Source organism: Gossypium raimondii, chromosome 13 (assembly GCF_025698545.1).
Source record: "Gossypium raimondii isolate GPD5lz chromosome 13, ASM2569854v1, whole genome shotgun sequence".
Lineage (NCBI taxonomy): Eukaryota > Viridiplantae > Streptophyta > Magnoliopsida > Malvales > Malvaceae > Gossypium > Gossypium raimondii.
In genome coordinates, this window is record NC_068577.1 from 1,584,884 (window position 1) to 1,656,624 (window position 71,741).

General features: G+C 30.7%; 7 protein-coding genes and 3 non-coding genes across 12 annotated transcripts; 8 read left to right on the forward strand and 2 right to left on the reverse strand.

The window, feature by feature from the left end:
* The first annotated feature begins 1,687 nt into the window (after positions 1 to 1,687).
* LOC105784060 (uncharacterized) lies at positions 1,688 to 5,211 on the forward strand. 2 transcript variants are annotated; one of them, XM_012609839.2, is made up of 5 exons: positions 1,688 to 1,834; positions 2,048 to 3,852; positions 4,359 to 4,560; positions 4,641 to 4,834; positions 4,915 to 5,211. In XM_012609839.2, the coding sequence occupies exons 2-5, from the start codon at positions 2,067 to 2,069 to the stop codon at positions 4,989 to 4,991; spliced, it is 2,259 nt and encodes a 752-aa protein (XP_012465293.1). In that variant the 5' UTR covers positions 1,688 to 1,834; positions 2,048 to 2,066; the 3' UTR covers positions 4,992 to 5,211. The 2 variants fall into 2 exon arrangements, 1 of the variants encoding a protein (XP_012465293.1); XR_001130324.2 differs by lacking the exons at positions 4,641 to 4,834; positions 4,915 to 5,211 and adding an exon at positions 3,975 to 4,127 and having other exon boundaries at positions 4,359 to 4,508.
* A 5,986-nt stretch (positions 5,212 to 11,197) lies between these two features.
* LOC105782009 (probable transcriptional regulator RABBIT EARS) lies at positions 11,198 to 13,581 on the forward strand. Its single transcript, XM_012606516.2, has 2 exons — positions 11,198 to 12,323; positions 13,130 to 13,581. Exon 1 carries the CDS (start codon positions 11,546 to 11,548, stop codon positions 12,230 to 12,232), a length of 687 nt encoding a protein of 228 aa, XP_012461970.1. The 5' UTR covers positions 11,198 to 11,545; the 3' UTR covers positions 12,233 to 12,323; positions 13,130 to 13,581.
* A 6,781-nt stretch (positions 13,582 to 20,362) lies between these two features.
* Positions 20,363 to 22,397, forward strand: LOC105784046 (protein phosphatase 2C 37). Its single transcript, XM_012609820.2, has 4 exons — positions 20,363 to 20,958; positions 21,060 to 21,383; positions 21,748 to 21,853; positions 21,946 to 22,397. The coding sequence occupies exons 1-4, from the start codon at positions 20,485 to 20,487 to the stop codon at positions 22,287 to 22,289; spliced, it is 1,248 nt and encodes a 415-aa protein (XP_012465274.1). The 5' UTR covers positions 20,363 to 20,484; the 3' UTR covers positions 22,290 to 22,397.
* Positions 22,398 to 25,858: 3,461 nt separating this feature from the next.
* TRNAE-UUC (transfer RNA glutamic acid (anticodon UUC)) lies at positions 25,859 to 25,930 on the forward strand. Its single transcript has one exon. It is a non-coding gene; the product is annotated as a tRNA-Glu (tRNA).
* A 5,382-nt stretch (positions 25,931 to 31,312) lies between these two features.
* Positions 31,313 to 31,384, forward strand: TRNAE-UUC (transfer RNA glutamic acid (anticodon UUC)). Its single transcript has one exon. It is a non-coding gene; the product is annotated as a tRNA-Glu (tRNA).
* Positions 31,385 to 36,691: 5,307 nt separating this feature from the next.
* TRNAE-UUC (transfer RNA glutamic acid (anticodon UUC)) lies at positions 36,692 to 36,763 on the forward strand. Its single transcript has one exon. It is a non-coding gene; the product is annotated as a tRNA-Glu (tRNA).
* An 8,616-nt stretch (positions 36,764 to 45,379) lies between these two features.
* On the forward strand, positions 45,380 to 46,817 carry LOC105784181 (expansin-A4). Its single transcript, XM_012609985.2, has 3 exons — positions 45,380 to 45,598; positions 45,672 to 45,990; positions 46,085 to 46,817. Exons 1-3 carry the CDS (start codon positions 45,451 to 45,453, stop codon positions 46,392 to 46,394), a joined length of 777 nt encoding a protein of 258 aa, XP_012465439.1. The 5' UTR covers positions 45,380 to 45,450; the 3' UTR covers positions 46,395 to 46,817.
* Positions 46,818 to 53,382: 6,565 nt separating this feature from the next.
* On the forward strand, positions 53,383 to 54,417 carry LOC105784528 (uncharacterized). Its single transcript, XM_012610435.2, has one exon. It carries the CDS (start codon positions 53,589 to 53,591, stop codon positions 54,258 to 54,260), a length of 672 nt encoding a protein of 223 aa, XP_012465889.1. The 5' UTR covers positions 53,383 to 53,588; the 3' UTR covers positions 54,261 to 54,417.
* Positions 54,418 to 56,448: 2,031 nt separating this feature from the next.
* Positions 56,449 to 58,181, reverse strand: LOC105784147 (actin). 2 transcript variants are annotated; one of them, XM_012609946.2, is made up of 5 exons: positions 58,057 to 58,181; positions 57,893 to 57,962; positions 57,414 to 57,807; positions 56,727 to 57,340; positions 56,449 to 56,650 (listed from the first exon to the last, which is right to left on the reverse strand). In XM_012609946.2, the coding sequence occupies exons 2-5, from the start codon at positions 57,950 to 57,952 to the stop codon at positions 56,585 to 56,587; spliced, it is 1,134 nt and encodes a 377-aa protein (XP_012465400.1). In that variant the 5' UTR covers positions 57,953 to 57,962; positions 58,057 to 58,181; the 3' UTR covers positions 56,449 to 56,584. The 2 variants fall into 2 exon arrangements, with proteins under 2 accessions (XP_012465400.1, XP_052481925.1); XM_052625965.1 differs by having other exon boundaries at positions 57,893 to 57,967; positions 58,057 to 58,122.
* An 8,964-nt stretch (positions 58,182 to 67,145) lies between these two features.
* On the reverse strand, positions 67,146 to 68,460 carry LOC105784506 (dof zinc finger protein DOF3.6). Its single transcript, XM_012610404.2, has 2 exons — positions 68,302 to 68,460; positions 67,146 to 68,189 (listed from the first exon to the last, which is right to left on the reverse strand). Exons 1-2 carry the CDS (start codon positions 68,347 to 68,349, stop codon positions 67,398 to 67,400), a joined length of 840 nt encoding a protein of 279 aa, XP_012465858.1. The 5' UTR covers positions 68,350 to 68,460; the 3' UTR covers positions 67,146 to 67,397.
* Between the last annotated feature and the right edge of the window lie 3,281 nt (positions 68,461 to 71,741).

Below are 71,741 nucleotides of genomic sequence, written 5' to 3' on the forward strand. Positions count from 1 at the left end.
CATGAAAAATAACTTAATTACCTATGGATTTTGGACATGGCCGAATGGATGAAAGTTTGAAGCTTTCTCCTATTTTTATTTTCTTTGGACGATGGAGGAAGAAAGATGAGTTCCTACTATATTTCCTTTTATACTTGGATTTTTGCTAATTAAGCTTAGTTAATTAGTTAAATTAATGTTTTATTTTACTTAAAACCATTAGCTTATCCACTAATTCATGATGGAAAATGGTTAAATAACCATTTTGGTCCTTGGTATACTTGCTGTCTAGGCCCTCAAGCCTTTTGTTAATTAAAATTAGCAATTAGACTTTTACAATTTAATCACTAAGCCTTAATTAATCATTTTTTCGACTAAATTACTTAGCTGAACTTCACTAGATCTTCATAATAACTCCATAAATATTTCTATTTAATATTTACGAACTCGGTTTACAGAAATAAGGTTTTAAAACTGTATTTTTTGACACCAGTAAAAATCAAATCGTTACATTTCATCTAACAATTATTCCAAAAAACTCTCATATAAAATGCATCACAATTTGAAAATAGAGACCAAATATCCTCCAAAAAAAAAAGAGTTGTATGAAAGGAAATGCTTAACTTTTATTTGTTTAAACATTACTAAATGTCATGAAATCAATTTTTTTTAAAAAAAATTAATGGACTTATTCAAGGCATTCAAAGTAAAAACGGCATAATATATTGGTTCTATCTACAATTTTAGAGTTAATAACTTTTGGAGTAATATTCGCTCTATGTAATGTTCCATTCTCAATTAATGTGGGTTTGGATAGGCGATTAGATGTGGTGTGATGCGTTTAGCTTACTTTTTGTCTCGTGCTACAGTATTGCTACAGTATCTAATCTCACTGCCATCGCTATTTTTACACTAATCGCGGGTAAACACACCGCCCATCCAAACCCACCCTTAATCTTCATCCATTATAATGTTTTTGTAATACCTTTCACCCGCATCGATAATAGATTTGAGTAAGAGATGCTATATTTAAACACTAAACTTAGCACTTAAACTCATCCTCGTTTCATTATAACCAAGGTAACTTATAACACAAAACATTATCATTCATACATAATTAACATTATTACTAATAAACCTAATTACATGTCAAACTAAGGTTCAAATTTTATATTTCAAAGGGTTTGAACTTGAAGCTTGAGAAGTGATATGATTCTGATTGATGTAAGTATCTTTCATATTTAATCAATTTAGTATAAATATATTTCGTACTTATAATAAATGAATTATTAATTATTATAATTGATGCATATAATTTATTTACAAATTAAAGTAATTTAAAATTTATTTTTTAACAATAACTTTTTATACTATAAAATAAAAGGATAAATTTAAGAAAAAAATGATTAAAATGGAAATCAATTCTTTAATGTAATAATTAAAAGAAAAGATTTGCACCCAAGAGGATTGGGGGCAAATTGGTAATTAGAAATAAACTAACCGGGTCATACCATACCCTAACCGATCCATCAAGTTGCATAAGCCTCGGTTTATTGTGTTCCTTGTCAACTCGGTTTAGCGGAAACCAATTAGAGGTAAGCTGATTTTTTATTTTATTTTATAAAATTATGAATTTCTAAAAATATGATTTATTGCACTGTTAAAATGTTGATAGCTTTTCTTTTCTTATTTTTTTTGTTTTAGTTAGATGTAATCCAACCGGTTTATCCCAATACCCTAACCGGTCCATCCGGTTTCCTAACCCTCGGTTTATTATTCCCGTCATCAACTCCCTTGACTCGGTTCTCATTCAATTGCCGCTCTCTCCCAGAAAAGCAATTCAAAAGAATTGCAAGTAAGTTCTTTTCCTTTTTCTTTTTTTTTTTGAAAGATAATTTTATGATTTGGGTTGTTTATGATGTTAACATGTTTGTTCTAATTTCTGTCAATTTTAGGTTTTTTTTTTTTTGGTTAGAGTTATGACCTAATGCCATTGATTTTGTCAAATGCAACTGTTTTGATGTTAATTTTTGATGAGTTTAATGTAAAAATGTGTGTTGTTTTAAAGGTTGTGATTTGTGAGAAAAATGTCATCAAATTTGGAACCAATACCAATAACATCACAAAAACATGACCCAGCATGGAAACATTGTCAAATGTTTAAGAATGGTGAAAGGGTACAATTGAAGTGTATATATTGTGGAAAAATATTTAAAGGTGGTGGGATTCATAGGATTAAGGAACATTTAGCTGGTCATAAGGGTAATGCTGCTACTTGTCTGCGTGTCCCGTCCGATGTTCGTGTTTTGATGCAAGAAAGTTTAGATGGGGTTGTGGTAAAGAAAAGGAAAAAACAAAAGATTGCAGAGGAGATAACGAATGTTAATCAGGTTTCTACCGAGATACAGGCGTATGCTGATCAGGTTGACACTAATACTGGATTGCTTATGATTGAAAAATCTGATACACTTGAGCCTAGTTCGAGTTTGTTAGTTAATCAGGAAGGAACAAGTAATGTTGCTGGGGAGAGGAGAAAGAGGGGAAGAGGTAAAAGTTTGCCTGCGGAGGCTAATGCCCTTAGTTTTGTCCCGGTTGAGTTAGGTGCAAGGAGAGTAAATAATCATGTACATATGGCAATAGGGAGATTTTTGTTTGATATTGGTGCAACTATGGATGCAGTTAATTCAGTTTATTTCCAGCCAATGGTTGATGCTATTGTCTCGGGAGGATCTGGGGCACTAATGCCTTCATGTAATGATCTTCAGGGTTGGATATTGAGGAAATTGGTGGAGGAAGTGAAGAGTGAAAATGATAAAGTAATGGCGGCATGGGTAAGGACTGGTTGTTCTATTCTGGTCAACCAATGGAACACTCAAACAGGTCGAATCTTGCTAAACTTTTTGGTGTATTGTCCTGAAGGAACAGTGTTTTTGAAACCTATAGATGCTTCTAGTGTAATCAATTCCTCGGATGCTTTGTATGAATTGCTTAAGCAAGTGGTGGAAGAAGTTGGATCTAAGCATGTCTTGCAAGTGATCACGAATGGCGAGGAACAATATATTGTTGCTGGGAGGAGGTTAGTTGAAACTTTCCCTACTCTGTATTGGGCTCCTTGTGCAGCTCATTGTGTAGACTTGATACTTGAGGATTTTGCAAAGCTTGAATGGATCAATGCAATAATTGAGCAAGCTAGATCTATTACGAAATTTATCTATAATCATAGTGTGGTCTTGAATATGGTAAGACGGTATACTTTTGGCAATGATATTGTTGAACCAGCAGCCACTCGCTCAGCTACAAACTTTACAACATTGACTCGGATGGTTGATCTTAAAAACAACTTGCAGGCCATGGTTACTTCACAGCAGTGGGTAGACTGCCCATATTCAAAGAAACCAGGGGGACTGGCGATGTTGGATTTGGTGAGTAATCAGTCATTTTGGTCCTCTTGTGTTCTGATTGTTCGGTTAACCAATCCTCTTCTTCGAGTTCTGAGAATGGTTGGCAGCAAGAAGAGGCCTGCAATGGGATATGTTTATGCTGGCATGTATCGAGCAAAAGAAACAATTAAGAAAGAATTAGTCAAGAGGAATGAATATATGGTCTATTGGAATATTATAGATCACTGGTGGGAACAACAATGGCACCATCCTCTTCATGCTGCTGGTTTCTACCTTAACCCCAGGTTCTTTTATAGCATGGAAGGAGACATGCCTAATGAGATGCTATCAGGGATGCTTGATTGTATAGAGAAATTGATTCCTGATGTAACAGTTCAAGATAAAATCACCAAGGAGATAAACTCATACAAGAATTCCGTTGGAGATTTTGGGAGGAAGATGGCAGTTAGAGCTAGAGACACTTTACTCCCTGGTGAGAGTCTATCTTATGGATGCTTTCTAAACTTTGGCAGCTATATTTCAACTCAAATTATTGTTGTAATTTATTCTTTTAGTAAGAGTAGTTAGTGGATTCTTTCTATTTCCTGCTACTAGATTGCAAATTGAATTACCGCATATCCTAGAACAATGAAGTCAAAGAAAATGCTGTCTTCCTTGCTTTGGTTGAATAAGATGTTGATTTGGCTAAGGTGTGGCAATTCTGGCTACTAAAGAACCTTCAAGGGGAAAAGCGTAACTAACTTATAGGTGATTTGAATTTCTGCATGCGTTGTTCTCATCATTATTGTTGTACATGACATGAATTCCAAATTCTTACACGTGCTTGTGCAATGGATAATACGTCAAACTTATCTGGTTGAAGTAGCTCTGTTGCACACAGAGCATGCTTGTGTTTCACCATTTGTGTCCTGTTGTGATACCCTTTTCCCTAATTTCTTTCAATTGGCTGATCATTGCTTTGTATGCTGCTTGCTATAGTTGAATGGTGGTCAACATATGGAGGAAGTTGCCCAAATTTGGCTCGTTTGGCTATCCGTGTCCTTAGTCAGACTTGCAGTACTCTTGGGCTTAAGCATGATCACATTCCTTTTGAAAAATTGCATGAAACAAGGAATTGCTTAGAGCAGCAGCGGCTCCGAGACCTCATATTTGTTCAATGCAACTTGCAATTAAGACAAATGTATGCAGAATCTCACTCATTTACGGATTTTGCATTTAGTGCAACAAAATTTTATCTTCAGTTAATGATTTTTCTTTCAGAGGTTATGAGAGCAAGCAACATGATTCTATGCAGCCCTTGTCATCTGAGTCTGCCTCTATCGTGGAAGACTGGGTCACAGGAATTGACGCATTTTTGGATGACGATACCTATCCGGATTGGACAACACTTGAGACACTTTCTGTGAACACAATGCCTTTAAGACCTGGTGATGAAGTGGAAGAGTTAGGTGCAGGTAATTTTGTTTCTTGGATATGGTAATCTCACCAAAGAAGGTTCTTTCTCTCTGTGTATTTATTTGATCTTTTCATGCAGGTTTTAATGATCATGAGATTTTCAATAGAATGAAAGAGGGTGACAATGAAAAAGCTGAAGATAATGTAGTAAGCTAGTCGAAGACAAGACCATTTCTAATCTTGATAATCCTAGATGGTGACTGATGGCAAATAATGTAAATTAGTGTAATAACTAATGACTAGATTTATAGGAACTGCTCTACCATTCTGTTAAGAAAAGAGTAGAAACATCAGAGAATTAGATTTTTAGTCAGGATTTGACAATATGTAACAATTTTTATCAATTCATGGTTAGAATATTAGAAAGTTTTAAGCATAGTTGAGGCCTTTCATCTTAACCCAAAAACATGCTTGACCATTGGGCTGATATATTGTCTTGGATGTCACTTGTCATTGATTCTGAGATATAGTAACACAAATTCTTGCTAACCTCTGGATCGGGACTTACCTTATAACTATTTAGCTACTTTCAGTTCAGTATAATTTTATCATCATTACTGCAATTCATCCAAGTAGGTGTACTGTTAACCTACTCTTTGATCTTTGCATGAGTATTTCAGAGAAGATGAGCTTGAACCTGCCTGCTGCTTCTTCCTTATCTGTTCATTTTCCTTACTTTCTGCTTTATTTAATGAGATTGAAAACATTAGCAAGTAGTAAACTGTGGTATTCTTGATGCTGGAATGAGTGATTCTGAAGCAGCAGATACGGTGAATTCTTGGAATAGAATGGTAAGCAAGGCATCTTTACCCTATTCCAACCACCCTTTTTTACTTCCTTCCCTGATTGAAGATGCATCTAAAATAATTGGAAGATCAAAATACTGATTTCATTTGTGTTATAAAGTTTGTGTGCTTGTTTGACTGATTGGTGGCAGTATATGGTGGTTGATCATTTCATTTTATTCCTAATAGCAAAGTTGAAAATTATTGGAAATTCCCTCTTGATGACTGAAAACTCAAGCTTGTCAGAGTGGTGTTTCCCCACATCGGTTAAATCCGAGTTTGCTTGCAGTCTTATATTGAAGTTTGATCTCTTGTTGCCAATCGGTTTTAGGTTGAATGCTTTAACATGGTATCGGAGCTCAAGTTTTCTTCTGTCGTTCTTTCTTGTTACTTGTAGGAGAATCTTCTAAAAGAAACATGACAAGTTCATTTAGGGGAAAGAATATGAACTTGTTTCCATCATTAAATGATTCAGAGGTTATTTTAATTGATTCATGTAATTACTCTTAAAGTCTCATCTAGTAAGTCCGGATTTCAAATTCCAGCACCTGTCATCACTTTATTTACAGACTATTATTTTCTTTATGCCAATCTTGGCTTTGTTTGACAATGAAATAATCCCTATCCATTCCAATCAAATGTACCACATTATTTCTTAGAGTGAAATTTTGTCTAAAAAGTTTGATTTTTCTTTTTCTCTGTAAAACACTAAATCAGTGTAAACCTCAAAAATCTAGAAGATAATGAAAAATAAATTTTGTATAGATCACCAAATTCATTGCTCCATAGCCAACAATCCCCAGAAATGAAAAGACAGCAAGCAGAAGGGAGGGCAAAATTTTTGGCAAAAACACACCTTTAGCCATAGGGATCAAATTAGTTGAAAATTTTCTGCAAGTAGCCTATCATGAAGCAGGCAAAAGACATCTGAGTACTTAATTACAGTGAGGTTTGCCCAGGGTGGTCCACTTTTCCCCAATTGTAGCAAATATGCAGCACTTGGGAAACATCTGTAATCATAATTTCTTCAACCATCTTGTTATTTGATCCGTCAAGTAGTGCAGTGTCATATTTTGAGTTATTTTTCACTTCTTCTTAATATGTATTACAGTGTTAAACATTTTTAGTGAAACATCCCTTACAAAATATATTTTTTTTCGAATAATTTTACGATGAGTTGTTTCATGATAGTACTTTTTATTAAAAGAGTTCGTCCTAAAGCCAATTGTATTAGCTATAACTTTAAAACTAAAGTTAGAAATGAGCATGATAGATACAAGCACTTTGTTAATTCTAGTGAAAATTACTAGATACAACGCCAGTTACAACTTAAGGAGATTATTGTAACTTGCCTTATATGGTTGGCATGTTTTGAACCAAAACTATTTGGACTTTTATTTGATGATCTTTGAGGCTTTTTAGCATCCCATTATTAAATATATTTTGTGCAAGATTTGAGCCAAGTAAAGAGAATATCCAGGCTTACAATATGATTGAAGTTCCCTTAAATGGAAGATTTGATTTTTAAGGAGTTTTGCATAATATACTTATTATTTGAGAGAGCACTTCATTTTGTTCAATTAGGAACTATTATTTGAGTGCAAAATTGTAAGCAACTGAATTGTGTTCATCAGTTTACATTTTCATGGGGGAATTCTTAAAGGGAAAGTGATATAGTTTGAAGCCTACGAGTGAGGTTGCAATTTGGTAAGTGAGTTGGATTTAAATAATAATTTGTACTTGTTGCTTATATACTAGATTGCCGTCTGGGTAAGGCCCCGTATGCGTAGGAGATTCTAAAATGCGTTAACAATTTTCACTGTCCATCTCAATTTTATTACTAGTAGTAACTTCATTGGGTTGCAACTAAACGAATATTAGATAGGCAAAATCAATGAATTTTCCATTAGTAACAAAGGTAAACACTTGACACATTAAGTGGAGATCTTGTCGTTGATTTTTTTTATTTATTTATATAATTCGAAGACCAAAAAAATCATTGTGCTTAAAATTAATAGAGATTATTATTTTAATTGTTTTATGAAATAATCATTTAAATTAACTTTTCATAATTATAACTATTTTTACAAATAAAAGAAGTTTCGCATTTACAAATATCAAGTTTTCACATCAAAATATTATAATCATAATTATAAATTTTGAAATTATTTCAACTTATATATTAATTCGTGATTTACTTAATGTGCTAAATAATTTTAAAATAAAAATTGGTAAATAAAAATACATCAATAAATAATTAAAAATAAATTGGCTCCAAGGAAATGACAAGACTTTAGGAGTTTCGAAATATTAAGTTGTTGTTGAGTTATCCAATTCAATGCTTATAATAATTAAATCTGATAACAACTATATATGTATGTATGTATGTATTTCAAATTCTCAGTCTACCATCAAGTTGAAGAATGAAGACATTTTAGGTAGAATATATGTAAATCAGCACAAGACAATTTGTTTATAGTTTTTCTTAAATGATTCTAATCATTAATAATTCATCATCTTCTTTTCTATTTTATTGTTTAAGCTTTCTAGAAATATATAAATCTTCACCAAATCTGGGTTTTGCATAAGAAGGAATCATTTCTTGGCCAGTTATGGCAATGTAAGTAATTCAGACAAAGATATGAACAAGATAATAAAAGGGACCTTCAACAGCTTGCTTATGTCATCTCTTAGCCTTATTACCCCATTTGGACCACTAATTCATTAGTTTTGTTTTTAGAATATATTATCAAATTAAGGAAAAAAAAGTAAACATTTGGAAGAATATAGATTTTAGGAAATAAAGTTCTTAAATATAATTTTCTAAGTGTTATTGATTGAGTTTTAACTCAATTGGTATGAGTATTGTGATCAATGTAATAGGATGTGGGTTTGAGTGTGTGAAAGTGTATTATCTTCTTATGTTTTGGTTGGGGCTATAGATAATTACAAAATGATCACTCAACTATTCAATTCTATCTTTTTTGGTCACCAACGGGATAACATAAAAATGAAAATACCCAAAAATCATTTTATAACTTTTCATAGTTTTATAACAAAAACAAAAACCATAATTAGGTGACTGCTAATGTAATCTACCCATAAATTTTTGCGGCACAAATCTAGAAAGGTTTATTCATGACCTTAGCCTTCAAAAATTGTAAAATCGTTCTATATAGTCTTTTTAAAATTTGTAAAATTATAATTTAATATAATGATAAATTTATGTGTTCGGATATTTATAATTTACTTCTAGCCTCGCCGAATAAGCCTTTCTAATCGTTAACTAACTAACTAATAAGATGGATTAATCTTATGAATGTTTCTAAAAGTAAACTGGAATGTGCATCCTCAATGCCATATTCTCTAGGGAAGAATTAAGCTTCAATATATAGAAATTAGGACTACAACTTCAATTAGCACACCAAGATCAATTCTAATCTACAATTAGATTTACCATATCAATTATCCTCGCTAATTTATTACGATTTAAGTCTGATTTAAACTTATATTATTCTTAACGAAAATGAACATTCGACCAACGTATCATAACTTGAATTCAATTTTATTATAATTTATACAACTAAATACACATAAAAATTGGAAATCATAAATAACTCTTAACACCAACACTGATAGCAACTAGGTCCAACAACAAGGTGTACTAACATTATTTAATTCACCACAGGACTTGATGCTCCAACTGCAAGGATCTGTGAACTCGAACTTGAATTTACTCATGAGGATATATCTATTCGCTTCTAATTATGATTTAAATGAGTTACAAAGAAAAATAAAACACACAAAGTTTTACGTGGAAACCCTTTCGGGAAAAACCCACGGGCAGAGGAGAAGGAAATTCACTATGTTGAATTCGAATGAATACAAGAAGAGAGATGATTACGTCTATTTATAGGTTTAAAAATGGAAGTAATGCAATAAGATTAAAACACCTTATTCTAATCAACATCAAATAGAGAAAGTAAACTTCTATACGGATTTTACTTGTGCAGCCTATACCTTACCGCAGGGGTCGGAGGCCCCCGCACCCCCGATTGCGACCCCAATCTAGTATTTTATCATTTGTATTTCATTTTAATAAGAATTTGAATCGCACAATTACAAAACTTATCGAATTAGTTCAGTAATGAGTCCATCAAATACGTTAACGAGTAGGCTTATCAGTCCCTATTGTTCTTATTTAATTCAAGTCCTTAGATTTTTAAACATTGTGAATACAAAAATGATTGGTATGACCCACTTTTGTTTTTGGATGGTTGCTCAAGCATTCAATTGTTGTAATAAAAAAGGGGAAAAAATTCCAAGAGACTAGTTTGATTAAACAAAATGTGATTAGTGATATTTAATTATTTTCTTAGACGTTTTAGAAAAAGCATCTTTTTGTTTGCTACTATGTTGTTTGAAGAACATAATCAAACTTTTGTAGCTCTACATTTCTCACAACCATTTTTGACTTTAAAATTTTTGGACTATTGATTGTATAATTATTCTATGTCGTTTCAGTTCAAACTTAGATTCCAATCCAATACCATTTTTCATGATTAATAATTATTTGAAAGTTATATTAGTGGTCGAGGGTTCGATCTTCGCTTTAGGTATGGAACAGCTTTAAAACTCGTTGTCAGTATCTACCCCTTAATTGGTTTACAAAATGTGAATGATTAGTTACTGGACTCATTCCGATAGATATCTTGAGAAATATATATAAAAAAAAATTGTTTGAAAGTTTCAAATTATAACTTTTAGATTTCAACGATTATAAAAGAAATAAAAGTTTTACAGTAATGGCTTATTAATTTAATGATAAGGTTTAATATTTAAAAATTTTAGAGTATTTGTATGTGTAAATATAATATCATATGTGAAATTTCAAGAAATAGATGCTTCATGGTAAAAGTATAATAGAGGTTCCTATATTAGGAGTGAGATTGCATTTAATTTTTTACTAAAAAATAAGCAAATTAGTCCTTGTATGTTAAATCAAAGAGTAAATTAGTCCTTGTTATTGAAAATTTCATCTATTTCTACAGTTAAAAATTAGCATGACTGACGGAATAAACAGATAATTTCACATGACATACCACGTGTATCTCATGTTGATGTACAAAGAACACTTTTAAAAATAAAAATGGATGGAAATTTTAATAAAAACATCAGTTTACTTTTTGGTCTAACATATAAAGATTAATTTACTCTTTTTTGAATAAAGAGTAGAAAAGCTGTTAACATAACTTGCATGAAAGGGAAACAGTAAATTCCCAACATGTATAAGGAATCAAATTGAAAAGTTAGACTTTAACTTATTGTTACTCTTATATATATATATATATATATATATATATATATATATTTGTTTTAGTTGCTTAAAAACAAAAGTGATTAGAAACCTGGAATATCTTTTAAAAAAACCTAAGCTGAACCTGTTTTTATACGAGTCTTTACATGTCTTGTTTGAAGTTTTTGAGTTTATGTTTTGGAATGTAAGTTGCCAAAATAATACTATAAATTGGTCATCAAAGTAAAAGTACGTACCCTCAATTTGCAGATGTAGAACAATGTTTCACAGTTGTTCAAAACTGAGAGCTTTTAAGGAAATTGCCAAAATAATAGGAAGAAACGACGACTGTGCATCAAATCAGCTAATTTGATGCGCCAAATCAAATCAAATCAATAAATAAATAAGCCCCCTTCAAAAAGCCACCAAGAATTTTTCAGCTCAGCCTTTTTCCCTTTCTTCTTAGATACTCGGAGTAGTTTTCAATGTCTTATTTGAATCATTTCAAAAGCTGTTGTAATGCATAGCTCCCTCACTTCTTATATTAACCTATACCCCAACTCATCTTTTCTTCCACTTCAGACTCTTATCTGTTTCTTACTCTTTAAATCAATCAAGAAAAAAAAACCATGGAAGAAGCTCAGTATTTGATGTTGATGAAGAGGAGACAGTTTTTAAAATCCCACTTTCAAGTGTCAATCAACTCTTTAAGTGAGACTTGGGAAGAAAAAGCTTTTGCAGAAGATGCAGCAGGGTCTTTAGGGGGATGTATATGGCCTCCTAGATCATATACTTGTAGTTTTTGCTGGAGAGAATTCAAGTCAGCTCAAGCTTTGGGTGGTCACATGAATGTTCATAGAAGAGATAGAGCTAAGCTCAAACAATCTCTTAGTCCCAAAAATGAAGTTGTTTCTAATCAAAATCAGAACCCCAATCCTCTAAAACCATCTGACCCTAAATCCCCACATCCAGCAGCTGATTTGGCCCATTCTTTTTCATCTTCTAGGGTTTCAGCTTCATCTAAAAACTTTGGTACTTGTTCCTTTGTTCAAGGACAGCATCAAGGGCTATTAAGTTCTTATGATGATGGGGTAATCAATTGCAAAAGAAGAAAGATTGCTGCTTCAACAACACTGCCATTTTTGGTTCCAAAGGAGAAGTGTTATTCTTCTCTTCAATGGCAGGTTCTTGGAGTTAAGCCAGCAGTTGCAGGGTCCATGGAGGAGTTGGATCTTGAGCTCAGGCTTGGTGCTCAACCAAAGGTGAAGTCATGGAATATGGATCAAAGGGATTGCAAGAGAATGGAATTGCTCTGATCAGACTCAAAGAACTCAATCTAACTTCTGATTTTCTTTTATGTTCAATGGAAAATTACAAAGAGGTCAAGGGGCCACTATAATTGTGCAGGTAATGATAAGCTTATTTTCCAACCATGTCTACTATATTATATATAAAATTTGGTACTTTTATTTGTTTTCAGTATCCCAATTCTATGCTTCATCTGATGATGGTAATACTTTTGAAAGTGATAAATCTTTGAAAAGGTTCGGTGTTAAAATGTTACATGTCAAAAAACATGATTCCAATCATAGATCGTCACATGTCACTTTTGACAGCAAAATTTCATTTTAAATTATCTAAGTCGTCACGATCATAAGGTATGAAACTCATCGTAAGCTCTTTTTTTTCTCTTTTAATTAGAATTCAGAGACAATTTCAAATAGAAAAAAACATAGTTAAGAGACTATTTTGGCTGTAAGAAAGTAGAAAAACATTTGTATATTCTGCTAGTTGGCATTTGTGTGTTTCCCTGGAGTCCCAAAATGTAGAGCTTGATCGCTCTTTTGTTTCTCTCATGTGCTTGTGAATGAGTACATTGCTTAATGGCCTCCGATGGGTTTCATTTGTAGTTTTTTAAAAGGGGTCCAGATTCTCCACTAGGATACACAAAACAATTCTATGATCGTGTAATGCATCTCATGATCAGCTTGTATTTTGAACTTTGAATGATCCCAATTAATAAATTCCATTTTAAACTCTTCAAAGCTTTCAAAATTAATCTCTTTCTAATAAGGACTTTATGCAAATATATTTAGTTCTTTTTTGTAATTAAATCTTACATTTGTTTGCTTATTTCGAGATATAAAAATAATTAATATAAATATACAAATCAAAATTGTTAACGATATGTGTGATACATCAATGATCACCAGCCCGAATCTCAAGTAAGATCTAGGTGGCCTACCTGTGACCCGAATAGGTCCCACCAGATGATTGAGTGTGATCTGAATTGTGAGAGGACAGCAACGGAAGCTCGTAGACCTAGCTCACAAGAGGAGCTCACAAGGAGAGCTCGCATGAACCAAGAGAAGGTCGTTGTCTCAATTCGCATATACCCAAGGAGCTCGCAAAAGGGAGACCGCGTGGTCTGACAGGCAACCCAGAATAAAACACGTGTCCAGCATGCCTGAAGTCTGCTCAAAATGTCAGTCCTAGGAATAGTAGGGTCATGTCGTAAACAGTAATAATATGTATAAATACCCAATTGGCCTGGCCTAGGAATAATATGCCGTGGCCTCATTCCATTTTCATAATCCATACAATATCAGTAAGAGGATATCATTTATTCTTTTAATCAAGCTATGATTCTACTATTGTGAGCTAATCCATACCATGCATAAGTCACGTACCCAACATACCAACTTTTCAACTATTACCATGAGAGCATAGGTTTTTAATATATCAATGTACATGAGTTATATATGTCGTAATTCATTTACTCAATATTTAAGTAAATCACACCAGAAACGTCACAAATAAATAAATCTATAAAAGAATCTAAGATGAACTCAACTTGATATTGTTCAATGTATTGTCAGTCCAGACAATCATATCTATGTTTCTATTTTTAGGAGTAAGTCATACCAGGAACTTTCCACCACTTCTCAATATTTAAGTAAGTCACACCAAGAACTTCTCACCGCTTCTCTACAATCTCGGAACTTACAGAAATAATGACAATTAATGCTCGCTATCTTCTTCACCATTAGAATCAATATTATGATTACAACATCAAGAGTCCATCTTTTCAAAATCATCTTGGACAACAAATGTTGTTGGTCTTTCATAGGCAATTTGAAACCTACTGCAGACCTGTAGGTAGGTGGGACTATTGTTTGTAGCCACTCGAACCCAGACTCAATAACATGGGCCTAGTCCTTAATATACAAATATGCTCCAGATTTACAATTAGCCTAAAACATAATGGTAATAGGCCCACGAGCCTCACATGGGATCTTCATCCCCGTAAGCTCAAAATGCTTGTCCATCTCACCCTCTTCCCCTTCCATGAAAAACAAAAGGAACTTGTATCAACTCAAATGGCTTAATGCCCTTAAAGATGCAAAGAAAACAAACTTGCCTATAGAGAACGACAGTTAAACCCAAGCACAAGCCTATGCAGCCTTAGGCAAGCACTAAAAAGATGTATAAATACCAATATATGACTTGACTTTACACCATTCATCTCTTCTTCAACGGAGGATGCCTAGGAGAGAAAACTCTGGTGCCCTACGTACATACAACACTTACATCAAATAAACTGTGTTTTAAAAACTTTACAACTTGCAATACGAAATGACTAAGAATTTTGGACCATTATAATATTATATTATTTTTTTAACATAATATTACAGTATTCAATACTATGAAATTTTGTGAGTGATAACATTTAGAAATATCTTAATATCATATTGGGAAAAGTGATTAAAAGCTTCTAAAAGATAAAAAGGCCACGCCCCTAAACTGTAATATTCAATGTATCAGCACCACAATTTCACCAAAATTAATGTTGCATTTGCAGAAAAAGAAAATGTTTTGATTCAATCAAAGTATCAAACCAAACTGCATCGAAAAGAGAAAATTACACCCCGGATGTTCTCGAGAAAACCACAGCTTTTGAGCTCATGCTAATGTTTGGTTATAAGAGGTTGTGAGGATTTTTCATTGATGGAGTTAAGATTGATATTCATTGAATATGTGAACACAAATTCTTTGATCATGCTACTTGTAATTCAATCGAGAAGCTCACGTCATGCTATCTACTTGCATTTAATCAAACCCAAGATGCAGTACAAAAACAAAATTATTTAGAAAACTATGTTACATATGTAGGATCAAACCTTATGGTCGTCACCACTCCTCGATACTATTATCGAAACCGAAATCAAAATCAATTATCTGATTTGATCATGATATTATAATGTTTAATCATTGATATATATACACTATATGATATGATAAAATATTATGTTATTTGGGTGTTGGCTTAGTATAATGTATTTAGATTTGAATAAATATTTTAAAATATAAGGATTGGATTTATAAATTTAATAAGAAAGATTAAAAAAATGATTCAATTGACAATATAATATTATAATAATAAATAAAGAATATTTTCGTTAATCCACATAATATCATAAAATAATAAATTTTACATAGAATAAACACTTTAATTATTTTATATAAATTGAATTTATTAAATATACATAATTTATATTTTGTACAAAACAAATTTAAATTATATTGTCACCGTATAAAAATAAAATGAAGTATGACATTCAAAATTAAAATATTTATAATTTATAAAATTTAAAATCATCTTAATCTGTCACAGCTCCCTCGAATCTAGCTGAACCCAAATCTGAAAAAACAAAAACTCAGAAGTCGAAAAATTTAAAACCTAAAAAATCTGAATCTAAAATAAACTGGCTTTAATCAGCCCTTTAAAAAGGAAGGCCAAGGTGGGGCGCGGCCTAATGAAAATACAAAGCTTTCGCCAGTCACGTGGCACTGATGCTTTTTGGGCGTCACCCCTTTAAGTGGCTAATTGTAAATGGTTGGGCATCTGCTCACCTTTTTTTCTTTAATGTAGTCTACGGCTCTAAGGGGGTCTACTCATATGAAAATTACTAACCATCAACTCAACTCCCACCCACCCTACACCTGTACTTTGGGCTTTCACGTCTTTATCAATCAAAATAGGTATTTTCCCCGACTTTGTAAATTACATTTAAGGTTATTATTAGAAATTTTAAGTTATATTCGAAAATTCTTATTTACTTTATTGAATTATTAGAATTATTATTGTATGATTTTCTCTGTTCGCGCTGCATACAGCAACCGAAAGCTTTCGTTTCTTTTATCTTCTATTGTTCAATTTTTTTCATAAATCAGCTTTAAACATTAGGAATATGTAAACTAAAATCTAAACGGTTATGTTTTTTTTTTTATTTGTGACATTGATCATCAAATCAACTTGAATCTAAAATAAATTCTTCTATTGATTGATGGGTATTGATTTTTCATATCATTCGTCAAATCCTTACTTGAAGCTCACTCGTTAGACTTTCTAAAAATAACTTAACAATCTATTGACTTAATAAAAATTTTCGAATGTAATTTATTCTTGCATTAAAAATTTTTTTAAGTTAAATATAAATTGACAGTAAATTAAATATTATCTACTATTATTGTTATAATAATAAAGAAAATATGGATTGAGTGAACCATTCAACGTCAAAACTAAGGATTGTTTATTAACGATGGAAATAGTAAGATAGTTTTGAAAGTAATTGAAGTGTAGGAACAAATATCTAGACATCAGTTGTCGCAGATTTTCTAAAGCCGACTTTGAGACGGAGGGAGTGACCGCAACGTGTTAGTAGCGCCAAGAAGAAAGGCAACGTTTGGATCCACCTCAACGAGACACGTTTCGAGATAATCTCAGATTATCTGCGGGAAGTGTCAATCCACCGTGACATGTGGTCCAAAACGTGTCCATCTTTTCGCCCTTTCTCTGTTACGTGGACACTTGCATTGCATTGTTCCTTAAAAGAAATGATGTTATATCTATCTTGAGATTAATTATTAAATATTAAATAAAGTGGCATTACTTCCAAGTTGCTTTTAAAAGATATGAACGATAGTTTGGGGAAGAAAAGAGCCAACAACAATGAAAGAGAATTCTCTTGTGGCTTCAAGTTAATGGAAAACCTGAATCTGATATCCCCTGTGGAATTGGAGAAAACTGAGAGATCCTTGTCCTTGACATAATAACTTAAGCAATGAAAGACATTGGGCAGACAAAAGTATCATTTTGGCATAAACTAATGCGAGACTGGAAATGCATGATAAGATTTATCTCTCCTACAAATCTTTTAACTAAATATCTATGATCCTACTTAAATAAGTTAATATCAGATATCATATTAATTTGTTTATCTTAATTACTCGAGAATTAAGAAATAAGAGATTAAACTATACAAGTGGCACTATTTCATGACTTGCATTCAATCAAGATAACACGAACAAAGAGATATAAACTTCTTATAACTTAAGTAGTAATTGATATTACAGCCAACATCAAAAATTCTACAAGGTGACACCTAATAGATGGAACAATCAAAATCTAAGTTAATTGAGATTATATTTAACTTGTCATAAATTAAATTAATTAAAGAAATATTCATATAAATAATTTAACTTGGCAATGTTTAATATACACATAATACTTGTGTGTGCATGACACACATATAAAGAGGGATTCAATTAAAATGATGCAAAATATGTTTTATACATTTTAATTGGATAAATATATACTAGTGTTGTTTCATCTAAACACGATCGATTGGTTGAACCATTTGAATTGAGAATCGACCAAGGGATCTATTTGGAAAGTGGCTTTGAACGTGTTAAATTAGGAATCGATATGAATTCGAGTAGATTATATAGATGCCGGAGTGATTTTGTTGAGGGATTTAAAAGCAAAACTTGTTGAGATTTTGACAGTGGAAGAAACTTTATGGCATCAAAAGGTAAAAAGCTAGTAGATTTCCAATGGAGATTGAAATGCTTGATTCTTCCACTTGAATGAAAAAAAAAAAAAGAAGAAAGAAGTGCGAATAATGTTGAATCTTTTAAACTAATGATGGTGAATGGTCTAATGATGGTCGGGAGTTGAAAATATGATAGTGAATTTCTATAAAAGCTTGTTCGCTATAAATTTGGAAGTGTTTGTAGGACTGTGTTTTAGATGAGGAATTTGTGTTTGAAATGCAACCGCTAAAAGCTCCAAGGATTGATGGGATACATGCTTTCTTTTATCAGAAGATTTGGAGTATGACGGGGAGTAGTGTGTGCCAGTTTGTCAGAAACATCATGAGCGGTGTCTCTCTTAATGGATGGTTGAATCGTACTATTCTGGTGCTTATTTTGAGAATTGATTCAATCATTACATAAGTGATAGTGAACCGACTTAAGCCCTTTCTACCTACCTATTTGGGGTGAGGAGCTTTTGATGGGCATGATCAAGCTTACTCGACATGTAACTCAACTACGCATGGGGGATTCTTATACCTGGAATGTAGTGCTTAAAGCTTTGTTGAAAATGGTGAAACGAGACTGGGAGGTGGACATGGTACACATTTACAAGAAGGAAATCATGTAGTTGATGCTATGGCCAATTTTGCGACAAGTTTTCCTTTAAGAATTCATGTTTTCAGTGAACCTGATGCTCATGTGATGATGATAATAACATAGCATATCCTAGAATAGTTATTATGTAACACACATTTTCCCCCTTTTACTGTAAAAAAAATATATAAACGAGTTTGCATTACATATTACATAAATTTGAGATTTTATTGATTTTAGGTTATAAAAGACAAAACATATTAAAACGGGTATTGTAGAGTGAAGATTGAGAGTGATAATTCAGTGCTGGTAACTATTATTCAGAATATGGGCTAATAGCAAATAATATCAGTAGTGAAATTAGACTCATTCAAGACTGGTGTCTTAAGAATTGGAAAGTGAAGCTTCGATAGATATTGAGAGAGAGTAATAGGGTGACAGATCGTATTGCAAAAAAAGTCTAAGACAAAATGGAGCATTTGATTATTCACAAAGAGCTACCAAAGAGTCCAGGGGTTTATTAGATTATAACAACCATTGCACTACATACCCATATTGTTTGACTGCGACTAATTCTGCTTTAATCTTAGCTTAAAACTTCATTCTTTTATCTGACAAAACATATTTTATTGATTTTATGTTATAAAATATCCTCAAATTTTATTTTTTTGTAATTTGTTTTATCATTTTCAACTCAATTCGGGGTTTTAAGTATCTATAGATGGTATTAATAGTTATCTTGATTAAATTTTATTTATATTGGTTAATATATTTTTAAAATTCTATTTGAATTTATTTTTGGGAGAATATTAATAATGTTTCATAAAAGATAAATAGTTGATGGTTTATAAATAAATATCGATAATTTTTTAAACATAATTATCTAGAGACTGTAAGCCTTAAATTCAAAACCTTAAATTTTAAATTAAAAATTATTAATATTTATTTATAAATTCTTCTAAATAATGAGTTATGTTATTATTTATTGTGGCTAAGATATTATTCTTTTAAATTTTTACCTGGTTGATTTTTGGTACATTGGTAATGTACTTTTTTATTCCATTAGCAACATTAAAAAATTGACATGCTTATCTTTCCTTAAAATATTTATTTCTTAATATTCTATTATACCCTTATAAGATACTTGTCACTCTTTAATTTTTTTGTAAAGTCTAAAAACTCCATAAGCGATCTAAGATAATGCCAAGTGTCCATTTTAATTATTTGATTATTATTGGTAGTGTATTTTTATTCTACAAACAATTTTAAAATTTTGGCATGTATCCTTTTATAAAAAATATTTATTTTTTAATATTTTATTATATTTTCATTGGACACTTATTAACCTCTAATTCTACTTATGGACAGTATACCAAATATCATTTTTTATTTTATTATATTCTAAAAACAAATGGGATTAATTTTGTACTCGATATAGGATAATAACTCAATTTAATTAAAGTGAATTTAGATGAGCGATATAATGCAACGTAATGCATTTAACTTATTTTTTATCTTACATTATAAAATCACTATAATAACTAATTCCACCGTCACCATTATTTTTACACTCATCTAAATTCACCCTTAATAAAATATCTTTAGTGTTTGGTAGCCGTTTAAAACCCAATTATAACTGAAATGAGAAGCGTTTAATAGAAATACAAGTCCGTCCCCACATACGTGTCAGGAAAAAGGGCACGTCACTTCAATAACTCGCCTTCTTCACTGATTTGGCCACATGTCTATATACACGTGTCCTTCATTGAACGAAACTGATCAAATTGACGGTGCAGATTTACCTTCTTGTATTCAGTAAATAGACGTCACACAAATTGTACGTGTCGGGTCAGTTTACCCGAACGGTGACGGTCACACTGCCCGAGCCTTAGGTGTGGCCCCCACCTTAAACTAGTGCTCTCAGTACAAAAAGGCCAAAGCTCTCTCCGTGCCTCCCTGCCATTTTTATGGGTCCTTCCCCTTCCTCTTCACCTTCCCTTTCGATCTGAAATTAGAAAAAGAAAAATAGGAATCTGATTTTGCAACGAAGCTTTGTTCATCACTTAAGAACGTTTTCAAGTAACTTAGTAGCAAAATGGCTGGAACTTACTGTGGAGTTGTCGGAGAAAGTGAAGCGGCGGCAGCTACGGTTGAGCCAAAGTTAAGAGCTTCTCGCCGTCGGAGATTAGAGCTTCGTCCGTTTAAGATAGTAGCTGACGCTGCTGTTCAACCACCGTTAGAGAACGATCGGAAACGCCATAAGCTCGATCGCGATCTATTCCTACCGGTATCTTCTCGGGATTGTGATAACGCGTTTCAAAACTCGAAAGATCACGGATTTAAGAACGAAGGTCTATTTTCTAATGGAACAGTAAAATTAATGATTGAGAAGTCCATGGAAGATGAAAAGGAACGGCCGAAGTTCGGAATGGCTTCTGTTTGTGGAAGGAGACGAGATATGGAAGACGCTGTTTCGATTCATCCTTCGTTTTGTAAACAAAGCTCTCAAGTTCAAATTTCGTCGGATATTCACTTTTTCGCCGTCTTCGACGGCCACGGCTGCACTCATGTACTAAATCGAATCTTGAAATATTTCTTAAATTCAATTTTATTAACAAAACTTAATTAGTTCTGTTATAACTGATTTCTTTTCTTTTTTTTTTTTTTTAGGTTGCGATGAAGTGTAGAGATCGGTTTCACGAGATAGTGAAAGAAGAAGTCGAAGCATGCGGCGGTTTGAATTCGGTGGAGTGGAAGAATACGATGGAGAAAAGCTTTGAGAGGATGGATGAAGAAGTTAGAGAATGGACAGTAAACGCCAAGGAGAGTTCTACCTGCCGATGTCAGCTTCGAACTCCACAGTGCGACGCCGTTGGATCCACCGCCGTAGTTGCTCTAATCACCCCGGATAAGATCATTGTTGCTAATTGCGGTGATTCTCGCGCTGTTTTGTGTCGAAATGGTGCCGCTTTCCCCCTCTCCGACGATCACAAGGTGAGACATTTTATTCTTTATTTCGAGGTTTTTAATTTAGAGTGTAATGACATTTAATATTTTTAATGTTTTTTTTATGAATAAGATAAGGAGATATTTATTTATTTATTTATCAATAAATTATATATTTTTTAAATAAGATATTTAAATTATCATATTTATTTTTATTCAAAATATCTAATATAATCTAAAATATTATATTTATAAGATTAAAATCAATAATAAATAATTTTTAAAAAATCAATATTTATTTTTATAAAAATTAATCATATTCCGTGATTTATCAAACAATTTTTTTAATAATATGCTTAAATTTTTAGCACTTTTTTTTAATTTTGTGTACTTCCATATTATTCGATTGTAGCCGGATCGACCCGATGAATTGCTCCGAATAGAAGAAGCCGGTGGCAAAGTAATTTATTGGGACGGCCCTAGAGTTCTTGGTGTTTTAGCCATGTCTAGAGCAATTGGTAAGTTTTTTTTTTTAATAATTTTTCCTTTTTTCCTTTTCTAAACTTTCGTTTATTTTTTTTTTAATTTTCTATCTATTTGATTTTTGCAGGTGATAATTATTTAAAACCGTTTGTTATACCAAAGCCTGAGGTGACAATAACAGAAAGAAGTGAAGACGAGTGTTTGATATTAGGAAGCGATGGATTGTGGGATGTAGTGACGAATGATATGGCGTGTAAGGTGGTGCGTATGTGTTTATGCGCAAGAAAATCATCATTTGCACCAGGGTTTTCAGGTAATGAGATGGCGGTAAAAAATGGTGCACTCGAAAGTTTTGATAAACAATGTTGGGATGCTTCTGTTTTGTTAACGAAGTTGGCCTTGGTTAGACATAGCGCGGATAATGTCAGCGTGGTGGTTGTTGATTTAAAGAAAAATCAACAGGCGAATTAATTGGGAAGAAATCATTCAATTAAAAATTACAGTTCTTTTTTTGTAATTATAAGATGTAAAATATCTTAAAATGAAATGGGAAGAAAAGAAAATATGGGTTTTTAATAATTTTTGATTATTTATTTATATTTTTATAGAATTATAAATGTAGAATATAATTCCATTGTTGTGCATAAATCCTTAATTAAGATATAAAAATATATTACTAATTTTTAACCCATATTTATTTTAGGGTTTTGCATTTAACTTTTCATTGAATGAAAGTTTATTTTAGAATTAAAATTCTTTCTCATCCTTTTATAATTTGTAAAACAATACGCTCGCGTAATTTATTTAATATACCTAATCAACTTTATTCTTACCTCTCAATTATTGTTAATTAATTTTTATTGGCCAAAATTCCTAATTAACGTTAAGTTATCATAAACAATTAAACATATTTTCGGAAATAAATATTATATTTAATATTTGAAGCTTTTAAATCAAATTTTACTGATTTTATTACCACTGATTTTATTACCACATATTTCTATAAATTATGTTGATTTAATATACTACGGATCGAATCTAAAGGAGATTGAGTGATACGAAGAATTATAAAGGTAACACATGCAAATTAACGAGTCTAGCCAGCTATTGTCTAAAAAGCATAGTACGACTAACCTTAAAATTGTAGAATTAAACTGCGGTAATAGTTAAAGGATTGAATTGTAAAAGTTTAAAAGTATAATGGTAATAACCAGAAACAAATGTAGTAATTTATTGACATCCATGTTAATAATTAATTCTCAGATCAGGAACTAAATTGATTAATTTTCTAATTGGTTTAATTTTTACCTTTCAGTTTATAATTTACCCAATTAATGAGTTAGTCCAATTAATCTCTCAGTATCACTTAGACTAGAGGAGTCAAACTAGGCTGTGATTGAGGCATTGTAGTCGCTGAAGGAGTCGAGGTGGTTGGAGGAGCAATTTTTGTTGGTGTGCTAGGAGTGGTAGGGTTGGAGCTAGAGGATCTTTTAGAGCCTTCACTAGTTGTTCTAAGGTGAGGAGAAGGATGTTTGCATATTGCAGATTAGCTCTAGCAAGAATGGAGGCAAAAGGAAGGGTTTGCATAGAGTTCAAGCCAGTAGAAATACCTGAGACAAATGGGATGGAGGTGTTGAGCGAAGTGGAAGAGTTGACTTGGTCAGTTGGGTTATTGATTTAGTTGGTTTGATCAGCTAGGGTGCCACTTTGAGAATGCAAGGTCGTGTTGTCCATATTCACCGCACCAATCATTAATATTGTGTGCAATAAGAGAAGAGTGTACAGGAGAGGGTAGTGGTTGTTATGAAGATCGGTTCACCCAATTCGGGCACAGAGCTGGAGGTTATGAAGAGTGGTGGTGAAGATGGCGTAAAGGTTAAGGGTTGAAAGAGTGTTGACAGAGTGTAGGTTTAGTATTCTTGAAGGATTGATCCTCTTCTTCATCGTTTCTGGAGGTATTTATAAGCAGAGGTCACGTATAAGACGGTGTTAACGTGTTGAAGTTGCCATCATTATAGAGCTAGTGAAAGGACCGTCTTCGGTGGGACGAGAATGCCTGTGACAGAACAGATCTTGTAATTCATTTTGACTCTAATGTGATAAAGCAATTGAGCCCACGTGGTACTCGATGAGCAACAACTTCATGTTCCCAACGGAGATTAGGCCATTTGTTGCATGGATAGTCATGTCGGAAGGATGAGCTCCTATGTGACCTTCTGACTATCTTACGGCAAACTTACTTTTTAGCCATTTTTTTTTAACTTGCCCCATGCCCTAACATGGATGGGTAAAACAAGAATACTAGTCTACTTAAATGGCATTAGTTTGAGATACCAAGTTGTTCAATAAAACAAATTTACATGAACTTAAGTGAATAATAAACTTTCAAAATATCTAAATGAAAATATTATAAAAGCTAATTTTATATTATTATATGAGTACTAACTATACAATATATTATAGTGATTAAACCGCAAATAGAAAGACAAAACAAAGGTCCTGATTCCCACTCTGCTTTGCATGGTCAAGCTGGCCATCAATTTATAGCCATTAAATTTAAAAATTAAAGAATCTATTTTTTATTGCTATTAATTAAGATAAAATTGAATTATATCCTACTAAAATAATTTTATTTTAAATTTAATTATAAAATAATATATTTTTAAGATTTTATTGTTGTTTTTTAAATAATGAGATGAGATATATCTACATGGATGATGCTTCTTCAATTATTATGGTGGGAATTTTCAATCAATTAAAGGGAAGAAAAAAAAAAAGGAAATCCACCGCATCAGATTCCTGCAATTACTTACGAGTTTTCAATTCTTACAATCAAATAACCAGTGGTTTTCCTGATCCCATGTGCAAGCAAATTAGAAATTGGAAATTGATTTTACTCATTTCAATTTTTGGGGTTCCTTTCCTTTGTAATTTATAATCGATTGAGTCTTAACTTAATTGACATGAATATTGTTGTCGTCAATATAGGAGAATGTGAGTTTGAGATTAAGTCTTTACTCTCTTTTATTATTCTTCGTAGAGTTCCATGTTTGATATTTAGAATATTAAATAGTTAATTAGATCTATAAGTCACCATAATTTAATTGAATACTAGTCGGTTGAGTTGTGCTATGAAAGTGTAACCTGACGTCAATAAATCGAATAGTTGAATTTGTTTATTAGAGTCAAATCTTTCTAAATTGTAGGGCTGTTGGCAAATTAAATACTAGGAGCATCTCTTACAATTGTTCGACGAGAAAGATTGATGATTTAAAGTCATTTTTCGATAGCTATACTTAGATTATTGTTGAATAAGAAGACATCGTATAATCCATGATCAATCCCAACGTCAAGATTGATAGCTAATGTTTTTGTCATATTTGTTAGTTCTTCACGAGATTATTAAATCCCCTTCCACTTTACTCAATCGAGACCATAACTAAATAGTTGTAAGTTATTTTTTAGAAAGATGAACACTCAGCCAATAGGTTACAAATTAGAGTTCATCGTCTTTTCATCCAATTTCTGTAAAATTCATTGGTACTCCTCTATATGCAAATTTATTCTATTATTAAGCATAAGAAATTAAATTTGATAAATTCAATACTCATCAGCAACCTTATATCTACTCACTTTCTAAAGCCCATAAAAGCCAAGCTTCATCAATGAACATGCATCAACAATATCTTAAAAACAGACCATCTGACATTCTCAAAAGACTACAAATATTTCATTAAAATCTCCCAAATAAAGCTGAGGGAGGCCATTAGTGGCAACCATCTACCGGAGCATATCACTACTCAACATCAAAATCTAACATTGATCACACCCGATAAAGTGCTGTCGAATTGAATAAGAACACAAACACCAAATTAATAGCCAGTTTCTAAAAGATAGCGAACCCACCACTTGAATCCATAGGACTCACAACAAAACAATTAGAGTACCCCAATTTGAAACACAAAGGACCAACCTTTTGATTCGTGCAACTGTTAATTCAAAAGAACATTACTGTTCTTATTAAATCCACTAAACAACGATCCATTGTCGTCCAGTGGTTAGGATATCTGGCTTTCACCCAGGAGACCCGGGTTCAATTCCCGGCAATGGAATCTCTTTAAATTTTTTTGCTGTCCTTTCTGTTTCCGACACGTGGCACAAACCCACCAGCGTTTTTTTCTTTCTTTTTCATTTTATAAATCGGTTAATTTTCAATTTTAGTCCTTTTAATATGCTTAAATTTGAGATCTAATTCTAATACTTTAATTTCAATTTTAGTCATTTTCCCCTTGTTTGAATTGAGTGTATTTGTATCTCTTTTAAAAGTAGTGACTCAACTTGGTGAATCTATAGACTGTATATGAACATAAATAAAATATATCTTCAAACTTTTCATTATAGTCCCTATCTAACATCTCTAATCAAGCTACATAATCAAATCAATAATGATTATGATAATGAGTTCTATTATGCTTTATCATTGACATTATATTCAAATTTATAGTAGTATAAATATTATTTCCGTTCAAATAATTTAGGTCGTTACTTGGAATGAATTTTACTTTTGTAAAAAAATTAGGGTTGAAATCAAGCTTAAACATCTCGAGAACAATACCAATTGTTCAAGGTCCAAGTTGGTTACTCAAAGAATGACACTTCAAGTGCTTCTCTCAATCAATTCCCCCTCAAGACTTTTATGGATGGGGAATTTCTTTATATTCAAAAGGTTTAATATATAGATTGGCCCTAAAACTTGGTAACTTTTTCAAGTTAATCCCTATTTTTTTATCACATTGGTCCTTAAGGTTGGCATTCGTTACACAAATCGGTCCTTATGATTAACATCGTTAGTTTTTTAAAGGCTTAACATATATAGATTGGCTTCTGAATTTGACAACTTTTCTCAAATTGTCCCCTAAACCTTTTTTTTGGATCATATTACTCCCTAAGGTTGGAATTCATTACACAAACCGGTCCCTACACTAACACAATTTTTTTTGAAGAATTTGTTGATGTGGAAAATTATAGGGGCAACATGTAGAGAAATAAGGGGACAACGCGTGAATTCATCTTTAATCATTCCTAAAACTTAAAAAAAAAAAAGCTTACATTTTTGAAAAAATTCAAAAATTAAGTTAAATTTTAACATTTAAAATATTATCTTTAAATATTCAACTTACAAAAATAAAAATAATTTTTAAAATCTAAAATATATAAAATTTAAAATTTAAAAATGCACAAAAAATTTAAAAAAGAAGTCATTTTTTTTAGAATTTTACAAAAAAATGAAAAAACAAAAAACAATGAAAAATTGGTTGCGCATCGACCGAAGTTTACCGAGCTTGATTAACATTGACCGACGCTAACAGGGAGTTAACCAACATCAACTGGTCAATTTTTATTTCTTTAATGTTTAAAATATTTTTAAAATTTTAAATTTATATTTTTACAATTCCAAAAATTAACCCTTTTTATTTTTTTAAACCTATTTAATTTTTTAGAAATTTTAACTAAATTTTTTTATTTTTATCTTCAGTTTACATATATATTCTTTTTTTGAAGTTTTATATATTTCTTATATTTTTACCAAATTTTAATTTTTTCAAAATTTTTAGGTTTTATTAAAAAATTAAAGAATAGTTAAAGATGCATCCACATGTTATCCCCTTATTTCTCCACGTGTCAGCCCCATATTTGTCCACTTAAACAAGTTCTTAAAAAAAAAGCGATGTTAGTGTAGAGACCAATCAGTATAACAGATGTCAATCTTAAGAACTAATATGATCCAAAAAAAAGTTGAAGGGCCAATTAAAAAAAGTTACTATATTTAGGGGCTAATCTACATATTAAGCCTATTCAATATCAAAGAAGACCAATACTGCTAGCAACCTATGAAATTGCCCACTATAATTCAAACACAGGATTTTTTATTAAAATGGGTTAAAAAAAAATTATGTACCGAAATGGGGTGTCAGAAAACTTATTTACGAAAATGGAGTATTTTTTTTATTGGAGCCTATCTCAGAGGCGCCAATGAATAAAAAAATATTAATTTTTTTTCTTTTTTAATGGCGCCTATTAGATAGGCGCCAATGGATATTTTATATTAATTTTTTTATAAAATATAATTAAATATTTTCTCGGGTCAGTATATGACCCGTAGAATACATAGTATTGGCGCCTATCTGAGAGGCGCCAATGGTGGTACCTATCTGAGAGGCGCCAATGGTATTATTTTATGTAAAAATTTGTTTCAAAAAATCAATAAATACTGTTAAATAAATACAAAATCAAATAAAATTACATAATATAAAAGTTACATTATATAAAAATTAAATGAGTTAACAACAAATATGATTAAAAAAGTCAGTTATAATTAAACTTTTAATAAAATGATTTTTAATTTTTATAAAATTTTATGTTAAACTCACGAATACTAAACTAAACACAACAATTTATAGCTTAATCCTAAATTACTAATAAATTAAATTTTAAATAATTATAAACACAAAATTTATAACATAATCCTAAATTACTAACAAATTAATTATAAAATAATTACAATATTCATACAAACAATATTACAATATTCATACAAACAATATTACAATATCCATACAAAATTACAATATTCATACAAACAATATTACAATATTCATACAAACAATATTACATATTCATACAAAATTACAAAATTACAAAATTACAAAATTCATACAAAATACTAATCCAAAACTATAAATACAAAATTAATTATAAAATAATTACAATATTCATACAACATTATAATATTCATACAAAATACTAATTCAAAACTATAAATACAAAATTAATTATAAAATAATTACAATATTCATACAACATTATAATATTCATACAAAATACTAATCAAAAACTATAAATACAAAACTATAAATATTGTAATTACAAAATACAAAATTCATACAAAATTACAAAATTACAATATTCATACAAAATACTAATCAAAAATATAAATACAAAATTAATTATAAAATAATTAAAATATTCATACAAAATTACAATATTCATACAAAATACTAATAAAAACTATAAATACAAAATTAATTATAAAATAATTACAATATTCATACAAAATACTAATAAAAACTATAAATATAAAACTAATTATAAAATAATTACAATATTCATACAAAATTATAATATTCATATAAAATTACAAAATTACAATATCCATACAAAATTACAATATTAATTACAATATTCATACAAAATTACAATATTCATACAAAAAGTTACAATATACATACAAAATTACTCATTGGCGCCTCCCTATGATGCACTTTTAATGGTGCCTCCCTATAAGGCACTTTTAATGGTGCCTCCCTATGAGGCGCCACCCGACCCGTTTTCCCCTTTGACCCGTTGACCGTATTTTGACCCGTATTTTTATTTAATTTTTTTAAAAAATAAAAAATAATAATATTTTATTCAAAAAAAGAAAAAAATTTAATATTTTTTATTCATTACGCCTATCTAATAGGGTCCAATGAAAAAGTAACTCATTTTAGTAAATACTTTTTTGACACTCTATTTCAGTAGTTTTTTTTTCTTATCCTATTTAGGTGAATTTTTCAAAACTTCTGGAAAAACAACTTATTTAGCCTATAAATTTATTTTAAAAATTTATTTTAGTCTTCTATTTAAAATTTCACCTCTTTTAGCATTTGAACTTGCGTTATTTGTTCAACCACCCAAAATAGATGAAAAGTTAATATTTTATGTTAATGATTTCACGTGTATGCCACATCAACAATTAATTAATTAGTTTAAAATTTTAAAACTATAAAATTATTAAAATGCATAAAAGTATAAATATATATATATATATACAATTTATTTAATAATAAAAATCATTATAATATTTTACAATTTTTAAAATTTTTAAAATAATTAATTAATTGCTAACATGGCTTGCATGTGGACTACCACAACAACAAAGCTAACAAATGTTAACTTTTCAATCATTTAGGGGTGATTTTACAAAAAAAAAATAGTTTAAAGGCTAAAAAGATAATAAATTAAATGAATGGCTACAATAACTTTTTTGTGCCTTTTATTTTTTTTGGATAAATAAGGTTTTTATTTTGGATTTGTACCTAATGTATTCTCAATGGATTCATTTACACATTCAAAATGAACCAAACAGTGAAACCTAGTGTTCAACAAAGAAATTGAGAAAATCGAAAAACTGATTCGAACTAGTGTATTTGGTCCAGTTCGAGTTTTGTATTGTTCAATTCGATTTTGAGGTAGTGTTATCACTCAAATCGCACAATTTAGTTTGGGTTTGATTTTTTCATATGGAACCCATTTTATCCAATTCAAATCAAATGAAAAAAAATCATGTTTAAAGGAATAGACCTAATAGAATAATAAATAGATCATTTCAATATCCATATATATGGACTAATTCATTTAACCTATAATAATAATAATAATAATAATAATAATAATAATATATTATTATTATTATTATTATTATTATTATTATTATTATAAATAACGACAATTAGATAGGATCGTACAAAAGATAAAGTTATGAAAATATCTCATAAAAATAATTATAAAAGTACAATTTTATATTAGAGTAATTGAATCAGTTCTTAAATATACAATTTTATATTAGAGTAATTGAATAAGTTCTTAAATATAATAATTATATTTATAAGCATAAATCTAATTTTAGGGAATAGTTTATTAAACTTTATAATATTTTATTTATAAAAGAAATAACTTTTAATATGGCATACTATAATCACTTAGTTATAATTCATTAAAATAATTTTAAAAAATAATTATTTAATTCACTTTATAAATGTATAAGTGAATCTGGAGCATGTATTATGATTGTCGTGAAGAAAATAAAAAATTGCAATATTAGGTATATTGGGGGCCAAAAGAAGGAGATATTTTTTTTTTTTTCTAAAGCTTAGATTTGGTAAAAACTGTCAAACCGAGCCTAATCGAACCCCGATTATCGATTTCAGATATTTCTATTTTTATTCTATATGGTTTCAATTTTGGTTTTAGAAGTGAAAAACCAAACAGAACAGTTCAATTCAATTTTTATTCAAAAACCGAACCGAACTGAATATACCCTTAATGAAACCTCATTAATAACACTTTAAAGAAAACAAATAATTAAAATGAACATAGTGTAACCCAAATGTAAGGTGAGGTTGGAAGATAGCAATATAAGGCGTCTCCAATCATAGGCTAAGTTGTGTGAAATATGAATCACAATCTCCATTGCTATACCACATTCAACTATGGATAAGTTTAATTGAGAAACAAATACAAATAAAATAGAGATTTTAGATATGATAATTAAGCTAATATGCATTGATTCATATATATATACGATGGAGATTAGTGTTATAGATTGTGTTATGATCCGTACTCAATTTCTGTAATGTTTTCAATAAGTACTTATTATACCCACCGGACAGCAATCCATTGTCGTCCAGTGGTTAGGATATCTGGCTTTCACCCAGGAGACCCGGGTTCAATTCCCGGCAATGGAAAGTTTTTGAATTTTCTTACTGGCAAGTGGCACACACCCACAAGCTTTTTTTCCTTTCCATTTTATAAATTGGTTAATTTTCAACTTTAATCCTTTTAATATGCTTAAATTAGAAGTTTAATCCTTATACTTTAAAATCCAAGAAGTGTAAAGCTCTTCCTCTATATTTAAAATAACATAGTTTTTTTTTTAAATTCTTTTCTAGACAGGAATCAGTTTTTTTCAAAGTTTCCCAATTTTTTTTCAATTTTGAAATAGCAGAAATTCCATTTTTCCCTTTTGTCCAAAAATATTGAAAAGATTGAACTGACTTCTCAACAATTTTCCAAGGCTTCGCATTTTTTTTGTATTTTAACATTTTAAATCAATAAAAATATATTTAATATATATATACAATAAATATAAAGTTTATTTAAAATAAGTAATATAACATCTATTATAAAATATAAAATATAATAATAGGTAGTGATAAACAGTAAATAATAATATAACTGGGAAAAGCTATTTATCATGGATACTTAAATAAAAACTTTTGAATCGTTAAATGAAAAATTTCAAATAGTTTAAAAATCAAATTGTAATTTTCTTTAGTAAAGTGACCAAAACGAAAACTTACTCATAATTAATGACTAATAATGTAGTTTACTCAAAAACCGAAAAGACTTGGGCCAATAGTGGCATTTTAGATATGAACCACTTTGAACCATATTGACATGGGCTTGACCCAATGATGACATTTTAGATATCAACCATTAAAATCATATTTTGTACTTTGAAATTGAAGTATTACAAATGGAATTGAATTTGAACTTTGGGCCTAACTGAATTCAAATTGAAGTTTATAATCAATTAATTAAAATATTTTATAAAAATTAATCGCTTCTCTTTTCAAAAATGCTTGAAGCATTGTACTAATTCAACTTATAAATTAATTTCAAATTAAAACGAAATAAGACTTATTAAAAATTCAATTAAATCTCTAAGAATTTGAAGAGGATAAGCGTAGTCGGTAAAAACTCGAGCTTATCTTACAAAAATTGGACTTGCCACGTTTTCAATTATATTTGTGAAATTTAAAAACTTTACCAACTGTGTGTCAATTAATTACTTAAAACGAAAAACTACATACCTTTTTATATTATAATATATAAATATGATAATGAGTTATTATGCTTTATTTTTGACTTATATCCAAACCTATATAGTAGTATATTAATATTATATCCATACAAATAATTAATATAGATTGTTGCTTACAATAAATTTTACTCTTCTGATAAATGATGGGTCTATTCATTTTTGTTCAAAGTTTCATATCAAATGATTGTAGATAGAATCATTTTGTAATAACATATTAAATTATTTCACTATTTTATCTAGGGTGAAGGCAGAATTTTTTTAAGAGACTAAAATTAAATTTTGATTTTTACGATAATAAAAATACAATTTCACCGTTTGAATAGTCTATATTTTTAAAGGGTTAAATCAAATTTTTATCATTTTTAAGAGGGGCCAGATTGAATTTTTCCTTTATTAATTTAAAACTTTTAAAAATTTAAAGGATCTAAATTAAAATTTTTCCATTTTAAGGGGGACCGAGTCCCCTGCCAGTCCCCTTGGCTACACCCCTGATCTTACCCTAAAAATTTTATGTAAAAATGTGTTCATATGTCGAATCAAATATTATATATATGTTTAAAAATTACTATTAAAAAATAAAATAAAAAACATAAATTTGTAATTTAATAATTTTAAAACATAATATAGAATTAAATTTAAATAAAAATAATCTTTATCAATGAAATGTTCCAAGCATGATTTAAGTTAAACCTTAAATTCAAGTCTTTAGTTTACACTTAATTGCAAATTCCTTCTTATAAAAAAACAAAATGGTTCAAACATTTTTGAGTTAAGAGTATAATATTTTTAAGGTTAAATTTTAAGAATAGTTCCTATACTTATCCATTTGTGCGAGTTTAGTCTCTCTATTTTTATTTGCTCAAAATTGGTCTTTCATTTTTTTCTATTTTTTAATTTTCAGTCCCTCCATTAACTCAGTTAAAAATTAGGTACAACCACAAGTTTAGCTCCTCAATCTTTATAACTTTTGTCAATTTGGTCCCTACTCTTTTTATTTTTCTTTTAATTTTTAAATTTTTGAAAAATTATATAAAAAGTATAAAATGAGCAAATCGAGAAAAAGAAAGACCAAATTTGAGCAAGTAAATGTGGAGAGGCTAAATCTGCGCAAATTGATAAGAACGTGGACTATCCTTAGAATTTAACCTATTTTTAAAAAAATATAGACTACTTACCAATAAGTATTGAGTATAGTAGTAAGTTAGATTACACTCCGAATGAAAGAACGCATGTTTAAATTTTGGAAACACGTTACAAAAAAAAAAGAAAAGAAAAAAAAACCTCCCCTGGACCAAAAGAAAACCTATGATAAGATGTGTGACCCTTTTGGCCATTTTCTTTTTTGAAGGCGGTTAAGTTAGTTAATGAGTTAGGTACACTCTTCATGCAACTTAAAGTAAGATTCCAAGTGAGACAGCCAAAAGATCAAAGATGAGGACTAAAAAAATCTTGAATTTCAAATTTTAAGTATAAATTCATCAATTATCATATGTTTAGACCAATAAATACTAGGTGTAATTGTAAAGCGCATTGTATTACTTGGAATTTAATTCAAGCCCGAGTTTTAAAAATAATATTATTAAAAGAGATAATCATAAATTACGAAAAGATTAATTTTAATGAAACGTAAAACTGACATAAAAGATATCTTAACCATACGAAGAAAAAAGATTCTATATGTTTTGAAAAGTTAAAAGAAGAGATAATTTTTTTTTAACATTAAACTCAATAGGTTCTTATCATACCTGTTCTTTTTACAATGCTTAGAACTACCCATAACTCCTCCCTAACTCTGCTTCAGCACACTCAAACTCATATTCTTCCGCACTGGCAACAATACCGACACTAATTGAATTAAAATTCAATCGACGAAGAGATATAAATTTTAAAATGGAAGTAAAAGATAGAATGAGAATGAATGATATGTTGCATGAAAAGGAGCAAAGAAAGTTGAAGATATGATTCCAAATTTGCTTGCTCAAGAAACTAGGAAGCATTCTTGTGTTCTTTCAAATGGGGTAGCGTAAAGCTAAGTAAAACAAATAAATTATAATGGAACATGTTTTGGTTGTAAAGAAGAGACATAATTTGGGGAATGGTCCCTTGAGCCAAGCAACTGGTCTGCTAAAAGATCAAGCAATTTGCCCTTCCAACAAATCTTGCATTATGTTATGCTTAAGGAATTTAGCACTAACACTTTATTTTCCCTTTCATAATTCTCATATAATCATTCTCCTCTATGGCATGTTAATTAAATCTCAAGCACTTATTAGTCATCCTTAAATGTGGTAATCGATGTTAATTAACCTTTGACCCGAATAAATTAACTCAATTAGTTCATGCATAATTTTTAAATGATGGGGTTTGAATTTAAATGTTAAAGATTTTGGACCAGTTTATGGTACGGATTATGAAAGTCTGTCTAAAAGTTAGGAAATTTTGATAATAAAAAAATTAGACTTGAAAAAAAGGGTCTGAGCAAAAAATTAAGTCTATTTAAAACCTGGGTCGAGCTCAAGCTCCAATGTTCAATGCCTAAGTTTGGCTTGGCCTGGTGCAATTTTAAAGCTTATAATATATTATATTATATAATTTATAACATGTAAAAATTAAATCTATAGTAATATATAACACTACAATGTAAACATTAAAAAAAGTTAAAATGTTTATACAAAATTTTAATAAATGAAAAAATATATAATTATTAAATATTAAAATTAAAAAATATAAACATTTTTTAAAAAATAATATGGGATGGTCCAAAATAGACTTGGGTTAGTTATTTACGAAAAGTAGGAAATTTTGACAAAATTTTAAGTCCATATTTTGGGTCTAATCAGACTTAAACAAGTATAAAGTAGGCTAATATCATGTTTAAGTCCGACTTGAATTCGACCCAACCCGACCAATGAATACCATTAATAAGGCTACTAAAACCTTTTTTTAAGGGTAAACTATCCAATTGGTCACTTAACTTTTAGGGCGTTTTCATTTTGGTCACCAAAAAAAAAATCTTTGCAATTTCATCACCTAACTTTTAGGATGCTATCATCTTAGTCATCCAAGCATTAAATTTCTAACAACGGTTGACTTTACACATCACATCACGTTTAGATTTTCGTTTTGGTCACTCAACTTCTAGGTCACTTTCATTTTGGTCACTCCAAAAATATATTTTTTAAAGTATTGATTGGAGTAAAAAAAAAACATTAAGGATTAAAGTGAAAAAGTATTAGAAACTAAATTAATGCATTAAATATCCATCATATTGTACTTGTTTACCCTATTGACGTAAGTTCTACTTTTTTTTTTAAATATTGAAATTCTAAATATCAAGACATTATCTAAATTATTGAAAAAATTATCACTTGATAGTGTCAAGTGATTTGTTAGTATAATATTGAATTTAATTAAATTAATCTCTTTCTAAAATTTACAATTTTATTTTATATTTTAAACTAAAACTAAATAAAAATTACAAAATTTCGCATGTATTATGATTGTTGTGAAAAAGAGTTTACAAAATTAGATATTTTGGAGCCCAAAAGAAGGTGATACTGTTTTTTTTTTTTTACAAAGCTTAGATTTGTAAAAATCCATCGAACCGAACCTAACTGAACTACGATTATCGACTTCAAATATTTAAGTTTTTAGTTTATACGATTTCAATTTTGATTTTAGAAGTGAAAAATCGAATGGAACAATTCAATTCAATTTTTGTCTAAAAATCGAACTGAATCAGGTACACCCCTAATAACCCTTTAAACAAATGAATAATTAAAATCAACATAGTGTGGGGTTGGAACATAGCAAGATAAGACCTCTCCAATGCATTAAATGTTAATCACAATCTCCATTATCAAGGACTTGTCTTGTTATACCTCTTTCAAACCATGGATAAGTTTAACTGATAAATAAATACAAATAAAATATAATTTTTGAAAAATTTCAACAGGTAAACCAATATTGCTTGTTGTTCTTGATTACTTATATGTTTTAGATATGATAATTAAAGCATATATATATATAGGATGGAGATTTGTGTTATTGATTGTCTTTTTGTTTCAATCAAATCAAGTTAGATGATATTTTAAGAGCATGACCTTCCATACTCGATTTCTGTGGATTGTAAAATACAATAAAATTTATTATACCCAGTAGACAGCAATCCATTGTCGTCCAGTGGTTAGGATATCTGGCTTTCACCCAGGAGACCCGGGTTCAATTCCCGGCAATGGAATCTTTTAAATTTTTTATTGCTGTCCTTACACGTAGCAACACCACCGGTTCATTTTCAACTTTAGTCCTTTTAATATGCTTGAGATTTAATTCTTATACTTTAATTTCAATTTTAGTTATGCTTAAATTAAGATTTAATCCTTATAGTTTAATTTCAATTTTAACCACAATATGCTTATATTTAAGATTTAATCCTTATACTTTAATCTTTTAACATCATTTGATCTCTATATTTTATAATTTTATTAATTATTTGAGAGATTAATAACGTTAGCTTTTCAATTAAACGTGGTTACATATAATTTGAAAATAGATTTTTAAAACAATAAGGTAGAGAGGTTAAATTCTTGAAATTAAAAGTTAGGAAACTAAATTCCAAATGTACAAAGTGTAGAGACTTACAGTTATTGTTGTTTGAACTTAATTAGATCGGTTGGTTGGATCGAGAACCTATCAAGATATCGATCCGAAGAGAGGCATCGGATTGATTGACCTGCGAATCGATACGGACCGGTTGAACCAGACAAAAAACCCAATTGAATCAAGTTTTTTTTAATGTTTTTTAATAATTCATTTGATTGAGTCGTATGAATTAATGGTTTGACCATTTCGACCACTAGTCTAGTTCTGAAAACTTTTCTTAGAGTATATTTGATCTTCAAAATTTTACTCTATAATTTCACATGTCAACCAAGCGTAGGTCAACCATATTAATTCATACTCAAATATGAAAAAAAAAATTGATGGGACACTAATATTTATTAAATATAATTATATTTTTTTAAAAATAAAATAAAGTGTAAAAATAAAAATAATTTTGTAAATCAATGATTGTTTTTAGTGATAATAGTTATTTGTTAGTATGGAAAAAAGAAAATAATAATTTAGTGGGTAGTTTTAATAATAACCAACTAGAATTCTTTTAGTGCATATGACATATTTATCTTTAACAGATAAGTTTGATATACTCAATTTTATTTTTCTCTTTTTCTTTTTTTTTGAATTATAATAATAGGGTAAAGCTCGAATAACAAACACGACCAGCGCGACTCGAACTCAAGCCACACCTGAGACAGTGAACGCCCTAACAGTTTAAATAATTGGTGATACTAAGTCAAGTGATATTTGGATGAAAGAAAAGTACATATTTCCACGGAAAAAAATAATCGTTCTCAATATCCATAAGATGAATTGATTGTTGTGGTTTCTATAAAGCTTAGATTCAATTATACAAAGCATTAAGGTCAATCTTTTTCTTAATAACTTAACATCCACCATCCTTATTATATTCATTTCAATCGACTTATGGACTCTATTAGAAAATTTGATCATTAACGATCCTTATTGCAAAATCCCCCTCCATAAGAGAAGTATCATCTTCATCAAACGCTACACCGTTTCCTTTGGATCCTTGACCATTATGCATTAATCGGTCATTGTACCCCATCGTTCCCCCAATCGGATTAGAGTCCATAAGATCACCTAGGTCATTAGGCAGTTCTGCCTATTGCCGATGAACCTTCTTCATAACCCTACCACCATTGGCAACGCCCAACGAGGAAGAGGGAGGAACACTCATTTATTTGATTTATTTCTTTAGCCCTTAATTTTTCGTATTGCATCAAATAAAGTTTTTAACCAACATCATCTTTTTTTTTTTATTAGTAATTGATGCTGACTAGACCTCTTCATGGATTGGATTGCCCACTTATCTCGATAGGCCCAACTTTTTTTTTTATTTGGGACCAAAATTAAATTGTATATTTTTTATGAAAGCTAAAATGTAATTTTATTATTTTAATAGCTTATATCTTTTTAGTTTTTAAAGAGCTAAATCAAAATTTTATAATTTTTAAGAAGTCAAAATATAATCTTATCATGTATTAACTTAAAATTTTATAAATTTTAATGGACAAAAAATGAGATATCTCATTGGGGGGGGGGTTGGGGCCTTTCCCCGCCTCCCTAACATGACCTTTGAATGACCTAGCTTGGCTCGAATCATACTTTTTAATATTTTATTATTTCTTTTAGATAGTAAAATGACTTATTTGGGTGAGTCAAGTTGGGACAAGATTAAGCTTCGAGTATAGAAAAGTTTTTAAAATCAGGTCGGGACTTAATTTATGGACACCTTTAATAATGTTGACTCATCCGTTTTTGTTGATGTAGTGGCTGACTTTGATAACGCGATGTTATATTTTATCTAATATGTCATGTGAATAAATAATTTAAAAATTTTCAACAAACTAATAATAATTAGATATTTTAAAAAAATATAAACAAAAGTATATATATATATATATATATATATATATATATATATAAAAGCAGCACCTGTCCTCACCATCAGTTTTCTTTTCTTCCCTATTTAACCTTTCTATTTGCTATTGGGAGATTTATGTTTTTTTTAAGATATAAAATATATATATATATATATACACTTAAGTTTGTTAATTTTCACTTTTTTCATTCTTTTTAAAAAATTTAAATTATTTATTGATATAATATATAAGACAAAATAATGCAATGTAATCGAAATCAACCACATGACCGCTGCGTAGACAAAGACAGATAAATCAACCTTAGTTAATTGTCAAAGACAAAATTTGTTGATTAAAGTGTTTGATTGGTGCAATTTAGAGCTTAAGGACTCAATTGAGTTTTTTTTTTTTTTCCAAAGAACATGATTGAATTTTTTTTAAAAGTACGGGACTTTTCATACAAATACTTGAGCTATAAGATACGTATAAAGTTGAAAATTGAAAGGAGGCCAGTAATTATACCAAATCTTTGCCTTAATTTCTTCTTTTAACTTTTTAAGTTATACCAAATCTATACTTATCTTGTAATTTACTTCAATTCATAGAATTCCCATAAGAAAAAAACCAATTATATAGCACAATTTCAGCGTACTAGATTTGAACTTGACATTTTTTTACCTAGTGTGATGATTATAGTATTTTGCGATTGTGTCACATCATCACTTAAATTTTTTTTTATAAAAAAGTATAATTTATACGTAATGACATGACACAATATTATAGTGTCATGTCGTCACATGGACCAAAGGTAGAAAAATTTAACAAGTTCCAAGATTAATGTGAACTAAATTGAAAAAAATTACCAAGTCAAGAACTAAATGTTACTTTATCCCATATTAAAATGGTTAAAATATGTCATAGGTCATAGTAATGTACTCTATGCTATTTTTTTTCAATTTTTAATTTTTTGAATATTTTTATAAGTTTTAAATTATCTATTCACGTAGTATATAAGACAAATATTGTCCTGTCAATATGAAGCATACATGGACTGCTATGAGGGTTGCAATGCCAACATCATTAAAAAATTAATATTGTTGATACAAGAGATCAACAAGGGAGGAGACAATGAGAAGAAAGTGATGGGAGTTTGGAACGATTCACCCTTGTAGAGTGGAGAATGGTCAAGGGTGGAAGTGAGGAGAGAAAATATGGAAAAAGAAGCCTTTGGTGGCCGTAAAATAGAATAGAAGAAGAACCCCAAAATAAGACCCTTCATCTTACCCTAATCCCAAAAAGAGTATATATATGGGTTATTGGTGGAATTCACATTGCGATCAAAATGTACATATTTTAGTTAGCATTTTTGTTAAAAACAGAGATTTAATTTTTTTTAAAAGATTAATAATCAAATTTAATTTAAAAAATAAGAATCAAATTGACAGAAAATATACATATGGCATTATGCCGATGGATCCGAGTAACTAAGTGATAATAAATAGAGTGTAGGAAGGGGGTTTGGTGGCAACATCACATGCAAAAAGCAAAAAAAAACTAAGTTGAAGAACTTAATTTGATCACATTCAAAATCTCTACATGCGATTTGGGGGATTTGTTGTTCAACAACAAAGCTATGATTTATTTGTGACGTGTTCCATTTCTTCACATTTCATACCTTCCTTTGGATTTCATTATATTTAATGCTTTCATCTACACAACTCTTCCTCCTAACTGTTTTCTACCTTTGCCCTATTTTTATACATTAATTCTCTCCTTTTCCATGCATTCTTAACCTACTTTTGCCATTTCTACAATCATGTTTTATCTTAATTATTATAATAAACGTTGATATTACCGGTGGAACGATCGCAAAGTAATAAGAATACACAGATATGTGGAAATCCTTTCGAGAAAAAAATCATAGGCAGATGAGAAGAAATTCACTAATGTTGAAAAACGAGTGATACAGGAGGAGTTTCGACTACATCTATTTAAGAGTTGAAAATCCCTTTTCTAATCAAAGTTAAATAGTAGAAGTATAGTTTTATACGGACTCAACTCGTGCATCCTCTCGCCCCACAAACCCCTTATTTTATAACAAGTGATGAGATTCGGGTCACACAATCTCTAACATTAATAATTTATTAGAGTTTTAATTTCGAAATTCAATTTGGTGTAATTTCATGTTACATTTACTCCCTTTAACTTAATTCATTGCTTTACTCAGGGGCAAACCAAAAGTTCTCTTTAGGGACTCAGCTATAAAATTTTGGTGTTCAAAGTTAAAAAAGATTTGTATACAGAATTACTAATTTTTCAAAGGAAGCTAAATTTGAATATTTTAATTTTTAAGAGGTATTTAAAATAATAAAAAATTATTGTTTGGTCAAAGCCCCTGGTGACACCCTAGGTTTTAACATGAGGTGTAATAATTTCGACAATTAGCCATTGGTGTAATGAAAATGGACCTGTTGTTATGTCTTTGTTGACTTGAGGTTCTGGGTTCATACATGAAAGAATTTAGTATAATTTCAACATAAAAACCTTATTTTCATATTTGTATTTATTCCCAATTTGTCCTAATAAATGTGTTATATATTATTACAAAAATTGAGTGGTTAATCAAGTATCTTTGTTCTTTACTTACACTTACATAGACTTCAAATGTTTATCGAATCTTTTAATCATATGATCAGAGATTCGATCTTCGTCTCAAGGGAATGAAGCATATTTCATAGTCAACCTTCATGTGATCGAATGGTTCGATTCCTGCTCATAGAAATGGAGCATATTTCATTATTATCCGTTTATTTCTTCGGAAAGTATTTACAATGAAAAGATTAATCACTTGTATTGACGATAAAGACCTTGATTACAATAAAAAAATTAAAATAAATTTTTTATCACAAGACGAATCGCTTTCACTTTGATAGGAACAAATTCTTAAGACCTCGATTTTTTAATAAATAAAAAAAAAAAAAAAGGATTGAAAAACTTTTTGACTTCAAAGTTTACACCTTTGCATCGAACGTAATGAAAGTGTAAAAATACTGAACGGAGTTGAGTCCACTACCAACGTACGGCTAATGCACGGCGTAATACTTGGCCCGATGAATGCGGTTTGTGGGTCCCACTTCTCTCCATTTGGTCTTCTTTTTTTCTGCCCTTTGAAATTTACCCTTTTTTGTTTGTAGAATCAATTATTTTGAAAATAATCCCCAAATTAACGTCTCAATGTATAATCAATCTAATATTTTCCAAATGCATGCATGCATTAGCTGTTTTTATTTGACCATTTTCCACATGTTTTTGTCCCCTATTTTTCTATATTTTTTAAAACATTTTTTTAAAAAAATTTTAAAGAATTAGTTAACTGATAACATGCCATCCACGTGTATGCCAAGTCAACAAAGTTAACGAACATTAACTTTTCCATCTATTTTTGGGTGATTTCACAAAAAGTACAATTTCAAGGACTAAAAGAAGCGGAAAATTAAATGGAGGACTAAAACAATTTTTTTTGTAAAGTTAAATAAAACAAAATAGTGAAGGACTTATAAATGAATAACATTAACTTTATCTAAACATAATTAAATACTAATTATAAATAAAGATTAAAACCTTAAACCCTAAATTGAGACTCAAGATCCTAAATTCAAGAGTAACTAATATTTATTTATAATAGTTACCGTTAATGTTTAATTATATTTAAATAAAATTATTAGTATTTATTTACAAGTCCTTCATATTTTTTTTGTTTAATTAATTATGATGTGTCATATTATTATTTACTAAAGGTGCATGAGACTTATACACCAATGGTGAACCAAATATTTTACTATACCTTACACGACACTTGTCAACTCATTGCTTGTGGAGTTTAAAAACCTACCGATAATGTATCAAACATTTTCCCTAAACCTTTACTGAATAGTATCCAAAAACTCATAAAATAAAATCCATTTTTGTAAAAATAAGAAAAAAATCAAAATCTAGATTTAATATAAAAAAATCAAATCAAATTATCATAAAAGATTAAAAATCTAAAAAATTCCTTATTTGCAATAAATAGAGTTATTTAAAAAATCAATTAATAGAGAAATTTGTGGGTAGATAATCCCTTGATTAGAAGCTTATATAATTACTATTGTAATTAGTGGTCCTAATTAGAGCTATCTAAACAAAAATTATTATACTATTTGGTACTTAAGTTTAGTTTTAATGTTCAATTTGGTATCTTAGTTTTCTTTTCTAATATGGTACCTAATTTGGCTTTAATGTTTAATTTCATACCTGCACCAATTGACATCATATGGTCCAATGAATGTTAAAACATGTGTATTCGGTAAAAAAAAAAGAGATACTTAATTTGAACAAAAAAATTCAAGTATTGAACTCAATATTGAAGTTAAACTCATTTACTTAACTAACACAAAAAGTATCAAATTGAAAAAACTCATGTACTAAAGTGAACATTGAAGATAAACTCAAGTATCAAATTGAGAATTTAAAACAATCTTATTATAGGTTCTGCTCATATCTGTTTTTTTTGACACAATGTCTAGAATTAAGCATAGCCCCTCATCAACCCATAAATAGGAGGATAATGTGCTTCAGCGCACTTGAACCCATATCCTCCTACATTAACAACAATGCTCATATCAATCGAGTTAAAACTCGATCATCAATACAAAACATGAAATAATATGTGAACTTAAAAAGAATAATAGCATAACTACAAGCAAATCTATCCGTACAATTGTTTACCCCACTTTTCCCTCCATTTCAAGCTTGGAAAGAAGAAACATGGAATAAATGAACAAAAGAAAGGTAGCAACTAGGCAAAGAAGTGTTCTACAATTGATGGCACAACTTGTAGCTAAAGCAAAGCAATTTTCATATAGCACCCCTTGAAATAATTGTTATAATAATTCCAATCTACACCCCTTGCCTTTTCATCAAATCCCTCACTTTTTTTGTTATAATAATTGTTAAGATACAAGGATAATAATGTCATTGAAAAATATATTGCAAACTGAATCGCAATATAAGAATAATAAATAAGTTGTCAATGAAGTACTAGTTCAGTTCGTACCGAGGATGTTGAAGACTCTTGAAATTAAGGGTGAATTCAAAAAAAATTTTAGGGTCTAAAATCGAATTATAAATTATTAAGATGTCAAATATAGATTTTATCATGTATTAATTTATTATTTTATCATTTTGAAGTGACTATATAGAATATTTTTATTTTTGAGAGATTAAACCATAATTTTCCCATATATTAATTTATAATTTAATTATTCATAAAGGGGGCTAGAATTACCTGCCCTTGCTTGAAAGTTGCATATTAGGGTGAAATATCTCTATTAATATTGAATTTTTATCGAGTTTAGTGTTACGAGCCAATCGATATCGCTTTAATTGGATAATAACAAAATATCCTTATTTTACAATGTAAATTATATCTCTACTAACATTAAACTTTTTTGGAGTTTGGTGTTACGAGTTAACAAGACATCAATTTAGTTGAAAATGACAAAATACCCTTAACTTACAAAATAAAATATATTAATTTGAGGGTGTTTTATCATTTTATATCTTTCATATAGAAAAGTAAAAATATAAATACACATGATAGGTTCCAACCCAAGTCTATAGTTTTTAACATTTGTAGTTTACCATTTATAACAATTTTTTATAAATATATTTATTATATAATCCTATTTTTTACTTATATTGTTGGTGTGCTATAATCAAATAATTTAAAGGTAGTTTAAAAATGCGTAGAAGAAATAATATTTGGTACATTACGAGTGGAATTTTAGACTCCACAAATGTAATTAGGGAGTTAACAAGTGTCTTATAAGAATATAATAAAATATTAAAACATATATTAAAAAAAAAAGAAGAAAAAACACATACTAATTTTTTAAGCCTACTTATGAAAGAAAAAAAGTACACTTTTATCAATAAATATTGGGTGCAATAGTAAGTCACGTTGTTTTATCAAGAGGAGATACATGTTTAAATCTTAGAGATGATATTGGTAGGAGAGACAGCTACGAACCTGAACATAAACAGTAAAACAGATATAAAAAATTGGGATTATAATTAAATGGAAAAAGAATTGAAATTAAATGGATTACCGCCAAGATGAAACTTGAAAGAGTAAAAGAAAGAAAAAAGGGAACTCCATTGCTGTAATTAACTAGAGACCAAAATTGCACTAATTGAGGAGATAAAATGATAATCTTTGGATCTGCAAAAATTTTCAACTTTTTTGACAGTGTTCATATCTTCCCTTTTTTTTTTCTCTCTCTTCCACTCCATAAATAGCAGTTCACACTCCACCCTTAACCCATTCAAACCTCCACTGATCCTTTAGCTGTTTCCCTCTGTTTCTTCAGTCAAAGTATACAATATGGCAAATTGGGTTGATACTTGCTTGGTTTCATTGCTTTTCATCATTGTTACCGTTGAAGCTAGAATTCCTGGTGTTTATTCTGATGGTGCTTGGCAAAGTGCCCATGCCACTTTCTATGGTGGCAGCGATGCTTCTGGCACAATGGGTACTTTTTTATTTCTCAAAACCAAGATGATTTTGACTTCATAATCTGACCTTTTTTTTTAATGATTTTTTAGGTGGAGCTTGTGGCTATGGAAACTTATACAGCCAAGGCTATGGTGTCAACACAGCTGCTTTGAGTACTGCTCTTTTCAACAATGGGTTCAGCTGTGGTGCCTGTTTTGAAATCAAATGTGTAAACCAACCACAATGGTGTCATTCTGGTAGTCCTTCAATTTTCATCACAGCAACCAATTTTTGCCCTCCAAATTACGCTCTTCCAAATGACAATGGCGGATGGTGTAACCCTCCTCGTTCTCATTTTGATCTCGCCATGCCAATGTTCCTTAAGATTGCAGAGTACCGTGCTGGCATTGTCCCTGTCTCTTATCGCAGGTAAACAAACAAAAAGTCTTCCTTCCCCTTTTTTTTCCCGAGAAACAAACAGATATAATTACATTTTTTCTTTTTCTTTTTTGTTATTCTACAGGGTTCCATGCCGTAAGCGAGGTGGAATCAGGTTCACTATCAACGGCTTCCGTTACTTCAACTTGGTTCTGATTACTAACGTGGCAGGCTCTGGTGATATCGTGAAGGCAAGCGTTAAAGGATCGAAAACAGGGTGGATGAGCTTGAGCCGAAACTGGGGCCAAAATTGGCAATCCAATGCCGTATTGGTTGGCCAATCTTTGTCTTTTAGGGTCACCGGCAGTGACCGTAGGACTTCTACTTCATGGAACATTGCTCCTTCCAATTGGCAGTTCGGTCAAACCTTCACTGGCAAAAATTTCAGGGTCTAAAACATAAAGGGGTGGGGCACTGGTTGGGTTACTTTCCTGGGAAAATGAGGGAAAGTGTGTGGTTAAGATTATTTTGACAGTGGGGGAAAATTGGGTTTTTACTCGTTTATCTAATGGGGCTATTTACTTTTAGGTTTTACTTTTTTTATCTTTGGGGTGAAAAGGTGAGAGAGAGGATAAAGGTTAAAAAAAAGTGGAATGAAATGGGGGCTGAAGGGGCTTGGAAAGAAGTTGTAGCCCGCAGCTTTAATACTTTTTTCTTTTTCTATATGTTACATAAGTTGAATTTAATGAAAGGATCGTAGATTATTACATAAGTGGCTTGGAAAGAAGTTTCTTGTGTAGGTAGATTATTAGATTGCTTTTACCTTAATTTCTTGTACAAATTTTATATTTTATGAAGATTAATCGTTTCGGAGTTTATTATTGTTCTTTTAAATGATGTTCCATTTAGGGTTTGATCGAAACTCAATATAAATTAAAAGAGGCTAATAAAGTAATCAAAATTGATCTAAAATAATATTTTATTAAGAGAAAAAAAAGTGAGACTGGTAATGATACAGAGGATTCTTCATTGTAATCTGCCATAGCCGAAAGAGGGTCATTGGATTCCTAATGTAACATGCAATAGTTGAATGTCTTTTTCTTGACTACCTAAGGCTAAGATCAAGAATTAGGATAGCATTGGTCTCTATTTCCATTTCACTTTTGTTCTGGTTTTTTTTGACTTGATAACATGTACCAAAGTCTCAAGCTGTTTTTTTGTCTCATCTTCTTTCTTTAAAATTTAATGTCTAACGACAAAATAATTACAAAAAGTGCTCATGGTCACGGATAGCATATTTACTTTGCTGCAACCCTTTTTAACACTCCCAATTCTCCAATTCAACGACCTTAATTTGAGTAGATTGAGTCTATAGTTCGATTGATATGGACATTATTTTTCACTGTAGGAGGACGTGAATTCGATTGAGCTGAAGCGTATTATCTTTTTATTTATGGATTGAGAAGGAGCTATGGGTAGTTCTATATATTGTGTCAAAAAGAACAGATATGATTAAAACCTATAATGAGATTGTTAAAAAAAACCCTAATTTGATTTAGTAAGGTAGCTATTTGGTGTAAAAAGAATAGTAGGCCTTCGAATTTTTTTAAATAGGCTTAATTTTTTTGTCCAAACCCATTTTTCGATCCTAATATTTTTATCTAAACCTTATCAAATTTCGGGCAAGCCTTCGAGCTTGGATGAATAGCCTTGTCCATGAACAAGCTTAGTGCTAGGCTTAAAACCTTTATTTAACCTGAGGTGCAAGGTAGAGGTGCTCATGGGCCGGGCGGCCAGACGGCCCGCCCGAAATATGGGAGTAGGGGTGAGCAAAACTCGATTCGACTCGAAAAAATCGAAAAAAAATTGAATTTCGAGTTAAACGAATCGAGTTATTCGAGTTAATTGAGTTATTCGAATCAACTCGAATATTTTTTTCGAATTTCGAGATCGAATCGAGTTGAGTTTTCGAATTCGAATAACTCAAATAATTCGAATATCAAACTATAATATTTTACATTTTTACCCCAAACTCCCAAACCTTTTTACTTTTCCCTCAAAACTTTTACTCCTTCCCACTTTCCCCCCAAAACTTTTACTCCCCTCCCCTCCCAACCCCCCAACTACCCAAAATCCATTTCCCACCAAAATTTTACTCTCCCATTTATTTTTTCTCAAAATTTTACTCCCAAAACCCCTCAAAACCTTTTATTTTCCCCCAAAATTTTTACTCTCTCCCACTTTTCCCCTAAAACTTTTATTCCCTTCCCATCCCACCTCCCATCTATCCCAAACCCTCCCCCCAATTTTTTTAAAATATTTTCCCTCCAAAATTTTACTCCCCTCTATTTACTTTCCCTCAAACTTTTATTCCCCAAAACTTTTTATTTTTCCCCTAAACTTTTACTTCTTACCCTTTACTCTCAAATAAAAAATCAAAATTATTCAAAAAAAATCACTAATCATAAATAGTAATAATTTTATTTATATATACTATTTATATTATTAAATTAAATTTCACATTTTATATTATTTATATTATTGAATTGTTTAGTCATATTGAATATTTATATTAAAATTGAATTATTAATTATGCCATAAAATATTCGGCCCGGCCCGGCCCGGCCCATGAGCACCTCTAGTGCAAGATGCAAAAAAAAGGCACTCATCCGAATAAACCAACGCATAAGCATAAGCATAAGCATAAGCATAAGCATATAAATATATATGTAAAATGTATATAAAAGCATATATAATTAATACCTATAATTATTTAGCATTAAGTAATTAGTAAAAATATAAATTTTAATATATTTGAATTTATAAATTCAAAATATTGGTGAATAATTTAAGTCTAATAATTTACTTAATTTATTGTATAACAAAACACCATAAGAACATAATTAAATATCATCATAATAAACGTGCTCTAAATTTCCTTCATCTTCATCTTCTTTTGAATCATAACAATTTACATCTCGTTCTGCTTCAATGTCGTCATCTTCGTCAAAAGTAGGTTGAGAAGTTGAGGCACTTGATCTCAATCTCATTTGCACTCTAGTACAATGCCTTGATTCTCCAACACCGGCGACACTAACAACCAAACCCCATGTCAATTCATCGTCGTCAAATACTAAGTCATCCTCGGCATCATTTGAAGTGTATTGACCCATCTTTCCAATTAGCCCCTTCATTACTTTCATCAATATCTTCTAGTGAAATTAGATTATGCAAGGGATGATGCAATTGACACTCTAATATTTTATTTATCTTCATTGTTGCTGAATGCTTCCATGATTGTTTCCTTCGCTCTATCCATAGCCTCGTATATATATATCCCATGGTCGGCTTTTTTCTTCATTGTCAATAAGTCAGAGAACTCGAACTAAAGGACTCAGCCTTGAGAGTGATTACCACACCATTCCTAAGTGATGGCATTAGAATAGTTTTAGCAACTTGTTTAGCCTTTGGATCTTTGACACCCAATTTTGAGAAATGACCATGGTTTTGAAATGCAGGATGCATTCTAATGTGAGATAAGATGTGCAAAAACTAGTTTTACTCAAGACCAATTCCCTTACTTGGTGAACTCTCTCATCATGTTTAGCATGACTGTGTGGTTATTAATGAACTTAGTGATGGCAACTGCTCTTTCTAAAGTCTTAGAGACTTAAGAAAGCTTGCCAATATTTTCTAAAATGAGATCAAGACAGTGTGCATCACATGGTGTCCAATATAGATGTGATCTTTTTGCTTGTAGCAATTTACTAAATAAATAAGAAAGATAAGTTAGATAACTAGCCATGACGAAGTTACTTGCATTGTCTGTAATTACTTGGAAGAAATTAGCTTCTCCTACATGCTCCCCAAAAGAATCCAGCAATTCCAACATTTTATCTCCCATTTTTTTTCATATGATGAACTTAACAAACATTGTTCTTGTAGGACAATTGACCAAACAATTTATTAAGCTCCTGCCTTTCTTATTCGTCTATCCATCTGTCATAATAAAACACCCATGCTTCACCTAAACACATTCTTGAAGCATCTAGTTTCACGACATTAAATGTATTTCCCGCTTGGTAGAAAAAACAAGCAGTATATTGACATGCTTCTTATCACATGCATCTTTAATGTTTAATTGCTTTCGAGACTGAAAAGTACTGTCTCTGGCTTTTGAGAGATGAACGAATCCATAGGAGAATTCTCTTTGTTAAAACATGGAAGTGGTCACTTGCCCTTATGATTTCCTTTTATCTTCTTCATCAATTTCCACAATATTGCTGAACTCATTAAAATCCAATAACTTATCATAAATTTTTAATTTTTTTTCTCATTCTTATAGGACAAAATTAGCTCCTCTCTCACATTTACTAGAGTCTTCAAGCACGACTTGGCATTTCTATGATTATTGACTTGATGTTGTTTGGCTCCGAATATGCCACGTTTGGTTGTCTTTATGACAAAACATGCAAGTGGTGGTATTCGGATCTTTCGAATTAGCCAAAAAAACATATTGCAGGTGGCTACCAGACACCTCCAAGAGTAAGAAATCAAACAAGGATCCCCTAGAGTAAGTCAACTAGTTCAAATACCAAAAAAAAACAATTTGCAAATAGCAACAGAGCAACTGTAAAAATAAGGGGTGAAAAAGTATGATGGGAATAGGAACCAAGGAAAAAATATTGGTAAATCGGATATGGTGTTACTCGACTCGAAAAGGGTTGTACAGGACTTTAGGGTGCTGAACAATGTAATTCACACCAACAGGGTAATGGGCTCTCTTGATATAGGCCTTGCGCTTACGACTGGAACTCCAGACTACCCATTTCAAATATTTCAAAGGTGGATCCATTAAAAGACAAAAAGTCTTTGTATTCAGGATGGTAAAGGCCCTGTAAAAGACGTTGCATGTCCAGATAATGAACTTCTTTCTACTTCTGTGCTCTCTTACTTGCTAAACTAATTGTTGTTTAAAAGAACGATGGCAAGGAGAGGAATGTAAGGCGATGGCAATGGGAATCTCTTTGGAGGAGAGTAATGAACCTATGATGTGGGTATAGGAACAGATGGGGGAAAACAACCCAGTGCAAGATCAGGTATCCTCAAACATGAGGGGGGGATCAAAATAGACTATTAAGGGGACCCCAAGGAAGCTCAAGGAGGCGGGGAAGAAGTGATGGTATCTCCCCGTGCTAGTTACAACCAGAGAGAAGTTCAAACGTATTGTCAAACCTAAGAAGCTGTCCAGTGGATGCACGAGGCCATTTTAGACGATGCTAATATTGGTGCCGCCTATGTGGCCATCTCCAATACAACCCTCCGCACCATCGTCTCATGAGAACCAGATGCGTGGAGTAATGTGAGGGAGACTCAATGGTTTATCGAAATCCTCCGTTACCAATGAAGACCATGAAGTATTATTATATTCCCATAAATTTTTATAAAAAATATATCTCATATCTTAAATATATTGTTGACTTTTAATGCTTTGCCTTGAGGTTTGGGCAATGTCGGTGGTTTTAATGCAAAAGTGACCTTCATATATGCATCTACACATTAACTGAATTATTATTAATCAATGTCCAGAAAAAACGTTAATTGTGGAAGAAATGCTGTGGAATAAAATTATTGGAAGAGGGATACGAATGATGTGGTATCACTATTTTATACAATCATTTCCTTTAACGATAAATGGCACAAATTAGAGAGTGAAAATTTACTATTAGACCCTACAATTTGTGTACGTTGTGGATTTAATATCTGTACTTTAATTTGATCATTTTCAATCTATGTACTTTTAGAATTTGAAAATTTTAGGCATGACATAATGATAACTATTAAATTCATTAAGTTCTATTATTTTTAAAATTTACTTAACACTTTTTTGTTAAAGACTTTGTATTAATTAAAAAATTAATAAGATTATCAAACACATTTAAAAAATTTAAATATTGAAAATTTTCATTTCAATAAAATGAGAATTTTCATAATTTATCAAACACATCCTGTTATACGATACGTCGATAATGACAGTAGAAATGATCACAAAGCAATAAGAAAGAAAAATAAAAACACGCAGATTTTATGTGAAAAACTCTTATCAGGAAAAACCATGGGCAGAGGAAGAGAAATTCACTAATGTTGAAACATAATAATATACAAAGGCTTGCGACTATGCGCAATTTTTAAAGGGTTAAACAACCCGTCTAATAGACAAAATATAGTCCTACACGGATTCAATTTTGCCTCTTTATTTTATTTCTTTAACAAATGAGTCGCACCGCAAACTTTTTAAACCAGATTAAACGGGATTCAAGTCACAGAATTCTAACACATCCTAAGTTATTAAATTAAAACATAAAAAAATAAAAGAGCCCTTGAATATTTTGATATATTGAAACTAGAATAATGGATTGGCTTAAAAGAAAATTTATTTCATTTATGATACTTAACAAAAGTATATTAAAAATAAAAAAAGAAAATGGAGGGGACAAAGAAACCTGGCAGTGGGAGGATGGCCCCAATATCCAGGAGTATCGTATACAGTTGGTCTTCTCTGAACCTTTGAAATTTCTTCCCTATGAATGATTAAAGGCACCTTCACTTATGTTTATTGAGGTGAGCCACCCTTATCTTTCCATTCAACATTACCAATCAAAATGTAACCACACCTCACATTTAGTCTTTTAGTTAAATTTATCCATCAACTTCTTAAAAGAGAGTCGAATTATTGTTTTTTAACGAAAATACTAATTAAATGTTAAAATTTTAAACATGACATCCTGCATGACAATCCACGTGTACTTTGTGCTATTTTTTTATTATGAAGTTTTATCTATTTTTAATTTTGAATATTTTTATAATTTTAAAATTATTTATTGACATGACATATAAGACAAATAGTATCATGTCAACATGAAATGCCCGTGGGCTACCACGCCGATTTGCTACGTCAAAATCGTTAAAAGTTAATGTTTTAGTTAAAATTTAACAATTTGACTCTTTATGAAATATAAACATTAAAAGATTAAATTTAATATTTACGTTATCCCAAGAAATCAAAAGGTTTAAATCAATTTTGTTTTTCATTTTGAAATTTTAAAACAATTGTATATTAAGTAACAAATTTACATTACTTTAGTTAATTTTATTTAAAAAAAGGCCATAATAATAAAATAAAACAAAAACACATTGACCATATATTTAATCTTAATCCCATTGATAAATGATGAAATGATTGTAATGTCATAACCATGTAAAAGAAGGTCATGTGAATTGATGGAAGGGCATCAATGTTAAAGGTGCTCCCTACATGAAAAGAAGTGGTAACCATCATGAGCTTAGTACACCAATACCATGGGTGAGTACTCAATAACTCCAACCTACTCCACCTCTACAACCCACTTTCACATAGCTTCATACATTAAAGAAATGACAAAACTAAACCTTAATAAAATACATCATCTAATTTCATAAGAAATGATAAAAAAAAGAAGAAGATAGGAAAAGGGATAGTGAGAAAGAAGGCAACAAATAACTTGACACCACCAAAAAGCTTTAGATTGGTTTTGATATCAAACTCAACAACAAAAACACCTTTCCTTCCCCCCCCCCCCCCCCAACCCCAAAACCTTATAGGAAGAAAAATGGAAGAGAAGGAAAAGAAGAAGAACAAGAAGCAAAAACATCAACACCCCAATGATCAAACAACTAAATCATCAGTACCAGCATCGGATTTTTCATTCAAGCCTAGCAATGAAGTAAAGGGTCTAAGATTTGGTGGGCAGTTCATTGTAAAATCGTTCACAGTCAGGCGAGCAAGGCCACTAGAATTACCCAAACTACTTGATTTCCCACCGTTGTTGAACAAAAACAAGCAGCTTCCTTTCCCTACCACCACAGCTTTTTTACCTACAAATTTCACCATCTTAGCTCACCATGCTTGGCATACACTCACCTTAGGTCTCGGCACCAAGAAATCCAAAGTGGTTCTATTTGTTTTCGAATCGGAAGCCATGAAGTTGGGTGTAGATAGAGTTTGGCCATCAGAGATCCCACTTGGTGAAGTCAACAAGAAGCTGATAAGAGGGTTAAAAGGGTGTGAAATGGCGAGGTTTAAGTTCAGGAAAGGGTGTATTACGTTCTATGTTTATGCAGTTAGAGGGATTGGAACTATGGGATTTTCATGTGCTGACGATTTGAGGACTATTTTGCAATCAGTTGTGGCACTCAAAGATTTCTTGGATCATACTGCTATGCTTGCTATGCCTAATCAGAGAAGCCTTAATTACTCCCCTCAACTTGCAATGGCTCATTAATCTTTCATTTTTCTTCTTTTGATCTTTTTTTAGTTTTATTTCTGGGGGGAGATTGGTTTATTTATTGGATGATTTTTTGTTCATCTTATTAATTATATATATATATATATATTTCAACAAATTTGTAGCATGAATAAATTTGCAAGTTCTTTTTCAACAGTTTATGAGCAGAAGTTGCTGACTGGCAGCAGTAACACCACATTTTTCTAAATTACTTGGGTGAATCTTGTGAAAAATTAGCATATACATGTGGTAACATTTCAAGGATGTAAACTTGTCTGATATACATGTACTTAAAGTCTGATGATGCTGCATGAATCATGAATGTAAATTTAATTTATTTCCTTGAGACAAAAAAGAGAGAACTAGAATGGCTTGGATTCTTTTTGGAATGAAATGATGGAAGCAGAGATGGGGACCCAAAGGCAGGGTTTATTATGGTCTAAAAAGTCAAAGAACAAGAAAATGCTTTCCTTTTCTTTTTCTGATTTGTTCTTGTGGGATTAATCATGCCACCACTTTTGGTTTCCATTTTTAAATATTAAATTAAATTTCGATTTACTTATTTAGATCAATTTATCTTGAAAATGATAGTGATTCCATGTTTAAGTCAATCTGCATTCTCTTGAAGTTGAAGTATATTTCAATGTCTACCTTTTTTTCATTCTAACAATGTTATTTCCAAAATTACGATTTGATAAGATTTTGAAGTCACGCATAATGTCAATATTTTAAAAATTAAGTTGACGGTCGAATCAATCAAATCATCAATACTAAATTTAATAAATAATAAAAAATTATAAAAATTATAAATCAATTCAAAAGGACTAGGCCCATTAACGTTGAGTAAGTAGACTGGATCCATTAAGCTGAGGTATAACAATCGTTCATCGACCCGTGCACTTTTCGTATTTTATTTTTTAAAAGAGATAAATCTTAAAATTAAATATAAATTTTGATTTAATATAAAATTTAATAAATGAACTTTGATTTTGTATAATTATATACATATTTGTTTTATGGTTGGTTTATAATTTCCCCTTTCAATAATATTATCTTCAAGGCTCAAATCGTCGTCTCTCTTCAAAAATGTAATGTGCATTACTATTACGTCCAACGCTTGTTAGTAATAAATATATCTTTCATTTTATTTATTGTTTTATGTCATCTAGAAAATATCAAAAAGAGGAGAATGTACTCTTAAAGCATGCCTAGTACATAGGTGAAATTGCTTCGGTTATGGTTTTGTAAAGACTGTGAATTTATGTCTCAATTATCATCGGGATTGATGCTGCTTGAACCGAAAAATAATGGTTTCAGCTTTAGAGGGTGATACAAATGATGAGAAGGTTGGATTGATTAACTCGGTTGAATACATAAATTAGTTGAACTAAAAATTGATAGTGTAATTGGTACAATTTCAAAAACCTTGCAAAATAATAATCTAACAAGCATTTATTGCCTCCTGTCTTACAACTCTAGACTTGATTCTCACAACGATATTTGAGTTTACTTACTAATATATAAATTGTAATGAAAAGTAAAATTGTAAAATGAATGATAATTTTGTGAAAATTGAGATTAAAAAATATTAAAAGAATTAAACTTGTTAAGAAAAACAAATTTTATAATTTAGTAAAATGTGTTTCTAGAATGAGGATTGGCAGGCCCCACCCACTTAATCCTTTAAAATTTTAAAAATTTAATTTAATCATTTAAAAATTATAAAAGAACTATTAAAATGATGAAATTAGATTTTTACCATTACGAAATGTAATTTAAGAATCAACGTGGTAATACTAGTTAAACAAAAAATATGGGGTTATTTTCTTTCAAATTTCAAAGGAATAAAAAAACGGGGAAAGCAGTTGAAGGTTTTAAATGAAGAGAAAAAGACATTTGAGGTGTTGAAATCCATCCATTCTCAACCTATTAAGGATTCAAATTCAATCACAGCCACCCATCCCGGCTAAAATTTGTACGGAAATAACACTTGTCTATATGATTACATTTTATCAATTTCCCAGGTCATTTCGTATTTATGTGATTGCCATTTGAATTTGAAGTAAAATAATTTCAAGTTGGAATTCTACTCCTTCACTTCAGATTCAAGTCATTTAAGATAATTTAGAATGCAAGATGGTAATGGCAGTAATGGATGAAGATGGGATTCCACAGAAACCAGATATAGATGGTAAAAACACCAACTTCTCATTAAAAAGAATGGAAAGAATTGGTCCACACAAATTCCAATTCTCTTTCTCTAATGTTTGATCGTTCTATCCGACATATGTTGATAGAACAAAGCTCATGTCGAAAAACATTTAGAAGCATTTCCTGTGGACAATTGATGGACCCGATTCATCGTACTCTGCCTTGGCGATCCACATCTGCGACCGAATAGGTTAATGTAAGTCATCGATCGAACGAAATGTGAGCCTGTAATGTAAAAGTAAATTAACTTACTTGTTGGAATGTGCTAAGGGAAGCCAAGATCGAACCGCCAATCCAGACACTATACTTCCTCTCAGGTGGAGCAACAACCTTAATCTTCATGCTGCTAGGAGCTAAAGCCGAGATCTCCTTGGTCATTCTATCAGCGATACCGGGGAACATAGTTGTACCACCACTGAGTACAATGTTACCGTACAAGTCTTTCCTAATATCGACGTCACATTTCATTATCGAGTTATAAGTTGTCTCGTGGATGCCTGCAGCTTCCATACCGATCATCGATGGTTGGAAAAGCACTTCAGGGCATCTAAAACGCTCGGCCCCGATGGTAATAATCTGACCATCGGGTAACTCGTAAGTCTTCTCTACCGATGAGTTTGTTTTAGAGGTCTCTAATTCCTGCTCGAAATCCAGAGCAATGTATGATAGCTTTTCCTTCACGTCCCTCACGATTTCCCGCTCGGCTGTGGTTGTGAATGAATATCCACGCTCGGTCAAAATTTTCATAAGGTTATCGGTGAGGTCACGGCCAGCCAAGTCGATACGAAGAATAGCATGCGGGAGGGCATAACCCTCGTATATAGGGACCGTGTGGCTAACACCATCTCCAGAATCCAACACAATACCTACAGAACAAGATGTAATTATGAGAACCATACTAAAATTATTAAAATCATTAGCCACTCAATGGTTACTTACCGGTGGTACGACCACTGGCATAAAGAGAGAGCACGGCCTGAATGGCGACATACATAGCAGGTGCGTTGAAGGTCTCAAACATAATTTGGGTCATCTTCTCACGATTTGCTTTAGGGTTAAGAGGGGCTTCGGTAAGTAAAATGGGGTGTTCTTCCGGAGCAACACGAAGCTCGTTGTAAAAAGTATGATGCCAAATCTTTTCCATATCATCCCAGTTGTTAACAATACCATGTTCAATAGGGTATTTCAACGTCAAAATACCTCTTTTTGATTGAGCTTCATCACCAACATATGCATCTTTTTGGCCCATACCAACCATTACACCGGTGTGCCGAGGCCGACCGACGATGCTAGGAAACACAGCTCGTGGTGCATCATCCCCAGCAAATCCAGCCTAAACATAAACATGTTATAAACCTTTAATCTTAATATTACATAAAAAGAATAATAAAAAAAGAGAGGCAATTTTAATGATTTACCTTAACCATTCCTGTTCCATTGTCGCAAACAAGGGGTTGGATATCCTCGCCCTCTGCCATCTTCTACAACCTGCTCTACATTAACAAATGACAATTCAGTGATGCATAGATCCTACTAAGAAAACAACCCAGAAAAGAAAACAGCAAAATGAAGGGGAAAGGACCTTGAGAAAACGAGGAAGTGGTTGATGGCGGAGAAAAGCGAGGATTAAAGCGAGAAGCAGACGACGAGGGAAGAGAGGAGAGGAAGGGGAGTTTATAAAGGGGATGAGAGTGAATGTGAGCCGTTGGATTAATTTGTTTTTATTCATATATTTTTGGGGAAAAAAAAAAAGATTGGCTCCCATTCTTAACGGATTTTCAAGTTATTTTTCACCTTGCCATTTGGTATTTGTTAAATGCCACTCATTTTCTAAGGTTTGATTTTGTTTTTTTTTCCTTTTATTTATTGTTATAATTTTCACAATTATAAATATATCTATTTTAAATTTAAATAATATAATTATATTTAAATTTAAAACAAAATAATTTAAAATTTTTAAATATAAATATTAATAGTCTTTTACATAGTTTCTAATTTAATTTTAATTATTAATAGGTGAATATAGATTATTAATTAAATTTAAATATTGGGACCACTGAATTATTTCTTATAACATTAATTATATTTTAAATATGTATTTAGATTTTAATAGTGTATTTAATTTATAAAAAAATTATCAACTTAAAGAAGATTTTTTAAATGATTTTAAATTTTACAATGATGTATTATAAAATTGTAAGTTAAATTATTGAATATAAATAAATTAGAAGGATTTATTATAAAAATATAATTAGCGCGCGACTCGAACTTAGATAACACTTAAGGCTATAAACACCCTAACTATTAAGCTAACATATAAGACTGGAGTATCTATAATTTGTCACCTTAATCACGATAAAAGGAAATATGCCAACAAGATATCATGCGATGGGGAGATTTAATTAATTAATGGTTTTTTGTGTTGTAGGTTTTAATTAATAAATGTTATTAGGTGTGAGGTTTTAGAGTTTATAATCTTTTAGATTAGATTGTTTCAAAATTAAAGACTCTCATAATTAAATGAGAAAATAGTACTCCATGGACCAACCATTTTCACATTAAAATACATTATATTATGTGAAGCCATTTGATTTAGTAAAAAAATGGCTTTTAAAAAAAGTTACTATTTGCTACTTGAATTTTGTTTTTATGTTTAATTTGATGATTGAGTTTTTTTATTTCAATTTGGTACACGTGTTAAGCATTGGTACTTGATGAGACAAAAAAAAAAGAAGAGAAAAGGTTCGGTATTAAATTGAATATTGAAGCCAAAATTAAGTACTTAACTGAAACAAAAGAAAACTTAAATATTAAATTGAAAAACTCATGTGCCAAAGTGAACATTGAACTTAAACTTAAATATCAAATTAGAACAAAAAATAAATTGAAGTATCAAATTGAACATTAAAATTAAAATTAGATATCAAATAATATTCAATTCCAAGGATAAATAAATAGGAAGTAGTTACCAACTAAATTGGTTATAAAAATTATGGATAAGAACAAGTCATGATAGATATTGTATTGGACAAGTTTCACCATCATGATAGATATTGTATTGGACAAGTTTCACCATCATGGTTTGGTCTTTACCACTTTATAAGCTCAAATCACTACTTATTTGATATTAAAAATTTTAAAAATATCTTTACATTGATAAAATAGATATTGAGGAGTCGATTTTTTTAGGAGAAATTTTTGAGATGTTGCTTGTCAGGTAATTGATGGTCTCTTAACTTCCTCGGTGACAGTTTTGATTCCCATGCTCTACCAAGAGCCAACATGTCGGGAGCAGTTGCTTAGTGGACCTACTTCACATAGCTAGGAGCACCTTAGTTGGTGGAGTTGCAGAGCTCAAGAGAGAGGTGTCAATATAGGCGTGTAATAATTATGAAGCTCACTTGTGCGTGTATGACCCACTTACCTGCAACCATGGTACCACTTAGGCAGAACTATGGCTACACGTAAGTGACCTATATGCCTCACATTGGTGGTTCGAGTCCTGATACACCTAGGTGAGCTTCATAATAATTAGATGCCTTATACTGACACTATAACAACCCAATTTTCAGTAATGCCAAAAAAGACAATTTCGGAACCCCATTTTCGTAAACCGGGTCCATAAATATCAAATATGAATATTTACGAAGTTGGTATAATAGAATCAAAGTTTAGTCCTTTAATTTCTGTCTATCAATTGCTTAATTAGGGTACAAGGACTAATTGTAAAAGTCTTATCACTATATATTTTTAAATAGCTAAATGTTCCAAATGGTAAATAAACCATTTTATTTCATCCAATAGTGGAGAATGGTGTTAACATCCACGAATTTTAGTTAATTGTGATTAAGGTTAAGTAATTAAGATTCAATTAATTAATTTTGATTAATTAAGATTTAAACCAAGTATATAAAGGTAACTTAGTGCATTTGTCATCTTTATTTTTCTTCTTCTTCTTCTTCATTGAAGCAACATATAACCTAAGGGGAAAAAGTCATTTTTGAGCTCGAAGCTTTCAGTCCTTAATTGGTAACCTTTTCCAAGTACTTTCCTTATAATTTGTATGTTTTTAAAGTCATAAATGCTTGATTTAGCAGCCCATGTGCCAATTTGTAAAACTGTTAAAGTTTTTGAAAGTTGTCATTGGTGATTTCTTGAAGAAATTGGTGTTAAATTGATAGATTTTAAGCTTAGATGTGAAAAGGACTAAATTGTAATGTTTAAATTATTAGTTAAGCACATAACGACTAAAGTGAATTAATTGTGAAATTGATATGAAATTTCAATAATAATAGATAGTAGAGGGTCTGTAATAAATGTAATTGAAGTCGGTTTTAAATCGAGACTTAAAATTGAAAGTTATAACTATTTCGATTTTAGGGCTAAATTGAATAAAATGTAAAATTTTAAGGGTACCAAAAATGAAGTTTCATAGGTTTATTCATATAATGTATAAATGTTTAATATTGATGAATTGAATGAAATAATTATTTTGACCAAGAATTGGATAAAACCAAGATAAACGAAGAAAAACCAAAATTGTCGATTAGTCCTTAAAGATTCAACTTATTTGTTGTTTGATTAGGTAAGTTCATATGGTATTTATAACTTAGACTACATGCATTTCAATTCTATGTATATATGCTTGATTGAATATTAAATTGGTTGAGAATTGATACAAAAGGTGAGAAAATCGGCTAAATTGAAAGGTGATGATTATAAAGTGAAAAAGAGGCCTATGTGAACTTAGTAAAGGTTAGGATACGATTGACATACCAATAGGGTTTTGTGTATGCTATTATGAGATTGATTATAGATGATTGTCGAGGTCTAGCGTTTATTGTAAACACTCAAATAAATGTGACACAAGTTTAGCTCGGACGAGTAACATGATGTTATTTTAAAGGTTTAGCTTGGATGGGTAACCTGACATGAATATATTTAGCTTGGACGAGCAACTGGTGTGACGTAGATACCTATGTATCTGAGTTTGTTTACTAGGGTTCATTGGGCAAAATAATTTACAAGAATTGAGAAATTGAAATGAGGTATAATGATCTTGACATTCACTTGGTGAAATATTAAATTTGAGTTTGAACAAGGTATTGAAATATTTACTTTGGCATGTATACAATTGTATCGTTTCATGATTGAATAAGTTTTGAATTTTGTTAATCAAAATGACATGAATTAGCATGAAATGTTATTGTGGTATCATATGTTTTATTTACAGGTTAAAATTCATTTATTTGATGTGTGATTATCCATGTCTAGCCAATCTATGCCAAGCTTAGTATCTTGTTGTATCTAATTGAAAGATAAGGTAAGGTTTTAAGCATTTTATATGCTTACCTAGTTTGTTTTCCTTTTTCCTTATAGACCATTACCTTGCGGAACACGTCAAGCAAGATCATTTCGAAGCTCACACTATTCTCATTTCAATAGCTATTTAGTCATCTTGAGTCAAAGAATTGTGACATGTATATAAGTGTTTTGGTATATATTTTGATGTATTCTCGTCTTAATGAGTTTAGTAACTTGTGATGATTTAGTGTTTTGATTCATAAATGAAGATGAACATATATGCATTTCATGCTTAATGATGTGATGATTTATGACGAAGTGTTTGGCATATGGAATGACATTGAATAATATAGAAATGGTGGCTTGCTTAATGTATTTGAACATTATTAACTTGAAGTATGCTTGAAAAATGTGGCCTAATTTGTATAATTGGTGCTTATGTATAATGCCTATAAGTTATGAAACTGAAAATCTGAGCTTTTAAGCTTGAGGCATGCCCTCAGAATTCAACAATTTTTTGGTGTGGTTAAAGAACATAACTTGAAAAAAAAACGACTAAACTTCGTGATATTATCACACATGCACACAAACCAAACCTCTCATTTGACTCTTACAAATTTGATAGAGCATTATGGTTTAAAAACAAAGGGCTAAAGTTTTATTCAAATAATGTAGGATAAATTCTTTTGAAATATACTTCATTTACCACCATTACAACTTAGGCTAAGCGGAGTGGTTGTTTAAAAGTAGGCAATTTTTTCTTAAAAAAAATAACTAATTGTTTCTATTTATTCATAAAATTAATTGTTATAAAGATGGGTGTGGAGTTTCCATGGTTTCCATTGGATCCTTTCTTTTGATTTCTATAGGAAGGTCATGCACTTCTTATTTGTTTTAATTGAAATGTGCTAGTATGTTATTGATTGAAGTGGACATCTTCATATACCATAAAGCTATTATCATGTATGGGTGTCAAAATTGCAATACTAGAAAGAAAGAAATAAAAAGTTTAATAAGGCTTAGGTGAAATTGATGAAATTATAAAAGAGAATGACAAAATTTTCCTAAACTAAACATTTCACCTTGAATTTTGTGATTGAGATTATCTACGGAAGACATGGTATTGACATTATCCTTATATTCCAAAATTTTGTTATTGTATGGGGGATATAAGATTGCCAGATCAAAGATAATCAGTCAAAACAAAATGAGGGAATGTTATTCTGAACTCTTACATTACTCTTGGAGGCGTTTGGTTTAAAGGTTTTAGGATTACAAGCGGTAATCTTACATTTTATAATCATATTATTGTGTTTGAATGAAAAAGATTATCTTGAGTTGGTAATATGGCCTTTCAAATAGCGCCGAAATTTGGTAATCTAGAAGTAATCGCAATATCATCTATTTTATAGGTAATCTCAATAAAAGTTTTAACTCAATCTTAATGTCTTTAATCCAATTTTGTTAAACCAAAATGAAAAAAATAAGGTTAATCAGTCCCTGTACTTTGTAATAGTTGTAGGTTTAGCCCCTATAATTTAATTAATTTTCATTCTTGTACTTTTTGAATTGGACAATTTTAGTCCTTGTATTTTTTAACTTTTTAAATTTTAGTCTTGACTTAAACAGCAACAATTAAATTCATTTGGTTAATTTCAATTACTGGTCTTGTACTATGCGTACAATTGTAGATTTAGTTTATATTCTCCAAGTGGATCAGTGAGTCTAAGCCCCTATACATTTTGAAATTTTAAATTTCAATCTTGACGCAAATGATAGTCGTTAATCCTTTAATTTTACTTTTAGTGAGTAATATGTGGAAATAGCAAACTGACATGACACTACTCATATGATAATATGTTTGCCGCATCAAATTTTGGAAATAGTAAAACTTAAGTTAACGAATTTAATAGTGCCACTGTTTGGTGAGGACTGACATTTTAAAAATTAAAAAGTACACGAACTAAAAATGACCAAATTAAAGTACAAAGACTAAATCCACAACTTTCGTAAAGTACATGGACTAATAGCATAATTTAACAAAAAATAATAAATACTAATGAATCCAACTTCTTAGTTTTATATATATATATATTCTCTCGTAACATCGTATATATTATATATTCTATATTACTAAGTTTAATACTGAAAGCTGATGTGGACAATTTAATTTATTAACACATGCCATGTGGGCAACTGATATTTCTCTTAATTATCTTAATTAATTTTTAATCAAATTTATTTTGACACAATAAAAGATTATTCAAAGATTTCAGAATTAAAATTTCAATTTATCACGTTTAATGTAACATTGGTCTAGATATTGTAATGCAACCAAATTTTATTGTAATTAAGATAACTTATCATAATTAATATATTATGTTTATTTTAATTATCTTGATAAATTAAATAATATATTATATTTTACAAGTTAAAAGAATGTGATTGATTTAAACTTGCAGCACTTTGTCCGGTGGTTGCATGAGCATATGAAAACCAGTGGGCACTTGAAAGCATGGTTTGCTAGGGCATCAGAAGCTTGGTTTCCCTCCCTGTAACCTCCCACGACCTCCTAAGTAGTCTTCCCACATCACGAACAGTAGCCGAGTTTGAGCCAGCATCTAACGGTCGCTTCAACATTGTAACAACTTCTGAGCTGTCCATTTCCAAGATAACTCTCCTAGAACCCAGTTCCCATGCCAACATCAATCCATCATAGGCACCCCATATGTCAGCTTCTAATATTGAACAAATCCCGATATTTCGAGTAATTCCAACTCGCCAATATCCGTCGTGATTTCTAACCAAGCCATCAGCAGCGGCGCATTAGTGTTCACCTTTAGCCAATCGGCACTCTGCTTAGTCCAATGGACAATGACGTTCTTTGTGATCCTTGTGTTGACCATGGCAACGACTCTGATTCTGCGAGACAGCAGCCTGCACACTACACAGCTGACGAGCTCCATTGATTACATTATCCTAATCCACATGTCCTTGAATAAAAATCCTGCTGTTACGTTGCTTCCAAAGGCACCAACAAAGAGCCTCGAACATACAGGCCCAGTTGTCAGGATCCAAAGCTAACTGCTCCGCATCAGTAATATTTGCAAATAACCATTCCTCTATTGACATACTCATGAACTTATACAAATTTTCAGGTCGGATAAGTAGCAGCCGAACTGACATAGTAAGGAAACAAAATCGCAACACATGGTCGATGGTCTCGACCCCATTTCCACAGGCTGCATAGTGGCATCAACTGCAAGGCGTCTTTGAAACTCTCAGTCTCTCACTTCATTTGTTAGTAATTTGTTCTGAGCTGCTAGCCAAAGGAAAACTTTAACCCTTTATGGACAAGTCATTATCCAAACTAGCCTCCACCGATTAGATTCCATAGTTGCACTAGTGGCACTCAAGTGAGCATAAGCTGATTTTGGGGTGAAGCGACAATGTTTATCCCAACGCCATCCAGGAAAGTCGTTAACATCACCATCATCGGAGATCGCTTAGCAGCAAATCGCCGCAGTATCTCGTCAGGCAAAAGAGCATGAAGCCGATTCCAATCCCATTCTCCACATTCATTGATCATTTCAGCTGTAGACACGTGCTCATTTGATACGGTCTCTGGATGCAAGCAATAGTTCAAAATCGGGCCACACTCTTAAATTGAGTGAATCACATGAAATCTTGTATTAAAAGGTTATAACCTTCATATTTTTTTAGTTAAAATTTTTAAAATTGTTTGTTTTATTAATTATCTTATAATATGTTATTAACTCCTAATGTATATAAACTTAAGATTAGCATTTTGGCAAATGATGGTATTCAAACTCACAAAGAAGAGGAAAATAAAATGCAATAATCTTTTTAATAGTGATGTGTGGATTTTAGTTTTATTATGTATATGAGTTTTGTTTATATTATTTTTATTCATTTATTCATTGTGCTTTGTATTAACTTTATCTTACATTGTTTATATATATTTACATTGTACTTGTGAGCATATCTTATTTGTAACATTAAAACTAAAAAATGGCATGGGAAATATCCAAATAAATTGAAAAAATGTTAAATTCTTCTGTTAGTCATTCTCTACACGTAAGTTGTGGATTTAGTCTATATATTTTAATTTGATCATTTTCTTTCATTGTTGTACACTCGGCCTAGACATTATGACCGGATCTTGAGGAATCACATTACTCGTTTTAAAACTCCAGATCTAACCTTGATAAACGAGTGTTTCGAAAGCATTACTTTTAGCAAATCTCTTACAAGTTTTTAGGAAATACGCATTGAACTTTTTCATTTTACAGAAAAACACTTATTTTATTACTTAGTTTTGCAACGAAAAAGAAAACCCTAGGAAGAACAGAAGAAAAACGGCATAGAAGGTAGTTTTCTGTAACAAAAATGAAGAAGGAAGAAAAAGAAAAAGAACCAAAGGTGGGAAAATGGAAAACAAATGGAACGAAAAAAGATTCAAATTTAGGACCAAAAGGTAAGTTAAGACCTTATCACTGAACCAACAGAGAATTTAAAGATAAGCCAAATATTCTAAGTCAGGGGTTGAGACAAAAATAATAAAAATTGAAGGGAAGGGATTTGATCACAAAATCACAAGTACAAATCCAAACCACTTAACCACTAAATCAAATCAATCACTTAACATAATTTAACAATTCAAAATTAAGAAATTTTGGGGAGTCACAATTGTACTTTTAGAACTTTGAAATTTTAGTGTTGGCCAAAGGGTAGTTATTAAATTCATCAAGTTAAGTTCTACTATTTTCAAAATTTGATGTGGCAAACATATTATCACATGTAAATTGCCATGTCAGCTTGTTATTTTCACATATTATGATCACAAGAAAAAATAATTAATAAATTTAATTTAATGACTACAGTTTGCGTTAAGGCTACAATTTCAAAATTCAAAAACATAGAGTGACTAAGAATGATCTAATTGAAGAACATGAATCAAATCTATAACTTTAGGCATAATACATGACTAATAGCAAAGTTTAATCGAACAAATTTAACTGCTACCGTTTGGTCTGAACTAGACCTATCCGTGAGTTGGGCCATAGCTCGGTTCAAAAGAAAATTCCAAGCCCAAACCCATTTTCGACCAACCCGCTCAAAAAGCCCGTTTCACTATTAAAAATATATTGTTTATATTAGTATTTATATATTTTTATAATTAAATTCGGGCTGAACTGGCTCGATCGAAGATAAAAAAAAACCTTGGCTCATTCCGAACCAAATCGGCCTGAGCTTATTGGGCTGAGCAATCCATGAACAGATTTAATTGAGATTAAAATTTTAAAATTGGATGGATTTAAAAATTAGAAGAACTAAAATTAATCGTAATACTAAATCCACAAGTAAAAGTAGTTATAGCATAGCAGAATGACCCCAACAAAAACATTTTTACATAAAATTTTTCAATCACTCAGTACCAAGCACCACAATACTAGAAAAGGAAATGAACAAGAGCAAATAATTTTCAAGAGTTCTTCTGAAGTCCTCTTTTTCTCGTCAATTCCTTTCCCAAAAGGATTGTTCTTCCACAAAAAGCCTTATCCATTACTCCATTTCAAGAAAACAATAAGAAATTCACTAATATTGCACTGGGTTTGGGGGAAGAAAAGATTTATAAACAAAATCACCAGAAAGATCAGTCCATGCATCGCCACCATGACCGCCGCCGCCGCCAGCCCAGTATTGATCACTTACAGCTTCCAGCTGAGCAATCCAACTTTCCAATGGCTTAGACCGAAGCTGATGATGAACACCATAACTTGAAGCTTCCACACCTTCACTTCCCAATGGATATAACCCAGTTGGAGTCTCCAAGCCAGTTAAAAATGGAAACTGTTGAACTAATCCATTTGTTAACATTGACCCATCACCATGTGAGCTATTTCCAATCTGAAACTCCATGTTACTACTAGCTCTTGTTCCAACAGAAATATAGTCACCAAGATAATGTAAAGGGTGCAATAATAGAGGCAACTGTGGCGGTGTTGGGTTCATTTGGCCTATTGATGGAGACTTTGTTGGTTTACTTCCTTTGCTTCTCTTGTTGGTTCGACAACCACCACCGATCGGCACGTTCCTTAAAGCACCGCCTCTAGTCCAGTATCGTTTACAGGTTTTGCAAAAGTAGCGAGGCTGTGAAAGGCTGTAATTGTTGAAGTAACAAAATTTAGTGTGTGTTGATTCACATCGAGGGCATTTAAGAGCTTTCTCGGGCTTTTGCATGTTGGCTAGCCTAGCTCGTTCCGCCATTGAACCAAGCCTATTAATACCAACACCACCACCAGCTGGTGGTGGCGGTGGAAGCAGAGGATTATGGATATGATGATGATTGTCTTTAGTGAAAACTTGATCTTGTTGATGAGTTGGTGGCTACAAAATTCAACATATACATAGAGAACAACATAAAAAGAAGATTATTCACCTTTAACTGACTTTTTCTTCTTTTTGGGAGAAGAAAAAGAAAAGAAAAGAAGATTATTACCTGTTGCCAATTGAGTGGATCTATGAGTGGAACAAATGAGAAAACCATGGTGTAATGAACATGAGCTTTCTATCTTTCGTAAAAGGTTTTGGAGTAATGGTGGAGAATCACATCAAAACAAGGGTGTCGCAGAGAAAGATTAAAAACATGAAAACCTTTCGTTTTCAAATTATTACCTGTCGCATGTTTTTGAATTATTTGTTACTACAATTGACTACCACATGTATAGTAACGCAAGTTGTCACGCAAACAATGTTAAAAGTTAATGTTTCACTCATTGTTTCCGTTAAACAATAATTTGATTCTTTTTTAAAAGGTTAAGAATTAAAATTAGCTAAAAAAAATTTAAGGATCAAATTTAAAAAGAATAATGTTAAGGGCTAAATAATGATTCATACCATTAAATTCTATGACATCTATCACATATTAACTATTTATGTCCTCTTATAAAAAATATTGGTGTTTTAAAATAACAAATTTAAATAATAAAATATATAATTTCAATACCGAATATTATATTAAACCTAATAATAATCCGTCGGCATGCATGCATAATTTGAACAAGAAAAGTTAGTGTTAGTGGGGAGGGTCTTACGGGTGGATGTGTCACAATCGACTAGTAGCTTTGTGTTTTTCGTCCCCTTAAACATTATTTTTAGTTACAAAATTTTTATAGTACCATGAAAGACACAGTGGGGTACTACAATCTTTCTCTTAATTCCAAAAGAGATAAGAAGAAGTGTGAAAGGAAGTGGAATATATATTTTTACAATTTATTTAATTTGATTCTTTTTCAGGAATATAAAAGGAAGTAAAATAATTAATGATGGGGAAAACATTAATTGCTAGCAATTTGAAACATTTAATTAAAAGACACAATAATTTGTTGTTATAATTACGATAAAATACACTTTTTTTAGTATTTTTTATCCATTTTATGATTATTTTTAAGATTTATAATTATTTTTTTTATATAGAAAGAGTACTTAAATTAATTGCACAATTTAAACCATCCCCCAACGGGGAGACGTCAAACAAACATAAATTGTATGTTCTATGATGAGTTAATTTGACCAGTCTATCAACATCCTGGTTATCTTTTTTTATAGATATGTCGAATGTGTCAATGTCCAATCCACGTCAGTAGCTGATGGATTCTTCTAATTAAAGCAGAACTAGAACCATCTGGAGGCCTCTCCTAAATAGCTTTAACCGCCTCAAGATTATTAGTTTGAATTAAGACGCTATCATAGCATTGACTAATTAAAAGAACCAAGTTGTAACGACTTGATAGTGACGGGTATTGGAAAGTATTTTTTTGGGTCTCCGTTTTCGGAAAACGGATTCGTAAATATTTAATAAAAATATTTGCAAAGTTAGTTGTGTGGTTAATTAGATTTTGGTTAGGTGAATTTGCTTAATTTAAGATGAATTAGGTGTAAGAACTAGATTGCATATAGGGAGAAAGTTAAATTATAAATTAGAGAAAAGTGAATGGACTAAATAAGTAATTAAACCTCAAATTAACAAGTGTGTGGTATTGATAATAACATGTGTTGACACCATTTTTTGGATGAAAAACGGCGTCGACTTGGGTTTTGACGAAAACTGATAAAACGGGAGTCGCCACCAATCTTTTTTTATAAGGTGTGATCGGATCACATTGAAAAGTGGTTGTTTTTAATAAATGATTTGATTTTATTAAAACAACGGTTTTGGTCCACGAAATTCAGAAAAACAGATTCGGGAGTCGGTTACGCACGAGGAAGGATTAGCACCCTCGATACGCCCAAAAATTGGTACCTAGTTGATTATTTAATGTCTTAGTGTCGAAAAACTGAAAACTTTAAAGAATTTCAAAATACAATCCTTAAAAGAAACTTCGAATGGCAGGGATTAAAATTCAAGAAGATATTTAGCAATTTGGCTAAACGTGAAATCGAAACCCAGCACCTTAGGGCACGTTCCTCGAATTTCCAAACGCAAAATATTGCCTTATTTTGAAAATTTTTGAAAAGGATATTAAGTCATTTGGTGGAACGAGAAATCGAAACCCAAGACCTTAGGGCACGTTCTCGAATTTCCAAACGCAAAACATTGCCTTATTTTTGAAAAGTTTTTAAAAGGATATTTAGCTATTTGGTCGAACGAGAAAAATCGACACCCAGCACCTTAGGGCATGTTTTCTCGAATTTCCCAAATGCAAAATATTGCCTCAAGTTGAAATATTTTCCTTTTTTGAAATATGATATTAATATGCATAATGGAATAATAAATATAATAATGTGCATAAAAATAATGAGTAAAAAATGAATAATAAAATAAATCAATCATAGCAAATAAATAAATAAATAAATAAACTAAAGTATAAAAAAAGAACACATAAATAAATACATAAATGAACATAAAAAACAATAAAGGAAAATAGATAAAAACTATGAAATATGGACATGTAAATAAATAAATAAATGAAGAAAATAGATAAAAGATATATATATGAATATAGATATAAATTAAAATATGTAGGTATACGTGAATTACAAAATATTTATAAAATATATATAAAATATATTTTAAAATATAAAGGATAAATAAATATGTATATATATAAAATGTGTACATATATATGTAGGTACATGAAATTATGAAATTTGAAAATAATGAAATACATGTAAAAAGTAGGTGCATATGTATATATTTACAAAGGTTAAAATATGTACATGTATATTATGAGAAGGGTATGCGTAAATTTTATAAAACATAAGAATATATGCACGTATAAGAAAATATATACGTATGTGAATTATAAAAAATAAAGTAAGATAAAAATAACATAAAATAAAAATATATATATAATATACATATTTTAATATATATATATATAAAAATATATATGCATGAGTATGTATATAGACATTCATGAGAAAAGGTATAAATATACATATAGATATAAAAAAATGAGTACTCATATATATTAAATAAGTTAGAAAATATATGTACATGTATATATGTATAAGCTATTATATAATAATAATAATAATAATAATAATATGATAAGTAATAATGATATAAATAATAATAATAATAATAATAATAATAATAATAAAAGATGATAATATATTAAAAATAATGAAGAAAATAATAAAAATGCTAAAAAAAGGGTTAAATCGAAGTAAAAGCAAGATGTACGGGGTGAAATCGAAATGAAAAAAGATAAAAGGAACTAAATTGTGATGCTACTGAGAGAAGGGGACCAAAACTGCAAATAAACCACAGCACGAAAACGCAGCGTTGAAATGGACCAAATTGAAGCAAAAATAAAATTATGGGGTAAATTAAAATAAAAGAAAATAATGAAAAGGGCCAAATTGCAACATGCCACAAAATAGGAGGGATCACAGCACAAATAGCCCAAAAATTAAAAACACGCGATCCCCGGA

Excerpts from the sequence above, each read along its gene's own strand:
- LOC105784060 (XM_012609839.2), top strand. The coding sequence starts at position 2,067 with ATGTCATCAAATTTGGAACCAATACCAATAACATCACAAAAACATGAC. Across the intron at positions 3,853-4,358 it reads TAGAGACACTTTACTCCCTG|TTGAATGGTGGTCAACATAT; the intron begins GTGAGAGTCTAT and ends TGCTTGCTATAG. Across the intron at positions 4,561-4,640 it reads AACTTGCAATTAAGACAAAT|AGGTTATGAGAGCAAGCAAC; the intron begins GTATGCAGAATC and ends TTTTTCTTTCAG.
- LOC105782009 (XM_012606516.2), top strand. The coding sequence starts at position 11,546 with ATGGAAGAAGCTCAGTATTTGATGTTGATGAAGAGGAGACAGTTTTTA.
- LOC105784046 (XM_012609820.2), top strand. The coding sequence starts at position 20,485 with ATGGCTGGAACTTACTGTGGAGTTGTCGGAGAAAGTGAAGCGGCGGCA. Across the intron at positions 20,959-21,059 it reads ACGGCCACGGCTGCACTCAT|GTTGCGATGAAGTGTAGAGA; the intron begins GTACTAAATCGA and ends TTTTTTTTTTAG. Across the intron at positions 21,854-21,945 it reads AGCCATGTCTAGAGCAATTG|GTGATAATTATTTAAAACCG; the intron begins GTAAGTTTTTTT and ends TGATTTTTGCAG.
- LOC105784181 (XM_012609985.2), top strand. The coding sequence starts at position 45,451 with ATGGCAAATTGGGTTGATACTTGCTTGGTTTCATTGCTTTTCATCATT. Across the intron at positions 45,599-45,671 it reads CGATGCTTCTGGCACAATGG|GTGGAGCTTGTGGCTATGGA; the intron begins GTACTTTTTTAT and ends ATGATTTTTTAG. Across the intron at positions 45,991-46,084 it reads GTCCCTGTCTCTTATCGCAG|GGTTCCATGCCGTAAGCGAG; the intron begins GTAAACAAACAA and ends GTTATTCTACAG.
- LOC105784528 (XM_012610435.2), top strand. The coding sequence starts at position 53,589 with ATGGAAGAGAAGGAAAAGAAGAAGAACAAGAAGCAAAAACATCAACAC.
- LOC105784147 (XM_012609946.2), bottom strand. The coding sequence starts at position 57,952 with ATGGCAGAGGGCGAGGATATCCAACCCCTTGTTTGCGACAATGGAACA. Across the intron at positions 57,808-57,892 it reads ATGGAACAGGAATGGTTAAG|GCTGGATTTGCTGGGGATGA; the intron begins GTAAATCATTAA and ends GTTTATGTTTAG. Across the intron at positions 56,651-56,726 it reads CCCTTAGCACATTCCAACAA|ATGTGGATCGCCAAGGCAGA; the intron begins GTAAGTTAATTT and ends ATTCGGTCGCAG.
- LOC105784506 (XM_012610404.2), bottom strand. The coding sequence starts at position 68,349 with ATGGTTTTCTCATTTGTTCCACTCATAGATCCACTCAATTGGCAACAG. Across the intron at positions 68,190-68,301 it reads ATCCACTCAATTGGCAACAG|CCACCAACTCATCAACAAGA; the intron begins GTAATAATCTTC and ends TGAATTTTGTAG.